This window comes from Haliotis asinina, chromosome 1 (genome assembly GCF_037392515.1).
Source record: "Haliotis asinina isolate JCU_RB_2024 chromosome 1, JCU_Hal_asi_v2, whole genome shotgun sequence".
NCBI lineage: Eukaryota > Metazoa > Mollusca > Gastropoda > Lepetellida > Haliotidae > Haliotis > Haliotis asinina.
In genome coordinates, this window is record NC_090280.1 from 57,916,771 (window position 1) to 57,988,859 (window position 72,089).

The 72,089-nt window shown below is 40.4% G+C and overlaps 1 protein-coding gene across 1 annotated transcript; it reads right to left on the reverse strand.

Annotated features, from left to right (window-relative positions):
• Window positions 1-1,641: 1,641 nt before the first annotated feature.
• Window positions 1,642-48,062, reverse strand: LOC137295078 (nitric oxide synthase, salivary gland-like). The gene is made up of 26 exons (XM_067826362.1): window positions 46,793-48,062; window positions 42,271-42,413; window positions 38,524-38,686; window positions 36,921-37,012; window positions 35,674-35,815; window positions 35,044-35,183; window positions 29,911-30,085; window positions 20,820-20,921; window positions 19,937-20,131; window positions 19,393-19,493; window positions 18,496-18,640; window positions 18,024-18,128; window positions 17,217-17,266; window positions 15,478-15,615; window positions 14,672-14,846; window positions 14,277-14,421; window positions 13,770-13,848; window positions 12,739-12,932; window positions 10,811-10,980; window positions 9,452-9,662; window positions 8,575-8,662; window positions 7,993-8,126; window positions 7,388-7,545; window positions 6,918-7,109; window positions 6,397-6,567; window positions 1,642-5,648 (listed from the first exon to the last, which is right to left on the reverse strand). The coding sequence occupies exons 1-26, from the start codon at window positions 47,984-47,986 to the stop codon at window positions 5,535-5,537; spliced, it is 4,716 nt and encodes a 1,571-aa protein (XP_067682463.1). The 5' UTR covers window positions 47,987-48,062; the 3' UTR covers window positions 1,642-5,534.
• Window positions 48,063-72,089: the final 24,027 nt, after the last annotated feature.

The following is a 72,089-nucleotide window of genomic DNA, read 5'->3' on the forward strand; positions in this document are numbered from 1 at the left end:
CATCAACATAGTGACAGCCGTACAGCAGAAACACCTGTACATCAACATAGTAACAGCTATACAGGTGGAACACCTGTACATCAACATAGTGACAACTGTACAGTTGAAACACCTGTGCATCAACATAGTGACAGCTGTACAGTTGAAAACCTGTGCATCAACATAGTAACAGCTGCACAGTTGAAACACCTGTACATCAACATAGTAACAGCTGTACACTTGAAACACCTCTACATCAACATAATCACAGCTGTACAGCTGAAACACCTGTACATCAACATAGTGACAGCTGTACACCTGAAACACCTGTGCATCAACATAGTGACAGCTATACAGTTGAAACACCTGTACATCAACATAGTGACAGCTGTACAGTTCACACCACGCCTTGCTGTAAACCGGTATCAGACATAACCACTCAACCATGAATGACTGGTGTTAAACATCCCCCTAATTTCTGTTCAATCAGATAGTACAGCACAAGTTGCAAGAACCACTCAAGTGCAACAGCTGTACGTTCAGTCCGCTGAAAGTATGCAGAATCTACCCTGTACATTTAATGGTCCGCCGACTGTACAGTCATTGTACAGGGAACGTTTTAACAACAGTACGTCCTAAAACTTTGGTCCAGACAAAGAAATAAAACCCAAATGAACCTGTGGTGTAACAACTTGTAACAACAAACTTAACTACACACAAACAACAATTATGAAATGGATTACCAATGTTTTTTTAAGTATTCTCTTTTCATATTCAAGTAAATCACCTCTAAATACCTTCACCATGTTTGTGTCTTTGACTGAAGCCGTCATACTCACTAAATCAGATATACCCATCACTGGATCGAATAAAATGAACCCTTGCCAAGTAGTTAAAAATGGCTAGTATTGAAAACATGATCGGTATAAAATATTCGGTCAGGTCTGCGTTATACTGGTGGGCTCAGTCCGTTCAGTTCTGTCACAAACAGTCCCATTCGATTCAACAATCCTCAGCAAACATGGTTTATTACGAGCATGACGTCATTTCCGGCTCTGTTCACACAAGCCTTGTTTCCTAAACCATGAGCGTCATGTCGGCCCTGTTCACACACGTGTGGTTCAAAAGAAGCGTAACTCTTACTCTGTCAAAAACCACATTTATACGGGACCCTGTGCCCCGTGGACATCCTAATGTAATATAACTTCGTTAAAGCGAAAACTTGAGGAATTTTCTCAATACGACGCTTCATACACCTTTCGAGAACAAGATCATCCCTCTCGGTGACTTCTGTGATAGGACATAAACATAACGCTTTGTTGAGCAGAGGCAAAAGCAAAGGTCCAGTGATGGCTTTCGCAAGGCCAAGCAGTCTTACTTTCCAGAGGCTTTCATAGGTTTGGGCTCTGTGAGCACGAACAAGCCAGACGTTTTCCTCCCTGGCTTAATTGTTTTGACATTTCGCCACTCGGTCGAATTAATTCTAAATGTATTAAAAACTTCTTATTAACCTAAAATGGACTTGTATGAGTAAGTGAAATAAACCTTGGTCATACTTTGGGTATTGAAAAATACTAAAATTTATGGCATCGATCAACGACTTATCTTAAAAATATTCAATTTAGTCATATTACGAGTTATCAAAGCCCTTTCTGTGGTACATTTTTTTTCTTTTTCTTTTTGCGACTTTCAAAATCAGCGGGTCCATAACAAAATTAAGAAACGTAAAACCACATGGAGGTGCAGCATCTCCTAACTGATGTCCTTCTAGTTCCGGATCATCTTGTCCTATGACAAATTACATCTCTCTCGAAACAAACTAAGAAATCAGAATCCCTATATAGCTAAATTACGTACAGTACCATATCTTCAGACCTTCACATAAAATGCATATTTGTAACTTAAAAATAGTAACAACAGTAACAAATGTATCATAAACACGCACCAGTGCATAAGTTCATATAAGAATAATACACATTGTCAACATTGTCAAAGGCCAACAATGAAAAATAGTATGTACATCAATTACGTATTGTTCATGCTAAAACATAACCACAATTGCCCGATCCGGGCTGCAAGAACATCAGCAGGGCCCGTAGCATGTATACTAAGGTGATTTTCTACAACTAGGGGCTGACTGCACGCGATAAATCTTGAAACTACACTTTACAGTAACAACGAACACGTAACCGACAACGTCAACATAACAACCCTCTTTGTTGACAGTTGTTGATCACTGAAGCAGTTGCTAGGCAACCAAAAGTGTCCATGCCTGATACAAAAAGCTACGATGGTTCAATCATAGCATCGGGCACGCAAATAAAACGAAATACAGCAAATACATTGTGTCGAACTGTCGTCAAGAAGCAAAAGTAGGTCTCTGCGTAGTTCTTATAAAAAATGTTCAAACTCTGATGTGTCGAATTTAGGGTTATCTCGAAGTCATTTACCAGTCTTCAACATTCCAGTTCGAATTTACTCCCATAGATAGATCTTGTATACAAGCCTACAACAGTATTCAGTTGAGTTGAACTATGGATGACTCGAAGCACACAGTTCAACACAAAGGTATTTTAGTTTGTTTGGACTTAATTCTATGTCTAGTACATTTTGCTGTATATATCGTTTAATATTCTGTAATAACAAGGGGTGGGAGATTATATCGGGGCCGGTATTTTACATGAACGCTGGGAAAAACTGATGTAAGTTAAATCTGCCACGCATTCTCTGAACCGCAACATTTTCCCTTTGCTTGCTGAAGTTTAGATTTCCTCAGGTTGGTGGAGTCCGACCTCATATGGTCTCCTGTTCAAGTTACAGGGATAAGTTGCCTCTATCTATCTACTGGTGTGTAGATAGGAGCATTTTCAAAACGTACTGATGATGTTCTCAGGACTGACGACGCCTACCACATCCATTAAAGACAACAACTCAGTCCCTGTCGAAACTGAACACCGTTATTGGTGTGGCACAAAGAACTTTTGGAGCGGATGGCGTTACCGAAAAAAATGTCTTGTGCAACGTATTGGTCCAAGTGATGATTTGACAAAACGAAAAAAGATAACAGTGCTTATGAAAATAGATTCAGCAGAACCGTTGAATGTAACATTATCAAAATAAGCAGATAACCTTACATGTTGTAAGGTGAATCAGGTGACAAAGCAATTTTTTTCGAAAATATATTTCACAGACGATGAAAAATATTGTCATTTAACACCATTAGAATACTAATACTACTATTTTAGTGAATACCTGTGAACACTAGTGGCAACAAGATATATACATATATGGTCATTATGCAAATTTACTTTACATACTTTAAACAATGATTTGATTATGTCTTATACAATATCCATGAACGCCTCAAGTATATATTGTATATGAAGAAGCAAAATAAATTAATTGGGAAAGTATATTTCTATGTTGAAATGTATACCTACAACCTACATTATCAGAACCATGACTAAGGTTGGCGCTAACAACGGCGAGGAAACTACATGAACGGCGACGAAGAGAGAATCGGGCGTGCCTTTGTCAGTCGAAATGCTATCAAATCACCTTGAAGTATTGTCTAATGAAGATATAAGCATACAGTATTCGTACAGGTAGGCTAGATGGTTCTTTACCTGGAGTGAATGAGTTTGATTTTACGCCGCTTTTAGCAATATTTCTGCAGTATTATAAATGGACTTCACACATTGTACCCATGTGGGGAATCGATCCCGGGTCCTCAGCGTGACGAGCGATCGCTTTAACCTTTAGGCTACCACACCGCCCTTCTTTAACAGGAAGGGAAATATCATGAACTGTGCCGGTCAGAAACTGTTATGGTTCGAGCCAAATATAGTAGCTGTTTGAATTATCAACACTGGAAGAAATATATAAGATATAAGACTGAAGATAATAAACATTTATTCCTACGTTTAAAGCCAAGGGTGACCCAGTATGTTACAGTTTTCGGACCCTTAAATAGTTTTGTTGTTGCCTGCTTTTAAGTGGGGTTGTATGACAAAAACATTAACACTATAGATTTGGTGGAAAATACGTGATATCTTGGGGATTTTGAAAGTAGATATTATGTCCTGTCAGATATGTGTTTGAGTCTGGAGGCTCAAGGAAAACAGACAAGCAGAACTGATCACAACCTGTGAACAAGGCATATCAGAGGATCACACGGGGTGTTGGGGTTGGGGTGGGACGGTGGTTGTCGTACTGAAACAAAAGGAGTAGGGGCGGTGCCGAATGAGAGCTGGACTAGTTTGGGGCTCGGGCCGTGAAATCAGATACCGAACAGATTCCGTCTGGTATGCGTGCGCTGGTTGATGGGTCAGGGATTAGATATGACTATTATTAAGAGTGAAGCCTTGGCGGTTGGGGTTGGGGTTGGGGTTGGGGTTGGGTTGGGTTGGGTTGGGTTGGGATAAATGGGTGGAAAGTGGGTCACTGACTGGTTGTGGGCCGCATGCTATATGACATAAAGATGGGGACTTCCTGGCGTTGTTCTGGACGTTAAGTGGGAAAGAGGTTTGTTGGTATGTGTTTAACGCCACACTCAGCAATATTCCAGCTATATGGTGACAGTTTGAAAATTGTCGGGTCTGGACCAGACAATACAGTAATCAACAGTATGATCATCCATCTATGCAACTGGGATACGATCCCGTTACTCGCTTCATGTGGATGAGGTACTGAGTGAATGATTTACGGGTAAATTCAGTCACCGAGAGCTGTCTTATCGACTCAAGGCTTACTTCATCCTTCTAGCTCTTTATAACAAAACATCTTTTCAACAAAAACAAAGATTTTTGAAAACATCAAACTGTATTATGGAACGCTACTCAAACGGTCTGATCCAAATACAACGAACTCAAAGAGTATCTGGACAAAAGCATTTCGACGCATTCCGTCAACAGTTGTTTCCGCTCACTGGTAGTAACACTAGTTTTAACATAACCTACTAATCGTAAAACTGACTTCGTTACATCCTTTACACTAATCTGACTCACCATCGCAGAAAAAGGACAACCTTTTGCGCTGGGTCGCGTCTTACCACGTCTATATAATTCTACCATTCTAGCGACGCTTCGTACTAGTATGCACCGATATTTAACAGAAGCTGATATCAGTGTTTGGAATTAACCATGCTGAACACAACTAAAAATAGAAAACACTGTAATACGCTTTGCATTTCTGCTACAGAATATTGCTGTGAAGTCCCACAAAATAGAAAATAGTTGTAGAAATATGGCTCAACAATGAATTATGTACATAACAACGACATATCAAAGGCTCCAAGGCCTCCAAGACAAAACAGTAACACCTAGTGGCCTTCACCTTGTACCGAGACCCTGACATGGCGTCTATAGTAAAACCCACGTGATCCAAATGTTGCAACAGTTACAGCAGTTGTTCACATATATTCAGAGTTATCTCCCCTCTAAGCAACAACCACAATTTGCAGTTCAAATGTTGGCATTAAAAACACTTATCTCTACATCTACCAGATGATTTAAAGAGAAAGAAAATTTATATTATTTAGTGACAATCTGTCGACTTCAGTTTTCGGTTGGCATTTCCGGTCGATCAACTCCTCCTTCTGGTTCAATCCTCTGCTTCATGAAGATATTCTTGCTGGGAACTTTGGGTTTCCCAGGAAGAGTCTTTCGGTCCTAGAACAAGAAGAGTGAGTGAGTTAAACTTAAGTGTGTTAGTTCAGTTGTATGCCACCTTTAGCAATATTTCAACAATATCACAGCGGAGAACGCCAGAAATGGGTTTCACGTATTGTAGGTATTGGGGAATCGAACCCGGGTCTTCGGTGTGACGAGCGGACGCTTAACCACTTGACTACCCCCGAAGCCCCAAGTTTCCGTCACATGGAAACTTTGTACATTAATAACCTCAGCAATAATACAGCTATATGACGGCGGTCTGTAAACAATCGAGTATGAATCAGACAATCCAGTGATCGACAGCATGCGCATCGAGTTGGGATACGATGGCATGTGTCAACAAAGTCAGCCTGCCTGACCACCCGATCCTGTTAGCCGCCTCTCACGACAAGCATGGGTTGCTGAAGACGGATCTTCACGAGTTAGGAACGTGTGCATTAAGCCTGTATGTACGGTTTTACCTTGTTTTCGTTAATATTCTACTCGCAAACAAGGATAAGTTGAGCATCGACCTGACAACTGACCCGTATTAACATGTATGAGTGTCGCCCACTGGCGCGGAATCAATTTTATCGTCAGCACTGCACGTGCTCTATCTTTCACAAAACAAACAGGTTTGCTCACTGCCATGCACCGCCTACTTCTCGTAAACGCATTCTCTGCGCAGGTCCAATTTATCCTTGTTTGCCAGTAGCATTATCACCGCGGGTGACACCACAATTAGAGTGGTGAAGGTGCTACTCACGGAGGCAGGAATGGGCGTGGCTACTTCCTTCACCGCGTCGGGTTTGGCGGGCTTGTCAGTGGAGTTGATGTACTTCAACGCTCGTTTGCTAGAGTCACGTGACCTGTCGGTCACCTCTGTACTTTTCTGAATACTAACGCCGAAGATGTCTTCGTGGAATCTGTTTGCATCCTGACAGAGAGAATTGACAAAAATTGTTACGAGACCCAAATAAGCTCTGCTCAGTTCATAGATGTATACGGAATATCATTATATATTCAAAGGGAGATAACTCTGTTCTTTATGGTTCATGTGTTTGCATACTACTTTAAGTCCCACCATGCTGTATCCCAGTAATATGTTGGTGGACATAAAATAACGGACTTGGATCAGACAATCCAGATCCAGAGAGTGACACAATGAACATCGAATGGTTACAATGGTTACTCCAGTCATCACAGTAATGAATTCATAGGAAGAGACATGTTTTTCATTGCAACATTGGAAAAAATGAAATACTTTAGAGTCATTTTTCAGCTTACCCTCAGTTTGAGGACGAAGGCTCTAGCACTATCTGGCGTTAATCCCCCTTCCTCTGAAAGAATCCGCTCCAGGGTGCGCGTGACGTCATCAGCCATCGATACGTCGCCACACACGTAGAAATGTCCCCCACGTTTCATTATAGCGTTACACACGCTCTTGGCGTTCTTCTGTAGTATGTCCTGCACGTACACCTATAGAAACACACAAGGCAGGATGGAGAACAGTACATACTATACTACGGAATCGTATTTGGAATCTGCGTACACGAATGAGAATTGTTTCACGTGGGCTGGGACACGTGAAATAGGCTTCGCACTTTGTACCCATGTGAAGAATCGAACACCAGACTTGGGCGTAACAACCGCACGCTTTACATATTAGGCTACCAACTCACCCATATCGTTGCGGAATTGCATCAGACTAAACGTTTCAAAGAGACATAAGTGACTGTGTGGCTGTGCGGCATTACCTTGGACTTGCCGGGCTCTCGAGACAGGGCCACGTAATAATCGGACATGACTCCTTCTTCCTTCAGCAGCTTCAGCTCTGACTCGTATATATTGTCCTCCGTCGACATCCGGCAGCCGAAATACATATACATTTCTCCCCAGCCACGCTTCTCGCCGTCTGGAAACAGTCACAGTCACACATCAGAGACAAGAACCTACCCCGCCATATTGCGTGAATGTTGCCGAGAGCGGTGTCCTGGCGATTAGCTTTCTGACTCTGAGGGTGTGGGTTCGAATTCCGGATGGGACTCAACCCCACAAAAATACTAGAATTTGTAATGCGTAATCCCAAATGTAACAACTATTTAATTTACATTCGACCACTTTCTAAATGGCACTGTATTCGTGTATTTGTTTGTCGTTCACAAAATGGTCAACACTCCTAACTGGAGGTTGCCATTTATGGTGGGTATGGAAGCTGGAAATGGTGAAAGGAAACGAAATCGCGTATAGCAAAAATTAAGTAAGCAATAAAACGAAATAAAACATGTGGGATGAAAAGGCTTTCTAACATGCACAGCACACTGCATTGTGGAGTATGTACCTGAGGTAACAATGTACTCACGTGTGGGGACTGGGTGCATGTCTCTGTCCACCTTGCGCTGTTGCCAGAAACTTCGGAAAGGTGCGATACCCGTACCTGGACCAACCATCACCATCGGCAACGTGCTGTCCTCGGGTAGCCGGAAGTTCGGGGCACTGTGGGTCATAAACGCTGACTGTAATATATGACGTCTACGAGATTGCCTCAGGGAACAAGAAAGTAAGAAAAGGTTTAGGTTCCACTAAACTAAATAAGAATCTGAGCGAGTACCGTATGCAAAAACTGAAGAGAGACATGTGACAGCTGTGATTGGATAACATCATGTAAGATGTTTATGTTTTGTAAAAGCGCATGCATCCAGTAATTTAACTGAGCATAATTTGAAGTATTTAGTGATGTAATTTTTATCACCATGAGTTACGCTTATTGTGTTTACACATATTTTCCAGTTGGTGATCTGGGGTGGACGTGATCAGCCTTCTGTCGTCGGAATATTAGCAGGATAAATTAGACAAAATTTGTGTTCCATTTGGTGTTGGGTAAACTAAAGGTTTCACGGCATCTCCGTTTGACTTCCTGTTAGCCACGTAAAAGACTACTCACGCTCTGATAGCACAAGGGACAATTTCGCCGACATCGCATCTATTGAGCCAACAGGAACACACACCCTCGTGCACTGGACCAGCACCACCTGCAACACCATGACATCAACGACTACAGGCTTGAATTACTTGTTTATGATCTGGAACGATTTGTGAATGGCATGTTCGTTCCCAATCAAAACCCGACGCATACGCCTTCAAACCTATACGTTACACACTTCCATTGTCCAAAGGACACACCCATCCTTTAGTATTCATATGTATTTAAATGTAAAATATTGTTTATCAAAATGTGATACAATGAAATAGAAAATATTTAACTGGATATATTTTTCTAAATATACTTAGAGGAGTGACTGAAGACGTCTGCTTACAGATCATGGTATAAATAGACCAGCGTTTCAAGGTTATACCTAGTGCTATCCATAGGAAATAAAATACATGTATAATCAAAAGCTACATATGCAACGTAACATCACGTAAAATGATTAATAATTACAATCCGTAACCATATTTACTATCCAAATGGTGGAACACAACCAGTGCAATATATGTATTATTTTAAAATGTGCAAATATCACCCCTGCTTACGCAACCACTGTTTTTGTATTTCCTTGTGTGTGACCTCATTAAACAATTGAACGTGACGTCAATGAATCCGGCCGTCACACTTGCTTACCGTGTTTTACTTCACAGACGTACATGAAAAAAAGGCCAATAAAGAAGTGATTACACTCGCAAGTGTGCCACACGACTTCTAGGAAACTCGTATAAAATTACGTAAATAAAACAAAAATCACTGTTTTCGTATCAGTCGTATGGCACACCTGCTTAGGCAATAATCTCTATTGCCTTGAGTACAAGTTAAGCCCGGCTACCCTGTGTCCTGTACTTGACGACGGCGATGGTGGTGTGGACCTCCCCTGGGTAGACGCATGGGGAGGAGCTGATGCTGTAGTAACGCTGCTGGAGGAGGGGGAGCTGTGTCATCAGCAATGACGGCGGAACCTTGAGGGAGGGGAACTCGTCCAGAACCTCCACCAGCGTAGGCATATTGTCATACTTCCAGTCCTCGTAGGCGTTGGATTCCTGTACATAGTTCAGACTTTGTTTTAGGGTTTAAAGATCACGAGCCCAAACATTCAAGACGGTGGGTAGAAATAAATAGAAAATAAATTATAATTTTAAATATATTTTTGAGATTTTCTCTAAATTTTAGGCAAGTAGAGACAATCGTTAGGAGCAGGATGAGTTGATCCCAAAGCGAGAGTTGTGACATGAGCAGGCTTAAAATTTAGATTATTAAATTATAAGTTCAAAATGTTAGAGACAGTACATGTGAATTGTTATTGCATTCTACTTAGTACTAGTGGGTGGAATACTAAAATATCCAACTGCTTTTCATTTTCATTCATGTTTGTAGTTTTAGTCAGTTTATGTACAGTATTTCAGAAAGTGTATTCATGGGTGATTGTTCAACTGTATGTCGGGAATATAAAATGTTAGAGACAGTACATGTGAATTGTTATTGCATTCTACTTAGTACTAGTGGGTGGAATACTAAAATATCCAACTGCTTTTCATTTTCATTCATGTTTGTAGTTTTAGTCAGTTTATGTACAGTATTTCAGAAAGTGTATTCATGGGTGATTGTTCAACTGTATGTCGGGAATATAGAAACATGTTAGCATGTTGATAACGAAAATCCACATTGATGCCGCGCTCGGAATGTGTATCACTTCAACGAACTTAAAGGACGGAGACGTAGCCTTGTGGTTAAAGCCATCACTCGTCACGTCAAACACCCTGGTTCGTTTCTCCATATGGGTAAAATGTTTGAAGCCAATTCTGAATGTCCCTCGCCGTGATATTATCACTGGAATATTGCTAAAAGCGGCGTAAAACTAACCTCATTCAATCGCGAACTTAACAACGGGTGTTATGTTCACAGAGCTAGGTTAAATTCAGGGCTAAGACTGGATTCCATCTTCAGTTCGCAATACGTGCTCTTGCGTAATGAATACCTTTAAGTACAAATCTTCGTAATTACACATCGGAAGGGTATATCCATTAACCAGCGACAAAAACACTTGGTGTTAGGGTTAGAATAAATATTTCAAGCCCATGGATGGAAAATGCAATATTATTTTACATGGTATTGTTCGTTGAGTAACTAATAAAGGTCCAAATTTACAAACGCTTCTGACAATAACTAGTTTCACGCAATGGTTACTCACACTCGACAATAGTTCCAGCTTTTCTTTGTCCTCGTCACGTGTTGCTAGAGTAGCCAGTAGTTTGAGCAGGGCCTGAGACGGGGGTGTGGTCACATCCAGATACCGCGTGAACGCTGTTCTCAGTGAACATTGGGGCATCTTCTCAAACTTCATCCAGTTCTTTACAGACCCTAATCAAACAATAAGGATCTGCATGTGAACATGACCGAGCATAACCAATAAAAAACGGAATGCCTCCTGAATGACATTCGCTGTATTGATGGAAGATGTTCAAGTAGTGAACAAAATAATAATGCGTGAGTGAGATCTACGCCGTACTCAGCAATATTCCAGCTATATGGCGGCCGTCTGTAAATAAATCTAGTGATCAACTGCATGAGCATCGATCTGTGCAATCGGGAACCGATGTCATGAGTCAACCAAGTCAGCGAGCCTGACCACCCGATCCCGTTAGTCCCCTCTTACAACAAGCATAGTCGCCTTTTATGGCAAGCATAGGTTGCTGAAGGCCTATTCTACCCCGGGACCTTCACGGATCATGGAACGTAGTGATACACATACTGTTTTGTGTGGTGATCTCAATTCTCGAACTGGTAAAACTAACAGCCCGTCAACATCCTCAGATGATTATACATTACGTAGATACTTTCGATTTCATGCAGAAGATGATGTAAATGTTGATAATCGGGCCCCGATTTCATGCAGAAGATGACGTAAATGTTGATAATCGGGCCCCGATTTCATGCAGAAGATGATGTAAATGTTGATAATCGGGCCCCGATTTCTCGAAACAAACTTAAGTTTTTACTCAAATTTCAAACAGAGCTTGACAATTTGAAACTGCTGTATTTGTAAGTCAAATACTCAAATGCATTCTTTTAAAATGCAAAATGCCAAAACACCTTAAGCAGTATTTTCACAAAAAATAAAAATAAAATAAAAAAAGTTTTTTTTCGAGAAATTGGGGCCAGATGTCTCACGATTCAACTACAAATTGGACCAAAAACGTTTAGACATATGTTCCACATTTCAACTGTTTATCGGTAATGGGAGAGTATAAGGCACCGTGGGAAATATAAAGGGAAAAAACATGTTGTGTGAATCAGGGTGTCAATCGTTTTATATTCAGTTTTATATGCTAGTCTGGTTTCTTCCAGTATATCTGACCATTTACCTCTTGAATTAATTTGTAAGTTCCCCGGTATTAATCACAGCATGAACGATGATAACGCATCTACAAATATTATACGACTGGTGTGGAATGATAAGTTTGCAAGCACCTTCTTATCGAACGTAAATGACATCAATATTTCTTTTGGAGAAATTTTACTTCAAAAACTTGATGCAGATGTAAATGGGGCCATTAACGACTTTGTAGAACGTTTATCGACTTCAGCTAATTGTATGCTTCAGTCAGAAACACCAAAAGTGTTTACTTTGATATTGAACAACAGACTACTAAACAATGTTCGTAAAATATCGTTTAGGTTTGTTATGTTAAATGATTAATGAGGGTAGAAAAACTCTGTCGAGAAATTAAAGAAAGTCGATAGTGTACTTTATGTAACATGGGGTTTGAAAATGAAAGCCATTTTACACTGATACAATGTACGTCCTTGTTATCATGAATTAAGACAGAAATACATTCCAGACCATTTTCTTGCAAAATAAACCGTACGTATTTATATCATTGTTACAAAGTGCTAACAAAGTGCTCATTTGTCTTTGTGTATAAAGCATGCATTAGCAAAAAGAGATCTCCTAATGAAACGAATTGTATACCCTTGGATATATAGTAAATATCCAAAATGTTCCTTAATCACTGCAACACTCGTGCATATGATACCTTTCATACAATAAACATCTTTTGACTTTTGACTTGACATATACGCTCAGATTGCTGAAGTTGTAAAAGCCGATGCTCATACCGAGTGGAGTTGTCTTCTCCTGAAGGATCTCCGTCTTGACGACTTGGTCGGGAGGGGGCGCATTGTGCAGGCGGGCCAAAATGGCCTCCACTAGTTCAGGCGAATTGGCAGGGAAGATGCCGATGTGGTCACCAGGGTGATACATCATTTCAATGGCTCCCTGGGTATCAAGGCGAACCAAAATTGTCTGTCGGCTGGAAAACATAAGAAATAATGGTTAGATGTGGAAGTGTGTAACAATTCTGACCTTTGCCTATAGTACGCAAGTACGGAAAAAGGGAAAAATCACATGATAAAAAATGATACCATTGAAGAAAATACGTCCGTTGTGGTTGCTTAATGATGTGATTATGAAAATCGTCTCTAACTGGTTTGGCTAATGAAATGGTTGAAACAAATGTGTGATGTATCTCGGAACACCAAGGTCCCGTTCCACAAAGCGATTTTAGTTTAACCCCCATGATATAACATTGGATTACGACAGTCATAGGGCTTTGTGTAACAGAACCCTGGGCAATGAATACTTCGCACGGTGACAAGTTCGTCAACACATTTAATTTGACACAGATATACTATATCGTGTAGAATGAAGGGATAGTTTGGTGGATTGTGGCGAGATGTGGTGTGATAGGTTGTCCCATGTCAAGTGAAACTAATGACCACAAAACCATATGTGGTGTAGATGGGTATAAAATAGAAGCGGTGCGGTGCGGTGCGGTGCGGTGCGGTGCGGTGCGGTGCGGTGCGGTGCGGTGCGGTGCGGTGCGGTGCGGTGCGGTGCGGTGCGGTGTAGAGCGCAGTATGGGCGGTGTGCAGTAGTGTGCAGTAGTGATCAAAATAATGAGCATCGACTACGCAACTGGGATACAACATGTGTCAACCATGTCAGCGAGTCTGACCTCCTGATCACGTTTGTCGCCTTTCACAACAAGCATGGGTTACTGGAGATTTTAACCCGGATCTTGACGGGTCCCGTAACCCGAGGATGAAGAAGGAGGCAAGTGGAAAGATGGACGAGTGAAAGTACTCACGGTGACTCCGGGGTCTGCAACTGTGTTCTCTCAATCACCTTACACGGCATCACTGTTTTACTGTGGAGCTTGGCGAGTGCTGGGGACAATAAACGTTCAGTAGATTATTAAATACAATCAAGTACCGATTCAACCACCCTTTACGAACATTAAAGTGAGGTATCAGGCGTCCATATTTCTCAAAATGCAATGTGCGATGTTTTTCATAGTTCCATAAAATGCACTTGGGTGACTTGTTTTAACCATGTTGATGACATCGTAAAGTCGGATCAGGTCACGCTGACTAGTTTGCAGTAGCGCCGCAATTCGCTATACAGGGTTACGTCCCTTTGTCGTTCCAGAAATCACTGATACTCACTTCTCATTCTCCCCGTTAACCTCATGGTTATCGTTTTTCGCCAAAGTTTCAGTGGTGTAAATTTGTTGTCCTCTATCTTTTTGCTACCCCGTAAGTGACTGACGTAAGGAATATACTGCTGAAAGAGGTGACTCACTCACTCTACCTACCTTCACAGATGTCCTGTTCCTTCTCGTTGTCCATGGGCGTGATGCGGAACTTGCCCGGTGTCCACGTGTTGTCCGCACTGGACAACGCCCCCTGTACCTCCGACATGTTGATGTCGTCTCCTAGACAGAATGTGTCACAGGCAGCCTGTGTGAGGAGTGCAGGAGTTAGTGTGACAAAGCATTGAAATACGGTTCGTGGTAATTGCTTCAATACAGCATCATGGACACACATGTTTAATTCTCAGAAGTATTTTACTGTATGACATCGTCCAGGAAATAATCAGTCTTGAAATAGAATTTCCGGTGGCTGAAAAACAAATACAACGAACAATTAAGTGAACGTATCTGACTCATAATTATGACATATGTCCGGTTGATTGGTCAACGAACATCACCTTGAAGACACCTTGCGCCCAGTTCCGGAAGGACTCCTCCTGTCCACACAGCTCGTCTCCCTCCCCGATCTCATAAATCTTCTCTCCCCCGAGCTCCCTCAGCACAGTGTCCACATAGTGGCCGAAGGCACAGAAGCTTGGGTAGGCTCGTGACCCCAGGGCGAACACCGAGTATCTGGAACACCATGCAACAACTATTGCCATGTTGCCAGGATAACTTTCAACAGAACTGAGGTTGAACTTAGGTGCCAATATTGCTTTGCAGAATTCGCTCGTAACCTGTTTCAGGGTCCCCTAGTCCGATGTAAAAAATAATTTGCTCCATATAAAATCTGTATCTTGCTCGCACCAATGTTAAACACGTTTGGATGCTTTCATCATGCATTCTTTTGTCTCGCCATGACGTCACTGAAATTCTGGTCTGAAACGCCTTCCATACAACTCTTGAAAGATTGTGCATTGATAAATGACGCGGTACTACAGTCACACTTACGTTATGATAATGCTAGACCTGCTAAAATTATCGAGTATGAACCAGACAATCCAGTGACTGATATAATGAGCATGGATCTAACCATCTGCGATACGATAACATGTGTCAGCCAAATCAGCAAGTCTAACCACCCGATCCCGTTAGTCGGCACGGCAAGCATGGGCTACTGAAGAACAAGTCTAACCCGGATCTTCACGGGTAAATGTTGCTGCAATAATGCTGAATACAGTCATCGTAATGTGCTGGCAACAACGGTAAGAAACAATCAGATATACTGTGGACTCGAGTTGTAAAGAAGTTGAGTAAAGCGTACCTAATGTTGCCAAGAGGGCCAGTCTCCATCTTGAGGTTGTCGTCATCGTTGTCGCCGTTCAAGGCGCTGTCGGTATTCGGGCGGACATCTTTGTCGCTCGATGAGCTCATCCGGTACATGGAGGACTTAAGGTCTCCGCTGTGAAAGGAAGATTAAGAATACACAATACTGACAATAGCAGGTCAAGTATGAAAGGTGTGTTCAGTGCTACAGTTGCATGGTGTTTTCAATATGAGTACAACAGTTACATGGTGTTTTCAATTTGAGTACAACAGTTACATGGTGTTTTCAATTTGAGTACAACAGTTACATGGTGTTTTCAATATGAGTACAACAGTTACATGGTGTTTTCAATATGAGTACAACAGTTACATGATGTTTTCAATATGAGTACAACAGTTACATGGTGTTTTCAATTTGAGTACTAGTTACCAGAGACAATCTAATATTTGTCTCTGTAGTTACATAATGTTGTCAATATAAGTATTACAGTTGCATGACGTTGCCAGTTTGAATACTACAGTCACATAATGCGTCTAGCTTGAGTACTACAGATACCAGACACCAGTTTCGTTTGGAATGCTGACGATGAATGTTAGTTTCAATCCGACAACTGAAAATAATCATTTAATTCGAATGCTAAAGTTAACTTGTATTAACATTCTGAAATCTGGAGGTATTTAAAACTTTCACATTTAAAGCCATGTTTGTAACTTGAGTGTCCAAGAAGACTGACATTTTCAGGTGAAATGCTAGAGATGCTAACGAAGAAAGAGTGGAGGAGAAAGAAACAGCTGGAATGTCATTTGATGGCAGTTGGAAACTATTTCTGGTAATCACAGTCATTATTTCAATCACAATGTTGCACAAAATATTGAATTTTCATGACATTTCGACAGTAATGTTACATACGTATGTAATCTAAGAAAGGCATTTGAAAAGAATGTTTTTAAAGGACACAACATTACACCTACGAAGACGGATTCGAGTTGCGCAATACAATGAATAAACTTTGTGCTGCTGTCCAGTGAATTCATGTATGGGTACACAGAAAGTACGGGTAAGTGTCATTTTACGACACTTCATTCGCTTCGAAGAGCGTTATGTTTGTTGTTTAACTCAGCAAGAGTCTGTCTATATGACGGTGGTTCGTCAATAATCTAGTGTGGACCAGATAATCCAGTGATTGATATCCTAAACACCGATATACACGATGTCGTAAGTTGTCAACCGAACCAGCGATTGTGACCATGCGATCAGTTGCCTCTAAAGAGCATGAGCCGCTGAAGGATTTTAAACAGTTTGCGAAAACGCCACTGGCTCGCTAGCTCGCGTAAAAACCCGGCGGGGCCAGTAAATCTCAACAGTCATTGGCACGACTGGCTCGTGAATGTTTATGTCACCGACATCTTAAGTTATAATACACCTTTAAATCATACACCTTTATGGCCTAATAAACATGTTCATCACATTAGCAGTTTAATGATGAAAGCCCTGTCTTGCAGACAACATCTTTATAATACATAGATTGTATATCTATTTTTATACTTATATTTATGTTATATATTTTTGTAATATTTTACTTAGTTTCTACATTTAAATTTCGGACTATTGAATTATTTGTGGATTAGTAAATTCCAGGGATAGCTAACCTGACTGGCTAGAAAATTTGGAGACTGTTTCGTAAACTGATTCTTGTACAGATCTTCATGGGTGGTCGCAGTAAAAATTATACTTACTTGTTACTTCCTTCCGGGTGTTTCATATCGAAAAGACTCTTCGCAAAAGCCTGAAATGTGTAATGAAAGTAGTCTGGATAGGGATTCAAGGCAACAGATTGGAGATGCTACGTGCGAATAAAAAGGTGTTGCCTTGGTAACAGCAACGTGACAGCTATGTCACAGTCTTTGAGAGGGAATAGAACATGAAAATGCGATTTCTGTGCATGATAAACATCTAACCTTTGAAAATCAATAAATTTGCATTTGGGCAAAAACATGACATGTAGAATAGTCTTTCAAGTCTTGTGGCTACAGCCATTTTCACATCAAAAATTGTATTTTTTCCTAACATTACAAAGCTACAGGTTACTTCCATAAAGTGTGTCAGGAATAAGTTATTGTCAAATTATATCATCGAATTTAACAACTCGTCTTAGCATTTTCAATTTCTAAAATACTCGTATACTTTCTTTTGCTCTTCAGTATATATGCACCATAGGTCCTTATCTTACCATACACATGAATGTCTCTTTCTGATTGGGTAAGTCCTTAGAGGCGATGTATCACTTTCAATGTAAATCGATGGAAGGGAGATAACTCTAAATCCGTTTACCTTGTGTCGTCTGCAAAATGGCGATTCGCCTCCCATTCAACAGAAGTGTTTCAAACAGTTTAAAATTAAAATTCAGGTGTTCGGTAAGATAAATATGTTGTTCACTGGTCCCTCGAGTCCGCAGGGCGAGGGGAACATGAACAAACCTCGAGGGTACATGTGCCTATGACCCCCTCGTGACCTGTAAAGAACCTATATAATACCGGTCTTACCTCCCCGTTCTCAGGAGGGTCACCATTGCCGAAGGTGCTGGTAACGATGAGGACTAGGGCTTCGTGTTCGAGGTCGATGATATCGTACTCCTCCATACACAGCACCTGTAGCATGAGCGAGTGAGTGAGTTTATTGTGGTTTATGCCACTTTGTCAGTTCTCAGTATTCAGTTTTAACATGGCGTGCCATTTTTATGTGGGAGTTGGCGGCAGTGGAGTAGCCTATTGGTTAGAGCATTCGCTCTTCACGCCGAAGACCCGGGTTTGATTTTCCACATAGATGCAATATATGAAGCTCATTTCTGGTGTCCCCCATCCTGATATTGCTGGAATATTGCTACAAGCGATGTAAAACTTGGCCTTCACACATTGTGCGCTTACGTGGAATCGAACCCGGGCCTTCGGTGCGAAGAACGAACGCTTTCACCACAAGACTACCCCACTTCCCCCATTTGTAAAATGGAACATTTACCTTAGCATCGAAAGCGTGTTTGAAGATCTCACAGAGTGTCCTTGCGAACCGCTCAGACTTTCCTGTTTCCGTGGCGAACAGAATGATGCACTTGACTCTCCTTGCTAGAGCCTTACCCATCAGCTTGGCCGAAAACTTCACAGCCCTGGCGACAGTTAACATATAAACCTTTTGATTCAATACTTCAAGAGTTGTCTCTGCAAACCTTTCTTGTAAAATATGATATTCATGAAGTCAGACACTTGATTAATGTGACGTTAATTTTCAACTGGCCGTTGTTGTCGTTTGGATTGTGGGGGTAGTTTAGGACGTGTTGAGAGGATGTACCATGTGACACTTTGATAAATATTTCAGCCTTAAATTTAGAATCCGTTCATTGTTACGAAAGTTATTTTCAGGGTCATTGTTGGCACCAGATTTGTTTTAAATGGTGACTGCTAAGATGCCGAAAGAAAACGAAAACATGGTGTTTAAATTGAAGGAATAAACATAATTTCAAACAGCACGATAGCGGTATACAGGAATACGCTTTTCAAATAATACATATTGTGATATATTTTATACTGGGATACTGGGTAAAATAATATGTTGCCGGAGAGAGATATCATGTATGTTTATTTATCTATCTACTCAGCATTTCATTCACAACTGTTTATGTAAATAATTAATTGAAATATGATTTATTTTAATTATATACTGCATTGTATCAAAAATAGAAACAGAACCTCTTTTCAGTGCGGTATTATGCAGAGAAATGGATCATGTGCATGAACAGTTAGCGCCACTCTCTGTCAAACGCTTTGCATTGTATTTACTTCATATATTTACAAAATTACATCCCCCAAAAGTAATAAGGGCATCTTTATTGTTACGAGTTATCTCCCCTTAACCACACACCTTGCAAGTTCCCTGAAACCAAACTTTCTCTTTGGTCGGTCCAAAGACTTTGACTTGTCCCCACGATCCTTCTTCCACACGTGGGATTTCCATGGATCTTCCTGCAAAGGTGAAAAGGAATAACTGAAGGTTCGATAAGCGTACAATAAGCGTTACAAGATTTACAATAAAAAGATTTTATAGCGCTTCCACCTACTATTTTTTATACTTTTTTGCGTTCCTGTACTCAGGCATATTCCAACAATTTGGCGCCAGTGTACACAATACGGACAACGGTCTGTCAAAATCGGGTTTGAATATTCAATTCAGTGATTGATATCATGAGCATCGATCGACGCATCTTCGACGATGAAATGCATCAACTAAGTCAGACAGCGTGTCCATCAGATCCAATTATTTGTCTGTAAAGACGAGCTTAGGTCGCTGAGGACCATTTTAACATGGATGTTCAAGGGGCTATAGTATACAAACAGGTTGTCAGTAGTTTGATAGTAGCTTGATAGTACGTTGACAGTAGGTTGACATTCCAAATACTTGTACCTACCTGATATTCGTATGATGGTTTCAGTTTATATAGAAGCATCTCCTGATGGAACACCTGTGTCAGACTCCCGCTCATGGGAGGCACAACCCACACCCAGTCCGCCGGGCACCCACCCCGAAGACGCTGCTCGTTCTCCAGGTGCTTCATGAACGACTCCGACGCCGCGTGGTGGTCAGTGATGGTCACACCTGTGGACTGAAACGTCACGTGGTCAGATAATTAGTGAGTGAGTTTAGTTTCACGCCAAACTCAGCAATATTCCAATATTCCAGGCATGTGGCGGCGGTCGCTAAACAAGCGAGTCTGGACCAGACAATCCAATGATCAGTATCGTGAGCATCGATCTAAGCTGTTAGGATACGATCTCAGCCCTCTTGTCTTTTGCGAGGACATTGGATTAAAAAATGTGATGACCCGGACTCGAAATGCTTCAAAGTACATCTTTTATCCTTATCACAGACACAAGGGCCAGTGCACCCAATCCCGTAATTCGGCTCTTACGACAAGCACGGGGCGGGTGGACATCAATTCTAAGCCTGATCTTGGCGGTTTAGCTCCTTATTGGGTCAGGCTAAGTTTATTCGTTAAGAATTTTATCGTAACATCCATTTACCATCTGCGTGTACGTACCTCAAAGCTAATTATAACTGATAACATTCATTAACATATGATGTAATAGGAAGATACAGCAGAACTATGTTACGAAGATTACCATTTCTCGCCACTACCGACACTATACATTAGCACAAAAATTGTCCATCGGTGATCAAATCGTGTTGTTCCGGGACAGGCCGAATGGCGTTAGAGGTTACGGAATGGTGCGAGTAGTAACGACTACAAACGTGTCCTGCATGCATGTGTAAGCTCTAAGCAGGGTTCTTACCTGGTAGCTATGTAGGACTGCAACGTTAACCTCCACTAGGGCTCGGTCACGCCACAGAGAGGAGCTCTTCCGGACGTCCAAACCCATCTTCAATGCAACTTTCTGGAACAAAAATTAAGTTAGCATAGATATAGGGATATCACTTCAGTGTTACACGTACAATGATATCACTTTTATACTGCTGTGTTTGAGTGCATACCGTTTTCCGCGCACAGTAACGGTATTGTCAGTTTTACGAGGGCTGGTCAAAAAGTTCTAAGCCTTCATAATTTCTAGACTGGTGACACCAAGGAATCTTAGGAGTTTTGTTGGACAGTGTTCTTCATCAGCATTTCCAATCATTTTACTCAGATATGTCAACTAGTTTGAAAGCAACAGGTCCTTGAAGCATATTGGGGTATATATACGAGTACAGCAGATTTGAGCTCGTCATTACTGGCATAGCGTTACCCACGGAGATGTTCCTTCAATTTTGGAAATAATCGCGTGGGGCCAGGTCAGGTGAATATGGAGGATGAGGACGTTCTTCGAAGCCACAATGATGTACTGTAGACACTGTCAATCGGGAGGTGTGAGACGAAGCATTGTCATGTAAAATCAGAGCACCAGCCCTCATCTTTCACGTTGTACTCTCATGTATACCCCAGAAAGCTTCAACGTCGTTCGCTCGTCACGCTGAAGACTTGGGCTCGACTCTCCACAGAGGTTCACAGTATGAAGTCCGTTTCTGGAGTCCCCGCTGTGATAATACTTGAATTTTGTTAAAACGGCTTAAAACTATATTCACTCACTCATGCTCACGTTGAGTTCTCAGTTAGTATAAACTGACATGACATAGCTGAAATTCTTTAAACGCAGTGTAAAAGCCCTGACGGCCGCTGACAATTTTTCACATAATAAGGTATATGAAATTGGCAATAGTCTGTGAGGCACCTGGTTGTGGTTGCAGTTCAACTCCCATATGAGTGAGTGAATGAGTGAATATGGCTTTACACCGCTTTTAGCAACGTACCAGCAATATCACGGCGGGGATACCAGAAATGAGCTTCACACATTGTACCCATTTGGTAATTGATCCTGGACATTTGGGGTAACGAGCGAACATTTGACCACTGGGCTACCCTATCGCCCCTAATTCCAATGTAATCATGTAATCTACAGTGGTCGGTCAACTACCGCATTTACTACTGCAATGGACATCCAGTTTGAATCCGGGCATGATATATCTCCATCCAGATTCATTTCTGAATGTCGCAACATTATGTTGCAATAGCTTCATAGATCTATCACGTTCCCTGATAATGTCACAATATAAGTGCAAAAGTTAAGCTATAAAACTCGAACAGCATTCAATGTAGTTTTATTAGCAACGAAACAACTCTGTCGTACAAATTGGGTAAAATTGTTGGTGAAATAGGTTAACAGTTATTGTCTTCATATTACACTGAACGATGTTGATTAAAAGAGAATGTCACGATGCAGCGAATTTTAAAAAAGAGTTCCCAAATGCCATATACTCAAATCGACATTTTAAACTAAACTAACGGGAAAAAGTAACGATACCAAGTCGAAATCACAGATGTATTTGAAAAAGTCAAACCACGACTGTGAAAAAGGAAACTGCATTTAAATAACAGTTGTATGGGATGTGCAAGGGATGTGCATGCCCACTTACCAGTTAATAAAATTCACTTTCCTTTTTTCACAATGGTATTTTGTCGTTTTGTAATATATGTGATTTCGATTCGGTATCGTTTCTTTTACCCGTTAGTCTATTTGTGTGCTTAAGCTCTAGCGTCTGAAATTTAAGAGTAGAACTTAATACTGACCATCGCCCCCTCACAATCCATTATCACACAAAATGTCAGTTGAAATTAAAATGGGTATGTTCTGAGATCGTGCCTCCAGTGAGTGAGTGAGTGAATTTAGTTTTACGCAGCTTTTTGCAATATTCCAGCAGTATCACGGCGGGTTACACCAGAAATGGGCATCACACTTTGTACCCACGTGGGAATCGAACCCAGGTATCCGGCGTGACGATCGAACACTTTAACCACTAAGCTATCCCAACGCCTCTGAAACTAAAGAAAACTTGGTATCCTTACAAGATTACTGTCTGTAGTTTCGGCCAGCTAATAAAATTGGTTTGTCAAAGACTCATCTACATAGCTGCTCTTGGAATTATCGTCCTCGTGTTCAAAACGGAACACACAACAAACACAGAATGAATTGGTGTGTTTCAGCGCCAGTTTGAACAGTATTAGAATCAAATTGTTCTTTTTTCCAAACAAAAACATATAATTATTCCTACTGAACTAATATCTCATTCCTGCAATTGTTTTTTTTTTTGAATGCCTTGGTAATTATGTTTAAAAAGAAATTTGCTAAATCATGACTGAACTATGAAATAGATTTGCAGTCACACGACCTGTACGTTTATGTTAATGATGAACATTTGTACCCCCAACCCCCTACACACATACACCCCAACTGCCCCCACCCCCAACAAGAAAAATAAAATAAAATGAAATAAATAAATAATAAATAAATGAAAAATACAAATAAATGAAAAATAAATAAAAATGCAAATAACACATACATACATACATACATACATACATACATACATACATACATACATACATACATACATACATACATACATACATACATACATACATACATACATACATACATACATACATACATAAACAAAGAGCAAAATTTGTGTATTTTCAAAGATAAAAGGTCTAAGAATAAATAATAATGAATAAATAACAATCGATTAAATTATGAAAAAAAACCAAAAACAGATAAAAATGAAAATAAAAACTATATAATATATATGTGGTCTCACTATCTCCCATAGTACATAGTACGGAGTTAATGAAACTAAAAACAAAAAAATCACCGTGGTTTGACTACGCTTCCGTATCTACGATACTCATCAGCAGTTGTATTATCCGAATTTATAACATTCACTATCAAAGATTTTAATTGAACATATGTTAGAAAAATATTATGCAAAAGTATTCATAGATTGCTGACTCAGTTCAGTAAGTACCTTTGTTTTAAAGATCATGACTAGCTTAACGTGTTTTCTGGTCAAACTCAAACATACATGATCAAATGGACTGAGCGATGCACGTATGTAGTCTTGTTAGTTCTATAGTCAGTTAAGGTGTATCAGTTTGATGTGAAATCAGAGTGCAAAAGATGAAGCATACATCTTGAGATGACAACTTTTTGTCTACTGCATAAGAGCGATGTTTCCAGCTTTAAGTGACAACGGTTAAAAAATCTGCATCGAAACATCGATAACAGTGAAAATATTACATCAAAACGCTCTAATAAAGCAATAAACAACATGTCATCCATAAGGTTCTGTGGTACACTTTTTGACGGTACAACATCGAGATTTCTAAAATCAAACAAATACTGAAAGTAGCCCATTCACGTCGAATTGCAATTCAAACTCAAGAACAAAGATTACTGGGGAAAATAGCACAAAGCAGTCTTATTAATATAAACATGCTGTGCTGTTCGACAACATTCTCACTTCTAGATGACTGAACCAATGCGAAACGACAAACACCGAGTTGTCGACCTGAAGGTGCGGTGGGGTAGTCTAACGGTTAAAACGTCCGCTCCTCACGTCGAACACCCGGGTTCGATTCCCCACATGTGTACAATGTTTGAATCCCATTTCTGGTGTCACCTGCCGGGATGTTGCTAGAATATTGCTAAAACCGGTGTTTACCCGTACACCCTCGATGAGAATTTCCACGTCACTGTCTCTATTCATAATAGAAAAGTTAACGTATTTGACTGTTGTATACTTTGTGTAATCCAAACTCCAATTTCACATTAAAATGTATGTCTTAAGTGGCAATAGATTTTCAAAATATCGAATTCCCGATTTAAGAAGAAAACGAAATATCCATAAATCTCCACGCAGCTTTGCAATCATATCATTTAAATATTTCACAAGATGTTTCAATGTACGATAGATAAACAAATGAAATACTTGCTAAGTTTAGAAAAATGTAGCGAATGAATAATCGTTGAGAGTAAACCCGTTACAGGTCGACAGAAATTGAGAAAATGTTTTACTTCTTCACAGAAACGAGATCTTAGAAGCAGCTGGCTTTAAGTAAAACAAAGCCTATATTCCTTAGACTTAATCCACCCATACAATATCTTTGATGTACAATATACAAGAGCGGCATGCTAGTGGTTTAAGCTGTTATTGTAGTTCGTCGGGTGTCACATGTTTTACAATAGCGAACAAAGATGATTTTACAGGATTTTTATACCTTAGTGCTTGTAAATGAAAGCGTACAAAACAGGCTTGAACTCTAACGATGCTTATGAAATATGCATCATGTAATAAGAACGTGTTTTCGTTCTATTACGTTTCTGGTTGAGAAGATAGAAGTGATACATTTGACTTTGAAATACTGAACAGAGGAATATTTTTTTTCAAAACAAAATAGAAATTTATTATTAAACTTGAAGGGGTGTTCGCTTGATTGATGCATGTTAATAAGCCTGACTGTGTCGATCCATGTTCATGATATCAGTCATTGTCACGTTGCGTCCAGACTCGATTATCTCCCCTTCAAATACTGGTGTTTAACATGAAAAATGCATGTGACGAGGAATGTTGACAATGTACTATACATATGATTAGGTTTGCTATTTAACACAAGGGTCTTCTTGGGTTTTTATATATAACCTATTGTACACACAGATTAAACAAACCAACTTTGAAATTTTTGTATATTTTCGTATGTAAGAAAACAATATTCCCGAAAAATGCCTTTGGTCACTTTGACAAGGGTGGCCACTATGATAGTGTCGCTGGGTTTGATGCTGTTCAGCATGACATCGCTCCTATAACGCTGTGACACAACTGAAATTCTATTCTTGGCGTACATCCTTTCCGCAAATATGTCACTATGTCTGATATGAAAACAACACTCGCCGAAAACACATTAAGTGAAATGCCTGATTTCTTCATAGACACACAGACAGACAGACAGACAGGCAGACCGATGGACCGACAGACAGACACCAATCTGTAGCTATAGTCCACCATCTTCACGGCGGGGGGACACCAAATACAGACTTATAAATTGTGCCCATGTGAAACTGGGTGTGCGGCGAGACGGGTGAACACTTTAACCGCTACACTACCGCCCCCTGAAAGCAGGATACTTAAGCACTATCTTAACCATGTGTATATTATTTGTTTCAAATAATGATAACAGCAATTGTTTACAAATAGGCGGAGTCTTTTTGTGCCATCTTCACAATGACAAGTTTTAAATTTGTTTCGACTGAAAAATACCCATGGGAACAGATGGTACTATATTAGAGAATTGTACTGAATATGAAACTCATACTATATTTGATTAAGGTGATACAGGTTAGCCGCAAACTCATCTATTATTTATAGCTCAATTATGACAAGGTTTATCGTCGTCTTCTCGTCACCGATTCAGCAACACCCGTAACATTAACCACTTCATCTACACAGTAGGTATGGATGACGGTCGTTTTCACAAATCACGTGCATGTTTCACAGATTCTTCTATGCATGATACTTTGTCAGAACAAGAGACAACATATAATGATGCTGCATAACCTGCCGACAGATGGCGCGGATACAAACAAGGACCAATGAAATCTTTCATGATCCCTGCCGTATGTCGGCGCTGCTGAAGTACTGCTTTAGGGCAAGTCGTGAAGATCTAATATTTGTCGGGCCGGCGTTCACTGACGTGATTGGAAAAAAATAACACGAGATACGAAAAATAACATAAATAACGCCAGATTAAACCCCTTGTTTGATAGTCATCTCGGTGCTACATAAAAGTGTACATTAACTGCACACGTAAACAGACATCCAATCATGGTGACGACATAAACACCTTCAAGCGATGACCAGTCGGAGCATGACAATAATACACTATTAATTTAGATCATATGTCAAACATATGAATTATGAGATGCCTCAGTATTCTTTTATGGAGTAATTATCATTTAGCTGATAAAGCGATAAGCCTCGATACTCATGTGAGTAGAGTCAGTCTCGTTGTGGGCGAGATTGCGTGTTATCGGTCCCACCGTGAGGATCAAGCTACAAGATGATGAGATCAATATGGCGCTGTATATTTCATTACTTGAATATTGGGTGTTATAAACATAAGCGCCATGAGAGAAACATTTTATGTTTGTTATAATTCGACAACTGATGCTTTTACTTTCACTGTCTGCTTCAACATCATGATAACAATCTTGAACACATTGATGAATTGTGTCACTAATAAGCAATATGCATTTCAAACGAATTGTTCAAATATCAGTTTGATTACGTGTGGGTTTTTAGTTTACGTTGTTCAATGACAGTCCCTTCTACTGTTTTAGGATTTTGTATGGGGCTTAGATATTCTTCATCAAACGGTCAACAACCAGATATCGTTTCAGCTAATGCTGATCGCCTAAATACCTTCATTTTCCGTGGCAAATAAGTCCAACTGTTTTTGTTTTTAAACTCGGAAGCATGAACTGTTGTGAATATCCACATTCAGGGACTAAAGCTTTTCATCGAGTTTAATTGTCTTTTACAATTAATGCCTCATTTTTTGACAAACATTACTGTTTGCTTCAGGGGACATAAGTCGTTTCACTATTCCGGGTTTACAAGGTATTCACATCACAAAAGAGCTACTCCCGATAAAAATCTCGTAATTATTATTTCGTGGACTATGGGAAATCTGTGTGTAATGATTCACCTCTCTATACCAGACACTTTTGATATTGTGGCTCTACATCTAGGTCCCACGTACGATATGCATAACCAGCTGTTTCATCGGGGTTGGAACATTCAAGGCCTTGGAAGGGTTTTTTTTTGCAGGGAATAGGCTTCGCAGACTGTACCCATATGGGGAATCGAACCCGGGCCTTCGGATGCGAGCGGATGCTTTATTTACCATTTTTGTTCTTCCAAATAACCCACCTTACCAAATATGGTCAGTTAAAGATGCAAATTTGATAAATATTTACAAACATAACCTACTAAACAGTTAAAAGAACTGACACTAATTGTAGGTTGCTAAATATTTACGTTAGCTCCTTGAGAAGCATTTAGAAGTTGGGGCAACATCGAAGGATAATAATATAGAGATGAACCACTTGTATATTATGGAGACAGTATTTTCAGTAGACACCGTTCTCATTACTAGCACGATAATCGTGGTACAAACACACCGAAAAGTTGGTCTTACTGTAATAAATTAAGAAGCTAGTCATCAATATATCGTTATTTCTCCTTATATATTTATTTTGCATAAGTAATATCGGTCAGGCGGCATTAAATCGTAGGTCTTGAGTATATGTTAATACAGGGTTATTGGGTGCGTTATTACGCTGCCTTTAGCATTATTCCAGCAATATCACAGGGGGGACACCAGAAATGGGATCCACACATTGTACCCATGTGGAAACTCGAACCGGGTCTTCGGCGTGAGGAGCGAAGGTTTTAACCATTAAGCTACCCCGCCGCCATATTTTTTTGAATAAAAATAATAAAAGTGAGATATTTTGAGAAATGTCCGCATGTTACGTGATATTCTGTGTTACGCCATGTTTTCAATTGCTAATGACTCATCGTTGCCTGGGAAATGACACCAAACTTTGAAGTTCAACACTGCATCAAAACACGAACAGGTATCCCATATGTCAATGGAAATATAAAACAAATATGCTGGATGAAATGTCAATAATTACTTGCTTCCCACTCGGGGCTGTGTTGATACTGTGTGTGTTGAAACGTTTCTTTAACATACTGCACAACGTTTATTAATAGTAGGATTGAGGATTATTTCATCGCAATGTGATCGAATTTATCATACGAGAAATATAACATTTGCAACGAGGCAAATCTTCAGATCTACCGCTGTAATAAAACGTAATCATATCTAGATTTCTGAAAGCTGTTTACCAATTATACTGCATCGAAAGGCAATTAAGCATAAACCAGCAATGTAACTATATGTAACACCGAACAAGCAATCATATCAACTTTACAAGTGATGTAATCAAATCTGACACTGTACCAAATTAGCAGCAGAAATACAGATATGTCTAACATTTCGCAAAATAACGTGGCCACATCTAGCTTCGTGCGAGGCCAGCAATAGCAGCTAGTCTCATACAAGTAATGTAACCACACACAGCTTTGTGGGAGGGCGGCAATAGCAGCTAGTCTCATACAAGTAATGTAACCACACCTAGCCTCGTGCGAGGGCGGCAATAGCAGCTAGTCTCATACAAGTAATGCAACCACACCTAGCCTCGTGCGAGGGCGGCAATAGTAGCTAGTCTCATACTAGTAATGCAACCACACCTAGCTTCGTGCGAGGGCGGCAATAGCAGCTAGTCTCATACTAGTAATGTAACCACACCTAGCTTCGTGCGATTCCAGTAATGACAGCCAGTCTCATACAAGTGTTATAACCTTATGCGAGGCCGGACCCGTGAAGGTCCCGGGGTAGAATAGGCCTTCAGCAACCCATGCTTGCCATAAAAGGTGACTATGCTTGTCGTAAGAGGCGACTAACGGGATCGGACTAGCTGACTTGGTTGACACATGTCATCGGTTCCCCATTGCGCAGATCGATGCTCATGTTGTTGATCACTGGATTGTCTGGTCCAGACTCGATTATTTACAGACCGTCGCCATATCGCTGGAATATTGCTAAGTGCGACGTAAAACTAAACTCACTCACTCACTCGTGCGAGGCCATTGATGACAGCTGGGTGCATACAAGTAATGTAACCATATGTTGATTCGAGTCCAGATACGAGAGCAAGGTTCATACAAACAATGCAACCATTTTTTAAAACTCCAGCCAGATTATACCAGCACCGTGCATGCTGTTTACCCACAACAACCCCAGTGTAAGCACATAAAGCATACTGAGCTTAATGTTGGCAGTTTGAGCACATTCAACGCCCGTGTAAGCAGTTTAGTACACCCAACTCTGTGTAAGCAATGTATGCACATCAAAAGGACTTGGTGTACCTCAGTGATGTTGTAACGGGAAACGTCACAGAGGTCTCTGGCCCCGATCTCTGTCCCCATAAACCAGCCGTTGAAAGGGGCTGCTGTGAACTCCAAGCCGCCGCAGTCGAACAAGATCGCCGACACCGCCGGGAGTGCGTACCACCTCAGACCCAATTCCGCAAACCATGGGTACCTGTTGACGAGATATACGTGAGATGATTCATAGTTAGTGTGAGTGAATGAGTGAGTGCATTTGGATTAACGCCGCTTTCAACAGTAGTTCTGTTACCTTCACATGGGAGGATATCTCGAAGGTGATTCAGGTCTTGGACGTTCTGTAAGAGCAGCTGAACCCTCCACCCCCACCCCCCAAAACAAACAATTTAGCAGAACCGGGATTCGGACCTTTGGGCTCCAACGGAGTACGAGGAGATTACAGTCGAAAGTCTCACGTGGTTACCAACTGCTGATGACCACGAACATGACATTGACAGATCGTGGAACAAGAACACACCCCGCCAGCAGAACCTTACACGACTAAGGGACGCAACTCTTGATAGCTTTACTTTGATATGCTACTGTTGTATTAAGAAATTTGTCGTTAGATGAAAAAGGTTTACTTTACAGAAGAATTATCTGATATATGTCATTGGATTCTACTTTAAAGAAGTAGTTCTAAACAAGCATAACATATATCATCATACTATGTTCCTTAATTTGCTTGTCTCAGAATATTCACATATTTCAACACAGCCAAATACTATTGGTGCAATATACGTAGGGGTGATGTGGTAGCCATGTGGTTAAAGCCTTCGTTCGTCACGCTGGAGCCCTGGGTTCGATTCCCTACCTGGGTACAATGCGGGAAACCCATTTCTGGTGTCCCTCTCCGTGATATTGCTGGAATATTTCTAAAAGCAGTGTAATAACCAATTTGACTAATATAGCGCATAAGGCCCAACCATGCTCTCTCTAGGGGAAGACATCAGCGTTGAATAAAGCAGACAGACACGTTCGTGAACACCTGATGTCAGCATTGATTTTCGATGATCCATTCATATAATTTCAACCACTATTTAGCCTTCAGCGGATAATCGAGAGAGCGTATTTTCTGTTCTATACATATCCAAATTAGCTGACAGTAGATTAAGACAAAACATTTAAATATTCCAAAATTTGAAAAAAAATCGAAAGTGAAAAATGTCTGCTTGGTCAGATATTGGTAAGTATTGCTTTTTTAAACTATCATGGATAGTATTTTTTAACCACAACTTGCATCCTATAACAAACCCTATTTGTACGGGAGACAGAAAAGTTATCAATAGGAACTGACCAAAGTCCATCTCATCAACACGATGGAAACACGCATCACTTTGACACCAGTTGATCCCAAGCCGCGAACACACCCGACACCTTCGGAGCAATCGAGGTCACCCTAGTCCATACCACAGCTAGCTAATCAGGTATCAGCCTACCAGTATTGGAACCATATCCCGGCTTATATTCAGTGTCAAGGTTAGCACTAAATCAAAACTGGCTAAATCCGGACATGACCTGGATGTAGATACGGTGATATTGGTTGCCGCAATCAAGGAAGAGGAGAGAGGAATTGCATCGTTTCGGGGGATGGTGGATGAGGAAATGAAGTCATGCTGTCTTTTCTTCTTGTGATGATTCCAATCTACATCATCTTTCCCCTTCCCTCCACACACACACCCTTCCGTAACCACCATCACCTCTAGAGTTCGCAACATTTCTGTGTGTATTTCGATATTCGTTGATGTCTTTCTGTAGCAATTTTTCAGCGGAAGTTAAATCTTGTTGCCTTTGAAATGCAGATACTGAAGGATCGTTAGATCGATGGTTGTTTTCGTTGTTCGTGTGCCTTCGGCATTTAGAAATATTATATTACGATGAATGCAAAACGTATAGATCTAGTTTTAGATTACTAACATTACTGGGAATTTAATAACGCTCCGATCTGTACAGTTGGATATAGAATAACATGTTCTTGTAAGAGTAAGTGAATATGAATACCATGTCGATTAAAGGCATCCGCGGAAAATCCCTTGTAGATTATCGTTGCCTGTTCTGTAAGGTGTGATGCGGTTCTGGTAGGTGTGATGTGGTTCTGCAAGGTACGATGTGGTTGTGTAAGATGTGACTACGTTAGGTGTGGTGTGATGTGACACTGTCAGGAGTAGCTTGATGTGATACACTCGTCAGGTGTCAGGTGTGATGCGAAACATTAGTGTCAGGTGTGCTGTGATACGCTCGTGCCAGGTGTGATGTGATACATTCGTGTCAAATGTGATGTATGCACTCGTGGCAGGGGTGAAGTGATACACTAATGTCATGTGTGATATGATACACTCGTGTCAGGTGTGATGTGATACACTCGTGTCAGGTGTAATGTGATACACTAATGTCAGGTGGGATGTGATGCAGTTATGTCATGTGTGAGGTGATACACTCGTGTCAGGTGTGATGTGATACACTCGTGTCAGGTGTGATGTGATACACTCGTGTCAGGTGTAATGTGATACACTAATGTCAGGTGTGATGTGATGCAGTTATGTCAGGTGTGATGCGATACTCTCCTGCCAGGTGTTATGTGATGCATTTATTGCTCGTGTTCGACCAACAACGCTTCCTCACACAATTGATTAAATGTCTACACCACAAGGCGACCTCTGAAAGATTTCGAACGCGTCATACGATGAAATTGGTAATTGCACAATGCAACAAATGAAAATTGCTGAATTATGTTTTACAGATGAGAATTACGTGTGTATTATTATTAACAATATATTCCGATATATCAATATGATGTATACAGTATTTAAAACGCTTTTAAATGCATCAATACTCGAAGAGAATTTCAAAACATGGTGTAATAATCAATCATATGTGATACATCAAACGACTAATAAATGTATGTGTAAATAATATCAATTCATCATCTTAGTCATTAATTTCAACTGACTATGGTAATGATTTTTGTTGATTTTATTAGACTGACTAATCTATTTAGAAAATGTTTATGAAACTATGGTACTATTGCATATACAGCAAGAAGCATAACGGCTGAATAAACCGCCCTGTTCATCAATAATATCAAGCTATCGATGTACTCATGTAGGATTAGCATCTTACAATATCCCATATCGCTGTGTCAGACATCATGAATGTTTATTAGTCATTCATTTCCTGACTAGTGAGAACGAATTGTACAGTCTGTTACATTATAGCGACCTAATCTCTTCTATCAGACATATTATACCTATATCATGTCGCATGTTGTAAGTACTGCGACTGAATGTATTATACAGTCTGTTACATTATAGCGACCTAATCTCTTCTATCAGACATATTATACCTATATCATGTCGCATGTTGTAAGTACTGTGACTGAATGTATTATACAGTCTGTTACATTATAGCGACCTAATCTCTTCTATCAGACATATTATACCTATATCATGTCGCATGTTGTAAGTACTGCGACTGAATGTATTATACAGTCTGTTACATTATAGGGACCTAATCTCTTCTATCAGACATATTATACCTATATCATGTCGCATGTTGTAAGTACTGTGACTGAATGTATTATACGGTCTGTTACATTATAGCGACCTAATCTCTTCTATCAGACATATTATACCTATATCATGTCGCATGTTGTAAGTACTGTGACTGAATGTATTATACAGTCTGTTACATTATAGCGACCTAATCTCTTCTATCAGACATATTATACCTATATCATGTCGCATGTTGTAAGTACTGTGACTGAATGTATTATACGGTCTGTTACATTATAGCGACCTAATCTCTTCTATCAGACATATATTATACCTATATCATGTCGCATGTTGTAAGTACTGTGACTGAATGTATTATACAGCCTGTTACATTATAGGGACCTAATCTCTTCTATCAGACATATTATACCTATATCATGTCGCATGTTGTAAGTACTGTGACTGAATGTATTATACGGTCTGTTACATTATAGCGACCTAATCTCTTCTATCAGACATATTATACCTATATCATGTCGCATGTTGTAAGTACTGTGACTGAATGTATTATACAGTCTGTTACATTATAGCGACCTAATCTCTTCTATCAGACATATTATACCTATATCATGTCGCATGTTGTAAGTACTGTGACTGAATGTATTATACGGTCTGTTACATTATAGCGACCTAATCTCTTCTATCAGACATATATTATACCTATATCATGTCGCATGTTGTAAGTACTGTGACTGAATGTATTATACAGCCTGTTACATTATAGCGGCCTAATCTCTTTTGTAAGAAATATTATGCTTATGGCATGATCACATATTGTAAGTACCTGTGTCTGTTAACTCAGAGTATATTATTCCATGTGTTTTTGTGGACTCAACAGTTTATGGGTACCCGTCAGGGTGAGACGGTGAATGTTAACTTTCTGTTGCGTCACATGCATTTGGGTTGTCTACTCACTGGTGGGCATAATAATTAATTACTAGAAAAGTAATGATGTGTTTTGAGGATGAATCGAGATTAGCTTAACATACTTTGTATTCGAATATAAAGTGCGTTTCGACTTGGCATATAATTATTGAGAAGCCCAAGTAATCAGTTCGACACAGCCCAGTAAGCTAGAAATAGAAACATAACGCTTCGATACAATAGTGTTAAACTGGCCGAGAGGGACATAACGTAAATACTCGGCCTCACTCTGTGCTGTCTGACTGTAGTCTTTCTATGTGTATGTAAAGAAACTACTACTACTACTACTACTACTACTACTACTACTACTACTACTACTACTACTACTACTACTACTACTACTACTACTACTACTACTACTACTACTACTACTACTACTACTGTATTTCAACATCTACTGCTATTTTACAGCTACTTCCATCCCTACTTTACAACTACGACTACTAAAGCTAAACCACCACCATGCTTCAACAACAACTACTACTACATTACAACTACTACAACCACCATCACCACTACTCCTGCTACTATCTTACTACTACTACTACTACTGCTGCTGCTGCTGCTACTACTACTTCTGCTGCTACTACTGCTTCCGTATTGTGTCAATATTGTGTGGATTACTTAAAGTAATACTTACTTCGGGTGTTTCATGGGGACCTCAAGAATCAGTTCCGGTGGAATTTCAAACACTTCCGGGTCGTGACCTCCAGCCGACAGGACAAGTGGCAAGACATCAAAGTCAGTCCCTTTGCCCTTCCACCCCAACTTCTCACACACCTGCAGATGAAGGACGATGAGGTCACTTATACCGTATTCAACTAATCTTTAATGACTTAAACCCGTGAAGGTTCCGGGGTAGAACAGGCCTTCAGCAGCCCATGCTTGCCATAAAAGGTGACTCTGCTTGTCGTAAGAGGCGACTAACGGGATCCGGTTGGTCAGGCTCGTTGACCTGGTTGACACGTGTCATCGTTTCCCAGTTGCGCAGATCGATGCTCCTGTTGTTGATCACTGGGTTGTCTGGTCCAGACTCGATTATTTACAGACAGCCGCCATATAGCTGGGTGCGTCGTAAAACTAAACTCACTCACTCACTTTAATGACGTAACGTATACAACACATTCGATTGAGTATGGGTTGTTATCTGTCATATGTATGAAGATTCTCGCTGTCTGTAATAGAACTTGAGCCAATAATCTAGTGATTGATACTATGAACATCGACCTCCCTGTCCATTCCACCCCGAGCTGAAGCTTTGTCTACTCACCTCTGTAAACTCAGCGTTGCAAGGGTCGCCAATGAAGCTACCATCAGGTTGACGGTAACCGGCGTAGCGGATCAGCTGGAAGTTCCACACCTTGAAGTCATGTCTGCCGTCAGTGCGGTGAGGGAAGATTGTGATGGCAGATCTAGATGGAAAATAAAACAGAGTGTGAGTTTAATTTTACGTAGCTGTTAGCAATACTCCAACAATATATCGGACGGGGAACACCATATCCAAATACAATAGAAAAAACAAAAGAACCAAATTGTAGGAAATGGTTTGATTGGGAACAGGAACATTAGAGGGAGTGAGTATTATTTTACGGAGCTTTAGCAATCCTCCAGCAGTATCACGACGGAACACACCAATGAAAATACAAGAGGAAAGACACCTGATTGTAAAAACTGGTTTGACTAGGGCCAGGGAGGTAAGAGTGAATAAGCATAGCTTTAGGCAGTTTATAGCAATCTTCCAACAATACCAGAACAGAAAGGGCTTCACGCATTGTACTCATCTGGGGAATCGAACCAGGGCCATCGACATGACAAGCGGAGGGTTCAACCATTAGGCTATCCAGGGAGATTAGAGAACCAGGGACCAGTTTATTTTGGAGAGGCGGGGGTGGTCATACAATATGTAAGATGCATCTAGGGGTGGGGATGGAAATGGTGATGGTGATGGTGACGGTACATAAAATGTGGGGCGGGGTGTTAGCGAATTATCCTAAGTGCTCAGACTAATCCTCTGACCAAAACAATGACTGGTCCCTCAGTTTGACAGTGCATGGGTCATATTGATGGGGAGTTGAGGTGAAGTGTGGTTTAGCGTTGTGTCCGTTTCACACATCCTTGTCGGGTACCCTCACTCAAACTGAACAAAACTTGCCGAATTGCCTATACGTCGAGCAGAAGGCAAGGTAACATCAAGTACCATATGTAACGTTTGATATGACGCGGCCAGGATACGAATCACCGACTTTCCTATGTGATAAATATGCTCTGTCCACTGGACCATACAGGCAGTTTATATTTTTATCCCATTCCTCCACGATAACTACTCTAAAATCGAAAAGCTGACAGGCAAAAGAGTTCCCTTGACCACCATTAGTACAGAAAAGAGACACAACTCTTCGGTGATCTAACTCATTAGAAAATACTGTTAACATAACATTTGATATTTTTAACATTACATATGGTCCAGAGTTGAGTCGATTGAATATACTGAAGTCCAAGATATTCCGAGAACTCCACCTGATATTCCCTTTGTTGGTGCCGTATTTGATGTGGTTGCACAAGGCTTCAAACATGCCCCGGGCAGTCGTGATGTGCCTGGCGTCGAACACCTGGACAAGAAGAGAACATATATGTCAAAGATTTCTATTATATTCTCTTCTCCGTATTGCCCCGCCCTATATCGAGCTTTCTGTGCGCCGCCTTAAACGAACGTACGTGTTAGTCAATGTATCGATAATGATAGGTTATTCCGTTTGTGGGTTACGTACACTGAATCGGAAAAAAACTTTATCTGGTAAATTCGGATATCTTTGGACCACTTGGTACTCTGTAGATACAGTATAAAGTTTAACGTCCCAGATCTGAACAGATGTGAGCCACACTGCAATTGGGTGTGGCCTCAGGGAGCCTAGGTTTAGTTGTTTTGTCATCTGTCATCTGTCACATCACCCTTCCACCCATTCAAATATCAGTTAACCCTTTCCAGTGTGGGGTCAGGGTGTCTAGGTACATGGGTCGGGTTGTTAACTCAGGCATCCATCCATCCATCTAAGTTTCATTTAACCAGTTTGGCGCCAGGGCGTTTAGGCACATTGATCGGGTTTAAACTCATCCTTCCATCAATCATACAACCATCCATCCAATCCACACTCAGTCAACTATTCCCAGTTTGGCGACAAGGAGCTTAGGTGCACGGGTCAGGCTGTTACGTAATCCATCCATCCATCCATCCATCCATCCATTCAGTCATCCATCCATCCATCCAAATTTCACCTAACCATTTCCCGTTTGTCGTCAGGGAGCTTAGGTACATCGTTCGGGTTGTTTACTCATCCACCAACCCATCCATCCATCTATCCAAATGCCAGTCAACCATCTCCAGTTTTCTAGTACGAGTAAATCATATTGTTGCAAATTCATTGAGCAGGAATTAACGGTAATATTCAGATCTAAAGTACCGAGCAGGTAGTGATCTAATTAACCTGACAGATGAAAGAGGTATGTCGGTGCTGCTGTCGTAGTAAATCTACCATATCTGACGTACATACATATATGTCTTCCCTGATGGATGGCTGGATGGAGTAAAGATGGTCGAGAGTCGGGTAGATCCATCACTTGGCATTACACACGACAATGGACAATATCTGTGATTAAACTGACTACAGAACGCATCGGGGAATCAGATGTTAGCTTTGAAAATCTATGTCTTTGGGATGATGCCAATTATGCATGTGTTCTGGTATTCAGTCTGATATCCAGTCATTACAGGTGTCGATGTGGTTTCTACCTCATTCATATTTTATGAATAAGCGGTAGCATATGTCTTTTGTAAATGTCGCATATTTGCAAATTATAATAATATACGCCAGGAAATATCTCGTCTACGTTATCCGCCATGTATATACTTTTCATAGCTGTAAGAGGAACGCCAAACTTGACGAAAGATGGTAATGCAGAATTGAAAGAAAATCACATAACAATGCATCTATAGAATAACATGAATGTTTCATCACGTAAAAGATGACAATGGTATGTTGAAGTGGGGTTTGGATATAATGAATTAGTGGTTGTTTGAAGCAGAATGTTGTATTTTTCTGGGTTTTTTTAACATTCTACATACCTGTAACTTTGACCACTGAATTCTGCCAATGCATCTCGGAGCATTTCTCCACGCCGTTTTGGCACCGAAGGTCAGTTCTGCGAAGGTCAGATCATATGTGCCCGTTTTCTCCACACTGGCGACTACTTCCGCCCACCGCTTTTGGTGGGATGCCGTGTTGGACCTGTTTGAAGTCAAACATTATTAGGGGAACATACTAGTGATGGGCAGAAGTATGCCTTTCAGAAGATAATGATTGAAAAAACTCGTTTTCATAAGGAGTAACGATGAACCGAGTCGCTTCGGTGTTACAGAACCAATGCAAGGGTTGATACTGAACCTTGGTATATCGGAACCATGAAGACCTGATCAGTTTCTGAGTCAAAACCACAATTTGGCGAAATGGTAATACAATTTCGAGTAACAGTATTTTTCTTAAGATATAACTGCATTTGTACCAACGCTGGGCATCCATTGATAAGATGTTGGACAATGACAGGTCCTTGCATTTAGATTTTAAATGTTTCGAGTGTGAAGCATCAGAGAGAAATCAAAGCCTTTTGTTTTACTTTTCAGACTGGGTGATTTCAGGCAAGCGAATTACTTGCCGGAGTTACTGTTCTTTGCAACAAACTGGACTTACACGCGATGCAGTATTGATCAGAGAAGGTTCCCTCGACAAACTCAGCCCATGGTTTCATTTCAGATCGCACCTTGGTTGCTTATTATTGTCAATTAGTTTTAATAACAGGGCACAGGGTATGTTTTTATCCATTGCCGAACAAGGCTGTAATGGACAAGAAATATTCAAACTGGAAAATGTTCATATTCGTATTTTCACTTAAAACAGCATTTAGCTAAGCGTTCTTCTTTTCTGTTAAATTTCCCAGACTTACAAGCGGGGATGCATTTCAATGTTCCCAATCTTACGGTATTCCGTGGTAGAACTTCTTTATCTCGAATAACATTGACTCGCACATGGTGCACTAAAATTATCGATATTTTGCGAATGCAAATCGATAGAAGGGAGATAACTCTAAATCATTTTTTCTTATGTCGTCTGAAAAATCTACCGATGGCTGCGAAAAGATTTGCCTCTCATTCCAATGAACAAATCTTGACAAAACGTTCAATTGTAGTCCCCTTAAATATTAGGAAGGGGACTTACAACGCGGCGATTTTACTCGGACATTACCTGCGGGAAAAACACAGATGCAAGATTCAAATCGCTTGATTCACATTGGTTGGCTTAGGTGTACGATCCGATACCCATGCTTCAAACAGTTCAAAATTACCATTGAGGTGTTCGGTAAGATAAATACGCTGTTCACTGGTTGCTCTGGGCCCATGGATTAATGTACCCTCGATGATTGTTGATGTTCCCTGAGCCCATGCCCCCCACCCCTTGTGACCAGTGAACAACTTCTAACATCAAACTACCGAGAACCAATCCTGTAAAAATGTGACAGGGATATCGGTATTACTGAAGATGAGGGAAGAAGAATGCTTCTCACTTGTCAACAGGATAAAGATCTAAGGAGCCATATATCCCACCTAGGTATACGTTCTAACCCCATGTTACAAATTCGGTATACTGTTGTCAGCGAAAATGTACAGCTCCTTATATTGCTACGTTTGTACACGCATGCATTGTTAAAATGCAAACATGCTTGTACCATTTATTCATTATAAGCGTTTTCACCATTTTACAGGCCCCTGGCCTACAGTTAAAAAATAACTACTTTAGTTTTAATGGCGATAGTTTAGGCCATGGCTGTAGGCTGTAATCCCATCAATACCCACTAAAGCGTGGGGAATTCGAATAAAGTTTAGACAGAGGCATTTTTAACGAAATGCCAACTATATTTGTAATACGTTCTGGATAAAAAAAACAAACAAACAAACAAAAAACCAACTTCATATGGATTTCATATAGATATGTTTCACAACCTGTGGCACTTGAGCATCTTCCCCTTCCACGTGGAATAACACCAAGAGGGGTCGTATCGAATGTCCCTGCATAGTCTATACAAGTATGGATAGTTATAATCACATTTCATTTTAAGAATTGTTTATTCGGTAAACTTATTTCTCGAGCTAGTTGTTTATTTCAAAGCATCAAACGATTTAGAAACATTTCAGTAAAAGCATCAACAGTTTTTCGCAAAGAATCTTTAGCTGAACAATTTCTTTAAAAATACAATATATCGACATGTGATGTTCGATCATGGGCTTGGGGTGAAACAATTTGTGTTTACGATAGCGACCAATTATTCTTTCTTTTCCTTGATGCATTTGTTTATATGATTTTCAATACATATATGGATTATGTCTTCATCTGTCCACCTATTAGTAACATAAATTACAACGTAGGTTTCTAAGGGATACGCAACAATATCCGTCATGGATCAGTTTCCGATAAAGTATCAATCATCTGTCGCTCTTTGTTATTTGTGTTTCCGCTGAAGTTTTACATTTTGAGAACCTGGTCTTGAATGAGACTCTTTAGTCGCCTGTGTTTGAGACCACCTGGGAATCCAAACAATTCAGGACTGTCCGTAGTTGAGGAATTTGTATTCACTCACATTATTGCGTATTGATGGTACTGCTCTTTCACGGAGATTAATCGATGGGTTAATGATTAATGATTGAAGATGGTTTCCTGTTTTCATTGACGTAATTGTTGGTATGCTTCGGTATTATTGTTTCTGTTGAATTTCTATACTGGTGAACGGATGACGCATAGCAAAAGTAAACCGTGTGGAGCTTGTGATAGCTGTGCGACACGACCTGGATGCACTTGAATCGTGACTAGACAGTCCAGTGATTGATATCATGAGCAACGAGCAAAGGATCACGACGGCGGTCCCCACATAATTAGGTATGTACTAGACAATCCAGAGATTGATATCATGAACAACGAACAAAGGAACACGACGACGGTCTGTTTATAATAAAGCCTGTAGTAGACAGTCTAGTGATTTTGTATCATGAACGTCGGGCAACTGCAGTCTGTAAATACATTTACCCAAGCATCTGTGTTACCGAAGCATCGATCATTTAGAAGATCGATAAATTGGAATTAATACTACCTTGGTTTCATTTGTCTGCGAAAAAGACCAATCCACATTTTATTTACTACACAAAGAATTACTTATTAAGTGAGTTTAGTTTCACGCAGCACACAGCAATATTGCAGCTATATGGCGGCGTTCTGTAAATAATCGAGTCTTGATTAGACAATCCAGTGATCAACAGCATGAACATCGATCAAAGGGGGATACGATTACATGTGCCAACCATGTCATTGATCCTGACCAATGAATCCTGTTAGTCGCCTCTTATGACAAGCATGTGTTAATGAAGGTTAATTCTAACTCGGATCTTCACGGGTCTTGTCATTAGCATCGGTCATGTACACACACCATTTCAAGAGCAAGGAGAATTTATTCATGCTGAATCGTAGGAATATATCCCAGCATGTTAAACCTTTATCCTTATATTAGTTGGTCCTAGTGCAGTACAGCACACACCAACATATTGATCGACGATATCTTATCACTGGTCAATATTTGTTTTGGTAGCATCCCTCTGTGCCAGACAAGGGATGAAGGAAAGCCCCTGCATGGCTTTCTCCTTGACTGTAGTCGTTAGACACGTCGACATTTGGACTAATCTCACAAATAGAATCATAACAGTAGGAACATGTCTAGTATTCTTCGGAAAGCGGATTGTTGCGGGGGACAGGGAGGTGTTCTGGTTACCTACCTTTTGATCGACGTGTAGTACTGATCAATGAAATCCTTGGCGTGATGCAACAACTCCTCCCTCGGACGGGGGACCCCGGGGGGCCTCTTGCTCGGCTCCGCCATGATGGAACCCATACACCGCTCCGGGGTGCAGGGAACAGGCTAAAAATGACCAAGAGTGTTAATGTGGAAATGTGTCAGTCATGTGAAGCACATGGTATAGGCTGCAATGGGGCAATAGTGCAAATTTGGACATACGTGCCAGTCGTGAAGTACATGGTTTAGGTTGCAATGGGGCAACAGTGCAAATTTGGACATACGTGCCAGTCGTGAAGTACATGGTTTAGGTTGCAATGGGGCAACAGTGTACTTGTGGAAATGTGTCAGTCATGTGAAGCACATGGTATTGGCTGCAATGGGGAAACAGTGCAAATTTGGAAATACGTGCCAGTCGTGAAGTACATGGTTTAGGTTGCAATGGGGCAATAGTGCAAATTTAGAAATATGTGTCAGTCATGTGAAGTACATCGTATAGGGTGGAATGGGGCAACAATGCAAACATGAAAATATGTGTCCGTCCTGAGAAGTACATGGTATAGGTTGCAATGGGGCAACAACGCAAATTTGGAAATGCGTGTCAGTCCGGAAGCACATGGTATATGTTGCAGTGGGACAACAGTGCAAATTTGGAAATATGTGTCAGTTATGTGAAGTATATGGAATACGTTGCAATGGGGCAACAATGCAAATATGGAAATATGTGTCAGTCATGTGGGATGCTTGACATAGGAGCAATGGTGCAACGGGGCTAATGTTGAAATATGTGTCAGTCATGTGGGATGCTTGACATAGGAGCAAGGGTGCAACGGGGCTAATGTTGAAATATGTGTCAGTCATGTGGGATGCTTGACATAGGAGCAATGGTGCAACGGGCTAATGTTGAAATATGTGTCACTCATGTGAAGTATATGTTATAGATTGCAATGTACAACAATGTACATGTGGAAATATACCTCAGTCATGGGAGGTAATGATCTAGGCAACAATGTCAGCCTGGATATACATGTATACCACTGACGTGGGGTGAAAATGTTGAAGCTGTGTTAATGTTGAAATAGGGCATAATGGTAGCCATGTTGAAATACTTGTCAGTGACATGAAGTGTTCTGAAGAGGAAAAAGACACCTGCCTGAATATAATACAGGCATCAGAAGTGATTCAACACAAAGTAATATCTATACCAGATGACCACTAAAGCTCACGGAACATTATCAAAAGCATTGGCTAGCCAGTCTTAAATGTTTTGATCTCTGGTAGACACATCAGTATTTACAATTCCAAGAGATTACCAGTGTTGGATCTACTGACACCAGCCTGTGCATTATCAATACCTCGATGTCACCAGTCTTGAAACTGTCGATATCAGGTGTGTATTATTAATACCAAGACGTCGCCAGTCTTGGAACTATCGATATCAGGTGGACACAATACTGTGTGTTAACAATACCAACAGGTCAGCAGTCTTGGAACTATTGATATCAGATGGACACAACCCTGGATATTGTCAATGCCTAGATGCCGCCGGTCTTGGGGCTATCGATATTGGGTGGACACCACCCTGTGTATTATCAGTACCTAGACGTCAACAGTTTGGGAACTATCGATATCAGGTGGACACAACCATGTGTATTGTCAATACCAGATGTCACCAGCCTTTGACTATTGATATCAGGTGTATGGTCAATGTATGTACTGTCGATTCAAGAAGACACACGGAAGTTTGTCACAGAAGTACTCTCATTATCAGCAGACAAGAGTACGTACTGTCACTACCAACAGACACAACTATACCAATATCCGTAGAAATATTATATTGAATTGTACGCCTCATCAATACTGCATGAGCCAATTTAAATATACTATCATTAGAAGCAGGAAACCATATATACAAACTATATACCAATATATGTAGGCATTCATCATGACGCTTGTAAGTGGAAGTAGGACACATATATTAGCAACATCAATAGTGAAGATGCACGTGTAATTGCAAAGATCAGTTGGAGACACAGATTGTGATACATTACTGAATGCCGATCCAAACCATAGTAATAACGTCTAATGCATCCATCCAGGAAACTATGATCGGTAAAATTCTTATTAACACGACCGATAAATCGTTTTAAACCGAAACATTTCAATAATTCTTTGTGTGGCATTTTTGAAGCGTTTCGATGCAGATTCTTGTACCGTTATCAAGCAGTGATCTTGAGCAGTACTGCTTTACAACGGTACAAGAATCTGTATCGGAACGTCGCATTCACGAAATAAAGAAGTTGTTATCCATAACGTTTGTTCATAACATTTTAATACAAATTAAACACTAACACATTGTCAATGGACACTTGTTGTAGCTTTAGTTACGAGGAGACAACATTAAGGCTAGTACAAGACGAGATGGACACTAATATATTGCACTGACAGCATATAAGCCTACAGTCGAACACTGTCAAAGGAATATACGAGGATGCTTAGTGAGTGAGTGAGTGAGTTTAGTTTTACGCCGCTTTTTAGCAATATTCCCGCAATATCACAGAAAATGGGCTTCACACATTGTGCCCATGTGGGGAATCTTTGGCGTGACAAGCGAACGCTTTAACCCCTAGGCTACCCCATCACTCCTAACCACCACGAAGTCTTTATGATATATACTTTGATAGTTTGCTCAGTACATAAACTTATATTGATTCAATCATCCCCTGACTACACGAGAGATTTTAAAGTCTAAGCTTGAGCTCAATATTTGTTCAGCATTAACCACTACAACAATGTCTACTTCATGAACGACATGACACCACCACAAGCTGTCACACTGGTAATGGAATACGATCACGTTACCTTAAACAAATTACATTCTGGTGACAGGCAGGTGGTATGCGCACTCCATTTGTTTCGCCGTGTTCATACATCGAACGCTTCCAAACGGGATAGGAATGAAATGTGTGACTCATGGACATGAACATGGTCACCCTGAACAGCATGGATGGAACCAGATGGCGCAATCCTTCTTATCAGATCATGTGTTCTAGGGATGACTGTCATGAAAAGTAGGTAAGGTATGCCCCGGTATATTCAGTATCTAAAATTTCAGGTAGCTTGGATGTACTTCACAAGGACTCCACATAAAAATAGTAATACAATCCATTAATAGAATTTAACGTACCAGTATCCTACAAATTACCAGTCAACCGTGATCATAAAAACTATGTGGGTATTGTAAGGGCTCTCTCGTAACATAAAAGTGTATACATCCAGGTAGATTTCCACCTCTTTAATCTCTGTAATGAATCTTAAGTTAAGATCTTATCCATCAGTACTGGTTATCGGAATAGCATGTTCTCCAACTGCTTGACTAATAATAATGATAAGGGGTCTTGTAATACCCTGCATTCTGCCCCACTGAGGGGCTCGCTCAAAGCACTACAAGCTAATTATTGTTATCCTGGATAACTCAAGCTGTCCGTGAGACGCTTGAAGGCTATAGTCACATTTATTATGCCATTTTCTGCTGGGTGAGATTGAACAAACTCACTAGCCTAAGGGTAGACCAAAATCCCACATGTGCTTCGTTCTGAAGTCACAAACACGGTGACCCATCCAAGTACTCTCCGCCCTCAACGTTGTTTCACTTCAACTGATGCACAGGACCACTCACAACCACGAGACATAAAAGTTACCCATCGGTTGTATTAATGACTGTCATAAATAGTAAGTATAAACGGATTTACTTCGTCTCTGACATTCACATCTACGACCACTACCCCCGCCCCTGCAATGATCAAATCCCAGACACGAACAGAGTGGCTCATCCACCGATTATACATAACAGAGGATTTGTTGTTTTCAACTGGTTTTAATTTATTGAAACAAAACTCCCTTGTATGATATCGTTGACACACTGATTATCCCATGTTTATAATTTAGATATATAAGACTGTTAAAAACATCCTTTGTTTCTGAAACAATAATTCGTATCCCTCCTTAAATAAAGTAAAAACTTTAAATGGATGAACGTGAAGACGTGTAAGCTAAGGAGTTCGAAAATTTACGGGAACACGTACAGTTCTTAATTTGGTCTCAGACAGTGGCAACAGAAATTGGGTGAAAACGAGGGAAAGTTGAGTTCACTACCATCTTATGACGTCATCTTGTCGTAAGGAATAATTTCCTTGTCACTAGACCAATTACTAGTACATTTAACTGGGACATTTAACCGACACAGACATTTAACGACAGAAGTAACATGATTACATAAGGAGAACAAGTCTGGGTTCAATTGGAACCGAGAGTCAATTGGATGGAAAATGGTCCAAGCTGTCTTGTAAGTCTGTCAGCTCCAATTTGATGACTGCTAATGTAACAGTTTATGATCCTTGGAATTTCACAGGACGATGTCTAAGTTTCAGTGTTCATGTATTATGTAAAGGGAAAACTGGCATAGGAAAAGGTCTCATTCACATGTAGCTAACGGGTGTACCCACCTCAATTTGCTTCTGGTGGAGAATGTCCATGGTGGTCTTGTCATCAATAAGGTTCTTCAACTTCGTGTACTTCTTGGGACTCGGTGTTGCGGAAGAAGCCCTACGGTCGTTCCTTCTGGACATGTTCGGGCTTGTCATAGTGGTACTCTTTCGTCTTTCGGGCTTTTTGACCACCTCCTCCTCTGACGTGTGCCCATTTTTGTCCGGACTCGTTAGACTGTTCTTTCTCTTATCAGTCTTGTGTTCCGAAATTTGGGGCGTCTTGTTATGAACACATTCAGCGGGCGCGGTTTCATGATCACTCTGAATCTTGACGTCACCTTTCACCACAACCGTGATCTCATCATTGTCCTGAATTATCTCAATGCTCTTTCGAGCTGGGCTCGAGATGGCTCGAACCTTAATCTCACTCACTCCACCTTCAGTATTCATTTTGTTCATTTTCACAACACTATCTGGTCCATTTGTTTGGAACTTAGGACTACTGAGAATAATTTTGGGTGAACCATGAGCTCCAGTGTCTAAGATGGTTTCATCAAACCTCTCTGGGGTTGTCTTAGAACGTGGAACCTCACCGTTTGGTACGTGCTGGTCTGTTGCCGTTTGCGTTATTGCATCACGAAGCTTTGAATCTATGTCCTCTTGGCTTCCAACTTCCATGGAACAGCCCTTCTCCTTGTCGCTTTTGGACTTTGAACTGCCCTTCCTTCCCACCTTAGGACTCGCTTCGTCACCGTTGCACAATTTTCTAAAGCTCCGTACAGGTGACGTGAGCGGGGAAGGGGTTGTGGCAAATGTCCTCTTTATTCGACCAACAAATGTGTTATCTACTGGTTTAGTGACACGTATGGTTTTGGGCATGCCATTTTCCTGGAAGGTGGTTTCTAGATGGGTGGAATATCCTTCAGGTCCGCGTAGCAACAACACGACTGGAGCATCTATCGGCACTGCCTTCAGTATCTCGACTGCGCTCTCGTAACTCATCTCGGTCAGGTTAATATCATTTATCCTAAGTATGACGTCACCCACCTGCACCAATCCGCTCTCCTCGGCAATACCACCTGACACCAGGTCTGCCACTACCACGTATGGTTTACTAGTCCGCTGTTTTACAAGAAAGCCAAGGCCACCATGTTTCTGTTTGATAAGCTTCACCCGAATGGTGTTAGGTTGAGAATCTGTATTCCCTGGCATGATGACCACTATTGACCACAACAAATGACTATTATCACAAAAACCTGCTCACATAGGCGTCCGTCCTTTTCCAAAACAATCGGTTTCGACCTCTTTGTTTATGATGCCCGCATCTCGGCCTGAAACAATAGACGGTTGGATTAATGAATTGTTTAGCATATCCAAAACAGTATTGTGTTACATATTCATGGAAAACTGTACACCACATTATCCGTAAGGACAGGATTCACATTTGACTTTTCTGGAAATTGTCTATATTATTCGCTTTAGGTCTGACATTTCACTAGCAACCTGACACTATACCTTACGCAACAAAAACTGTTATAATGGTTTCATCTTCATCGGGCATTTTCCAACCTCACTCATGGTATTCATGATGGAGGTATATTTCGCAAAGTGCTGCACTGTGAAAAGGATAAAATATTTCTCTGCACCTCCACATTTATATATTCAAGCGAATCATCATTCTCGCCAGTTGTTTCTAACAGTACAGCCTGCTTCAGTGACGAAACTTTTTATAAGTCTTGTGGAGAAATGTCAGTTTGCTCGTAAGGAGAGATCAGATGTCACCAGTTAGCGAATCATAGCTTGTCAAAACAAGAAACGTTCAACATGATAAATGGAAACGGTAGAAGAGGCGAAGGTTGGGAAAATTCTACTGGGTGATTCTTGAGGAATATGATCGCTGTTCATCCGTCCTTTTGGTGGGTCTGTCGTCAATTATTTACAATAACATGGCTTCTTGGTTCTGAGCTGTTCTTCGAGGCTTGTGTTGAACATCGGTACTACACCGTTCAAACGAAGTTCTGTAAATAATTAAGGTCTTCTACTGGTAGCTCTATTATTCTTTACACAGTTCTACACAAAACGTTTTCTATGAAAGATTGGTGACACTGTTGTATATGCGGTACTTCTAATGTAGATTCCCGTAAAGATCAGGGTCAGAACTAACAGATCAGGTGGTCAAACATGTGACCTTGCTGATGAATATCATCGTATCCCATTTGGTGGCCATGATGTCAATCACCTGATTGACTGGATGAAATGTACATATTTATATATTTCATATAGCTGGAACTTGTTTGCACATATGAAAGGCGGAAGGGTAGTCTAGTGGTTGATGCGTTGGCTCGTCACGTCGAAAACCTGGGTTCGATTTCCCACGTGGGTACAATGTGTAAAGCACGTGATTGGTGTCCCCCGTCGCGATGTTACTGGAATACCGTTAAATGACACTTAACTCTCTCACTCGTACGCGCAGTTTGTATGTGAAAGTATTCATAAATAGAATATATAAGTGTTTCATCAATCTGAGTAACAAGAAGTTTGGGCAAACTTATTTATCAAGAGACTATAGCTTTGCGAATGTAGTGCAAACTGACTAGTGTTTTGTTTAGCTTTGCGAATGTAGTGCAAACTGACTAGTGTTTTGTTTAGCTTTGCGAATGTAGTGCAAACTGACTAGTGTTTTGTTTAGCTTTGCGAATGTAGTGCAAACTGACTAGTGTTTTGTTTAGCTTTGCGAATGTAGTGCAAACTGACTAGTGTTTTGTTTAGCTTTGCGAATGTAGTGCAAACTGACTAGTGTTTTGTTTAGCTTTGCGAATGTAGTACAAACTGACATGTACATAAATGTAGTACATCACTGATCTCACCAATTTGAGGATCCTTTTCTATTTAAATGGAAATATTTGTCTTTCTCAATGATTTTGGAGACTAAGCGCCTAGTATAGTTCAATATAAAACCGATAGGTGGCTAATAAGAATAACCTTCACCTTTGACAGTGTCGCCGGCTCTGACTATGAATAAAATACCATGTTAACTGAAGAAAGATATTAAAATAATTTCATTAGATACTACTAACTTATAAATTTGAAATATAATGCATATGCCCCAGGCTGTTGTGTTACAAGAGGGAAAACGACCGGGTAATTCGATAGGGTAATTATGAACAAATCTGTAAGTCACCTGAAATGACATCACAGGCCCCTTTGTTGCCGATTTACAATCGTTATTAAAATAGAATATATTTCCTTTGAATGAAGTTGTCAAACACAAGTATAAATAGGAAACGTATCCTTATTTTTTGGTGATAAAAGAATAAAAGACATTTCTAAGAGAATGTAAGTGAAAGTGGTATCAGTAAACAGGGTTGGGGAGGAGGATAGGGGTGAGGATGGGAGGGTGGATATCACGTTGAGGGATATTAGTGAGGATCAGCCGTTTCTTGATGTAAGTAATTAGCTGAATGTGATTTTTAAATGCACGTAGAAGGACGAGTAATTACTACGCTCATTTAATACAGTTTTCACAACACATTGACTATAAAAGGGTAAAATAACTGTAATCCATTATGCTAAAATCATTGTTTAATGTTTATCTGTGCTGATGTTTTTATAGCTTGCGATAAAAGAGCTTTAAGCCATTAAAATCCATTTAGATGTTTTAAAAATGGTTTGTGCATAATGTATGGTTGATGTTCGATTGTTTATGGTGGTTTATGTTTCATAATTACATTGGAGTGTTCACAATTTCAAGAGAATACATCAATCTTATTTTGTCAACGAACAATTAAGGCTTATAGATAAGGCTCGTTTTGAATATCACTTTGCCTTAGACCTTTTTTGTTTTCACTTTAAAACATCCTCGGCAGCATGAATTAATAATAATGGCCTTTGTAACATAAATATATGTGCATATATGTTCAAAATTTATAGCAGAATTAACATTTGAATATTTAGTACAATGCGGTGTACGACACCAAAATTTGACGAGGGGTGTATTTCATGTTATTGTGTTGAATAACAATTTACTTCACTGATGCAATGTCATCCTTGAATGCATGTTGTTTTCTGACGTGAACCAGAAATGGACTGTTCTTGTTCGTGACTTTCAATCGTATCAGTTTGTATTGTTGAAGCTGTGTGTAATAATTGTTTGAACATTTGCTGCACGTAATTAGACATGAACTCTTAAGGGCAGAATGTCACATATTTTCGACAATAGTTTGGCCTATATTGTATATACTGGGACATATGCACTCAGTTTAGCTTCCTGTTAATGCAATAAAAGATTTATTATATCTTACGACTTGCCTGAAATCGATAATTGAAACTTTCAGGCGAACAGCTTCCAAACAGAGAAAACTTGCCATATATGGCATGTCTCTGAGATAGTGGACAAAGTGATTTTGTTTTAGTGTTGTTATAGGGGTCTCCAATGGAGTAGGAAATTTAGTGAAGATCTAAAGGACATTACAACTTAGTTAACATATAATGGAGAGTAGATATGATTCAGTTATGTAATACTCGCAACTCACTTCTCTGCTTTCATTGCTGTAAATCACCGTAACCCTATAAAATGGTAGTTTGGAAAGTATCGATAGTCGCAATGGCTAAAGAAAACAGATTTCAGATTTCAGTCTCAGAGAGAAGGAAGACAGGTACTACATGATGGTCATAAGTACCGACTCCATCTTGTCAGACAGGTAGCCGCTCACTGAAAGTGTATCACAGATAAGTGTAAGGGTAGATGTAGCACGATCGAGGACCATATATCTTCTTTATCAGAACACAACCATCCAACCTCTAGTGAATGAATGAGAGAGCAGACTTCTCACTAGACTTAGGCAACGAGTCCAAGATGAGGTAAAGCCCATTCAGCAAGTCTACAATGAAGGAATCCAGCAACTAGACGAAGATGCTGCTGTCCCGGCTGCTTCCTACTACAGTATTCGATCTGGCTTCTACCGTCAACGTGCTAAGGTTCTACCGCCGGTCCCACTGACCCGTGCTGATGTTGACCTCACAGGTATTTTCAAACTTCTAACAATTAAAAATATTAAAAAAAATAAAAATACTATTCAACCTTAATTCATGTTTAGAAAAAGTATGTTTTGCACGGTTTTAGTGAATGGACAGATGTATCCGGTTGCCTTTTCCTTACTTCCAAGCACAACCCCGCCTTCTTCCACTACCATGTACGACGTGCTGTCTCTCTCCCTCCTCCCAGTGGATCAGGTCCAAGATGCCTGCATGGAAGTCCTGAACCAGTCTCCAGACGTTGATGGTTTCAACCAGTCCAACGTCTACATGACAACTGCTTAGGTAGATTACGACGCACGATTCTCGGGTCGCTTTTGGAATCAGCATGGAAACACTGGCCCCGGAACTAACACTCATTTGGAGGAAATCCACAACGGATTCAAGAAGATGGTTCAGAAACATCACCCCAACATTTAAGAATTTGTGATCGTCCTAAAGAAACTCGAGAAACCAAACAGACTGGCCAGGAGACAGATCGAACATGGTGCAGCTGTCCGCCCCAGATCCAGAGTCTACAGAAACCTGGACAGCCGTCTGGACAGACGTCGTCATCAGCAAGCTACTGGAAGGTGAACAGCGGTCCAGTTCCTCGACGCGGCTGGACGCCTTATCAAGTTAAATTAAGGATGGACTTCAACTAATAACTTTAAAGCAGCTGAGATAGTGTGTGAAAATGTGTTGTAAATGTATTAGACTGAATGTAAAACTGTAACCACTGTGCAAAACTCATGTATGTTTGTATTTATATGTAAAAATGATAATGAATGAATGAATGAATGAATGAATGAATGAATGAATGATACAGGAATAAAAAATTCGTAGAAGCAAACTGACTTTTTTCTTTGAAGTGGGAGAGTCTATTTTCACGTCACGTGGATGACACATGCTGATTGTTATGTAAACACTGGCCAACAGACCATAACATGTTTTTAGACTGTGTTTTTTTTAGAACGTTTCGTCAAAACGTATTTATTGGAATGAGAGGAACATTTTTTCGTAGTCATCGCTACGCCTTGCAGCCGAAACAAGAAAAAAAATTAGAGTAATCTCCCTTCCATCGATTTGCATTCGCGAAACATCGGTAATTTGTGTGTATCATGCGTGATTCAATGTTATTCGAGGTGAAGAAATATATGCGAGGTACATTGAAAATAACAGAAGCGCGCTCAACCAATCAGAAAACGACATTTATGAGCGTGGTAAGATAAATGTTGTTGTAGCCTATTTGCGTAGAATCAGCTTGCCTGGACCACACTCGATATTGTATATGTAAGTGAGTACGGATAGTTTTACGTCGGTTTTAGAAGTTCTTTAGCAATGCGACGGCGGGGACGCCAGAAATGGGCTTCATAGGGAATTCAACCCGTTCGATAAAAGCTACAGTCAGCATTTGTTTTCACTCTACACCACGGCTACTTGTAATGACCGAGGGTTTTGGAAATCTGGGACCTGGGTCCACTTGCACAAAGCGACCTTAGCGCCACGACTGTCTTAAGCCTATGTTGGAGTATGGGAATTACAATCATTGTACCGCTAAGGTCGCTTTGTGCAAGTGGGCAGTGGTGTTGTTTGCAGTTTTATGGCGTTTTCAAGGTCATTTGATTTTACGAGGCGCGACTTTGAGTATATCGCATTCCATAAAAAGTGTTGAGTTTCTCGTCCTGACAACTAATGAATCATGTAGTCTAGTGAGTCAGAACACATGCTGTAAAGATTCAACCTTTGAATAATCTAGGAAAGGGTGTAAGCGGGTGTTTGATGAGGGACAAACCGGTATTTATTCGCATTGGAGGTAAGGGCGTACATGCTTATCCATTTCCCAAACACCCGGTGTCATATATAATTCGTTCATTTCATTGTTACCATACTTGTTGGGTGATGGGGTAGTCCAAGCATACGTTCGTCACGCCGAAGGCCCGGGTTCGAGTCTCCACATGGTTACAATGGGTGCGAAGCCCTTGCGAGTCCCCTGCAGTGATATTGCTGGGATAATGCTAAAGGTGGAGTAAAACTACTCACTCATTTGACTTTCTGGAACAGTGGAATCCGTATGTTTAGTGGAATCTGTTTTAGCTGAAATATCATAGGGATTATTCACAGTCCCTCGTGTCTTTGCGAGAATTAAAGATTAAGTTCTTTTAAAAATAACAATTATGAGATGAAACAAACTCAATTGTGTAACTGGAGTCTAAATACCTTGGAAACATTGCTGATTCGACAAAGTATGTCTACACGAAATATGATTAATATGTACATATAATAAAGCAACGTGAAATTGAGCGGAATTAGCGTTAATTGTACCGAAGTACCGAAAACATATTTATATGCAAGCTGCTTTTAGAGTTAAGCAAGAGCGCGCATGAATATATACATGCTCATGCTCACATGTCCAAGCACGGAACACCCGGAAATTTCGGGTAGAATTGGTCTTCAGCAACCCATGTTTGTCGTAAGAGGCGACTAACAGGATCGGGTGTTAAGACTCACTGACTTGGTTGACACACTGTGTACAGTACACAACCATATACACTTAAAATAACTCACTCATCCGATGGTAGGTGACAAGATTTTAGACACATCAACACGTGGAAACGAACTGGTGTAGTTACGTGCGGTATCTTTGGACAACATACTGTGACTACCCGTCCCAGGTCACCCAAATGTGAGGAAGTGCCTTGTGAGGAAGAGGCCTAACAGGCTACATGAGTTGAATACTCCCCAGGGAGCTGAGTTGGTTAAAAGAATGCCAAAAATATCCGTTGATCATGGGAACACTCCTTGAGCATGTACTAGTTGCGTGGATATATACGCTATATGAATATCCCATAACACGTCATCGTATCCCAGTTGCGTAGTTGCTCATACTGTTAATCACTGGATTGTCGGGTACAGATTTTATTATTTCCAAACCGCTTCCATACAGCTGGAATAGTGAGTGCGACGTTTCAGAACGAACACACAAACTGCAAGCTTGCACATAATCGCAAATAATTCACATTGTGTAATTACATACAGAATGATTCAAATTATCGATTGAAACCCCACTAAGGTTTGTAGACTGATCTACAGTAGCGTATGTTTTGACTGACCATTGTATTCCTCCAGGGCAACAACATAAGCGCGACTTGTGCCGAATGTGATTTTGGCTCACCTGTAGTTCGGTCATCTCTCACCACCACTCTCTCCTTCCACGACTCCCTCCTTCCATCACTCTCTGCCTTCTTTACCTTCATCAGTTAACCCTCTCATCACTCTGCCTTCTTTACCTTCATCAGTTAACCCTCTCATCACTCGGCCTTCTTTACCTTCATCAGTTAACCCTCGCATCACTCTCTGCCTTCTTTACCTTCATTAGTTAACCCTTTCATCACTCTCTGCCTTCTTTGCCTTCATCAGTTAACCCTCTCACTACTCTCTGCCTTCTTTGCCTTCATCAGTTAACCCTCTCATCACTATCTCCACATCACTCTCTCATCCATTATTCCATCGCTCTCTCCTTTCACCAAACAATCCCTCCATCCTTTACCTCTGTCACTTTACTCTCCATCACTCTCTCCATCCTGTACCTCCATCACTTCACTTTCCATCACTCTCCTGCTATCACTCTCCCCATCCATCACTCCCTCCTTCGATGATTCTCTCCATCTTTATCCTCCAAAAATCACTCCATCACTCGATCCATCACTCTCTTCATCACCCATCCTTCCATCACCCTCCCCATCACTCTCTCTATCATTCCCACCCCTTTGCACCACAACTTTACCATCATCAATCTCACTGACTCAAATACATACGATACACTGTAGTATTGGGGTCTTATACAATGCATGACTGGGAGCATGGTTATCTAATTTCAAATTAAACCGTCCAATATTATTAGCAACTGTGATGTATGTGTGTTATTGTAACGATGTGTTACTTGAGCTGGTATATCCTATGTGTTTCGATCCGACATGGAAATTAACTGTGATATTTCGGTAATAGTTACTGTACATATAGCTCGTGTGTGTATATCACGCTTTATGTATAACAAACACGAAATGAAATGTAAATATGTCCAGAGTTCCAGACTGTGGTATGATTGCACCAAACGAAAATAAGAGCAATAAATCCAGAAATGTAATATATGTAACAAAAGCTATAGTTGGGATTGCACTTGCTCTTAGTAAATACACACTGCATTCGATCCGGGATTCGAACTCATACCCTCAGTTTCACGCATTTAATCTCTACCACACAAACTCAGCCACCTAACCTACTCAGCCATAGCGGTTTCCGATTAGATCCCGGATGCAAAAAAATAATAATAACAAAAAATAATAATAAACAAATACAAAATAAACAAAAATAAATACATAAATAAATAAATCAACCAAAAGCAAATAAACAAAAAGCAACAACAAAACATTTAGATTAACATTAGAATGAGTGGGCTTTTTATGCCATCTTCAACAATATTCCAACAAATACCTATTGGATACCAACAAACACCTGTTGGATACCTCCAACTTGCTTCACACACTGCAGCCATGGGGGAATCGAACCCAAAACATGGGCGCAAAGAGCAAACGCTTTAGCCTGGCAAGGCAAGCCTGACCGCTCTTCTTCTATGTACAACTTGTTCTGTTTGACCTGAGTTACTCTACATATACAAGACACGGGAGGTCAAATGACACGAACGGCAGGCCGAGTTAACTTCACTAAATAGGGGAGCAGAGAATGTTATTAATCTTGCGTTCGTGCGAAGCATACATACATCGGGAACATTAAACCACCTGTTGCTCTCAAACGGTTGCTTTGTCTCGGCTGTTCGAACATGTTGACAGTCAACTGACAACTTCACAATAATAGACCCAACCCCAACACGGCCACGCAATACATTAATTTAGTATCCACTTGACCAGGTCAAGCTGAACAAGCTGTATTTAATTTTGTCCAGATCACTTGCTTGAGTGGCATCTCGGTTTGACAGTGGTACAAGAAACTACAGAAACTTCGCACCCAAGAAATAAAAGAAGTTTTTTCCATAGAGTTTGTTTATAGTGTCCAGATCAAATTTAAAAAATTAATTACGTCATCGCCTTCATCAGATCAGCTATGTCAGGTAAGTCTGTTTATTTTCATTTGCATGTTAATATGTGTCAATGTAAATTTTATTTATCAGTGTCATTGCAGTGACTAGCTAAATAGTTTGCATCACCCTACGGTATTCGTGTGGGAGGGACACCCACAGTAACGGAAGTCTCAGATGTGTCCCACTTTGGTACCACAACATGTTGTGGGAAGGTTGAAGATTGCTAACGTCATGTGATACAACGCTGCTTTATAACGTCATGTCACAACGTTAGTATAACGCTACTTGATAACGTCATGTCACAATGTTACTATAATGCTACTTTACAACGTCATGTCACAACGTTAGTATAACGCTACTTGATAACGTCATGTCACAATGTTACTATAATGCTACTTTACAACGCCATGTCACAACGTTACTATAACGCTACTTTATAACGTCATGTCGCAATGTTACGATAACGCTACTTTATAATGTCATGTCACAATGTTACTATAACGCTACTTTACAACGCCATGTCACAACGTTACTATAATGCTACTTTATAACTCCGAGTCACAACGTAAAAAAAACGTCGCAAATTTACGTGAGGAAACGTTATATACTTTTGGCACTTCACAATGTTAGAACAACGTTTCTTACAACTTCCTATCACGATAGAATAATCTTTAAAACTTTCTTTCTCTACTATTCAGTTACAGCTTCAGAAAATCCAAAACCAAAAATGCAAATTGACGAATAATCATTGAAGTGAATTTGTGCTTTGTTTCATGTGTACTATTACTGTGACGTTAACTAGAACATTAAGATACCGTCAAATACGTTAAATGAAACAAGATTGTTGACTCGTGAAAATGATGCATCACAACGCCAGGCTATAAAATAAATGTGAGTTCACAGAATAACGTTGTAACAACGAAACCATAACTTTGTGCTAAAGGATAACGTTGTGACCACGTTGTGACAACGTGAAATTGTTAGCATTGGTGAAACCCAGGAGCTCAGGAACATAATGTACGTTGCAGGGCACAAACATAGCAGAACGGCGACACTATTGGTTTACTATAAGAGAAAACACATACTATAGACAAGGATTCAACTGTTGGGTGAGTGAGCATAGTTTTTTTGCTGCTCGGATTTTCCAGGAATATCATGGCAGTGGACACCAGAAATGGGCTTCACACATTGCGCCCATGGTGGCAGTCAACCTCAGGTATGCGGCCTTACGGTTTGACCACTATGCCATTTCACCGCCCTTCAACTGTTTCAAGTGAATATAGAAAGAGACTTAAGTTTGTTATCCTAGGATTGGGTTGCCTTGTTGTTACTCTAGTGGCACGTCATATAGGAGACCCCAGGATCCCTACACAAGAGGGCCGGTGGTGCAGCCTCCACCTGACACACACACACACATACACACACACACACAAACAAAACAAAAATACCCCAAAACAAACAAAAAAACCACACACACAAACACATCCACACAAACACACACATACACAAACACACACACACACACACACACAAAACACACACAAAACACACACACACACACAAATAAACACACACACAAACACCCAAAAAAGAGGAGAGATCTCTCATGACAGGCGGTGTAAAGATGTTCTTTAATAAAATATGGCCTAAAACCGCAACACATGAAAATCGATACTGACAACATCAGTTAGTGCATCAGATAACATAATTTTACCCAGTCTAAACCTTTCTTTTCAAAACTGACTAACAACGATTAATTTGGTGTGATTTTCGCGTCATGAACATGCGATATTTGCCATGGACTTTAGAGTCTGTGGTAATAGGATACTCTTCATGTTTGCTTATCACATAGAATTCCTGTTTTGTTGACTTCATTAACACAAGTGCTCAGACAGATGCTCATGCTGTTGATCACTGGACTGTCTGGTCCAGGCTTGATCATTTACAGACCGCCGCCATGTTGCTGGAATATTGCTGTGGGGAGCGTAAAACAAAACTCACTCACTTCCTTGTTTAGTTCCTTACATGGAATGTGACATAGATAGCATGGTGAACTTAAGCGCTCGTGTTCCCTGTCATTGCTATTAGCGGCGTAAAACTACACTCAGTTGCTCAAGTATCCATCTTGCACATTATTCTAGGTCAAACATAATGTAGAACTTTAACAGACATTCCTGAAATGACGGGTGTTACCAGTTGACAATGTTTACCACATATTTCATGATCTCGTTTTACAGTTTGCCTTTTACGTTGAATGGATTCCGTTTGGACTGCAAATTGTGAGAGATTATCTGACACTGAAATCGATCTGTACTAAAATATGAATATTAAATAAAAGATATAAAAATAAACATGGACCACATATTGGTATACCAAATGTCAATGGAAAGAAAAGTCGAATATACATGTATATCTATATGTATAACACAGCTGAAATAAATGGACAGATTATTCGTAAGAAAATGTATCACTCACAGTACCGTCATCCAAATCTCAACGTCATCGTTCATATGTAATTCGCGGATAGGTATCAGTTCCCATCATTTACACAAGGTTAGATCCCCACGCAGCAAGAATCAATCAATAGCGGATCGATTTTTAAAACTATAACTGCATCGATGCAGTGTCTTGAACATATACGCTGCAGTTCATGCACAGGTCCGATCAAACAAGGCAGCGCTACACGATCATAACAACATTGAACCCATGTCCAAGCATTTATCAAAATAGTGTCGTGTTCGGGAAATAATTAAGTGTGGAAAATGAAGACTGGCGTAATACATACATGTAATTTGTTAATGTTTTAAGTATCAAAACTGAGAATTTCCTATACTGGGTGTTCCCGTGGCTGAGGCTCGGCGTGATTGCAGTACTCATGCACTTGTATTTACGTAGGAGTTTGAGACAGTGAAGTTTTATTAATAATTAGGTGTAACCTATTGGAAAGAGCAAGATCAAGTTAATAGCATACGTAAGTAAGAGAGAGAGAGAGAGAGAGAGAGAGAGAGAGAGAGAGAGAGAAGCAGAGAGAGAGATTGAGAGAGAGAGGAGGTCAGGTTTCATTTTTCACACATAGAACACTTAAATGATCCGAAAGCATGATATTGACTATACCGTATGGGCTTAAATGTTATCCTTTGGCCCCTTGTCCGCTAAATTCCCACTCTGAAATTCGTTCACCTGTCTCTCAATACAACTGTGTTAGGACAACGGTGACGCTTGTCATGATCCTCACATCTTCAACACTTCGTATATATAGTGTTCTTTAACTTGATCCTTTCTTTTGTATGTCATTCTGATATTTCTGGACGAAACACAAAACTTCATTCATTCATCATTCCAATCCATCCATTTATATAAATGCCACCAGACCACTCACTCATTCGTTCATTCCTTCACTCAGTGAAACACGGAGGAGCTACGGACCTACACAGTGGAACGTTGACTACTATTTTACACGTGTCGTATAAAGGAGGGTACCGGTAATATATGGGAGAAGAACTCATAAAAGTACTGTATCCTTCTCCGGGTACGACCTCAACATCATATCCTCAACATCAGTCATGAAATGGACGTGGGAGAACCAGTAGACTCTTGCTACATAGCAACGCAACAGACACCGGCTACAGTACCAGTGATGGGGATGTCTAAATACACTGGTGAGTGAGTAAGTGAGTGACGGCTTTTGGAAAAGCATATCGGTTGTGACGGTGACGCAGATTTCCAGTTTAATATACAGTAGAAGCTGTCAAAACCGGCATCTGTCAAATCCAGCAAGTTGTAAACACCGGCATAAAATCCAAGTCCCTTTCGTGGCTTGCACATTTATCATCACCTCTGCAATCCGGCACATTGTCTAAGGCGCATTATTCCCCCATTAGTCCCAATGAGTGCCGGATTAGACAGTTTCCACTGTACTGTGAAAGTCAAACTGATGCCCGAAGGTGCGGAATGTCTAACATGTATGCTACTATAGTAGAACCACTAGCTCGGAATGGTACATGACTATGTCCACCGGGGGTTGGAACACAGGTTCTTGGGTCGCCTAAGGACGCGACACCCATATCAGATAAGGTGACTGGCATGATGGCATTAGGGTGTTTGTTCGTTATACTCGACAACATTATAGGTATTTAGCTTGGGTTTCAATTTTTACGCTGCTTAGAAAAGGTATTGCAGTTAGATTAAGACGTGACAACGTATAATCGCCAAATTTTTCGTCTGCTTATTTCAGTTTGAAGCTTAAATATCCAGTTCAAAACGACAAGGTGCCTGTTTTGCACATCGTGACGATGTCAACACCTTTACTAGTCAAGGCTTACGATCTTAGAGTGAATGAATTGGGTTTTACGCCGCTTTTAGCAATATTCCAGCAATATGACAGAGGGGGAAACCAGAAACCGGCCTCACGCATTGTACCCAGGTGGGAAATCTAAACCTTGATTTTCGGCGAACGCTTTAACAACTGGACTACCCCACCGCCTCTCAGAATCTTTGAGCTGAGACATACTGGTGAAATAAGAAACACATGGATCCTGCCGCTTAAAGGGCGGTAATTTGTAGCACCTCAGAAGTGCAAGTGACAACCCACTGACATCTAATGAACATAATATTCAACTGAATACGTTGGTGTTATGTTACAAGCACCGTCGTTGGAGTATTCAGATAAACCGTTGATGCAATGATATATATCGTATGTAATCTGCCAGCGTCAGCTGGAGCTGAGCTGGTAGGTTTGTGGATCTTGTTGTCGAAGTAGAGCTGGAAGTGACAGCTGTTCGTGTGTTGGTGATGTATTGGTGGCGGCTGTTGGTGTATTGGTTGTCGCTGTGGTGGTGGACTAGCATGCGCTCCACACCATGAAGTTATTTTACTCAAAAGTACATTTTGTATACCCGTGAAGGCCCGTGTTCAAATTGGCCTTTCAGTAATCACTGCTTGTCGTAAAAGGCGACTATAGAGATCGGGTGGTCAGATATGTTGACGTGGTTGACACAAATTTATTCCTATTAGTGCAATTGACCCTGGAGTTATATGATTCACTTTAAGATTAAAGAAATCATTTAAATTTAAACTTGAGACTGATTTCGTCACATTATATTCTATACTGTACAAGAACACTTGAAGGATGTACTAAGCGGCGGTAGTTATATCAAAAGAGGTACAAGTACCAGAGGTACAAATACTTCTCATTATGTAGTGGTAGTGGGAGTCGTAGCAGTCGAGGTAGACGTGGCTTCTGTTTTTGCATTGTGGTGGTTGTTACGTTCGTTCATATCGCAGTTGCATTTTTGTGTTGCAGTCGTGATTATGTAGCAGTCAAAGTACACGTTGCTGCTGTGTTTGTGTCAGTGTTGCAGTTCTCATGGTTACAGACGCAGAGGTACAAGTAACAAGTGTAACTGCATTGAACGTGTTGTTACATAATATATATATCATGGTAATTAACATAATATAGAATATCTATAACTGTCATGGTGAGAAAATTGACTAAGTTCTACAAAGGGAAAACAGTTACACAGAATGTTTACCGCATTGGCCTGAGTACCATCCAAGGTCAAGGTCAAGCATATTATGGCAGATATTAAAGTAGAAATAGGTTAACGGCACTAAATTACCATCATATCAACACAACTTCGCCGCATTAAACATGCAATGGCTAGTTACATCATTCACTTCACATAACAATTATCGCATAATATTATAATAAATGATATATATTTCATAATGATGCATGTTTTGAAATGAGAGGATCTAAAAGAGCACTAGTCATGAACGAACAATTAGTGCTAAAATACCCAAGACAAGAAAACTTAAGACAACTTTAGGCAGCCCCAAAACAGATTCCATTTGGCGTTAAAGGTAAACTACCTAAATGGATTACTTAAAATGAATAGTGAGAGGTATATATGGCCAGTATAGTCGTGAGATCATTTAGCCCTCCAAAACCCGGGTTCCATTCCCATTGGCGTCAATTCTGGTTGAATCCGCGACGAAGTTACGTGTAAACGTTAACCCTGGTGAACTAATCCAAACAACAAATAATAATAAATCAATAATTTAATCTTTAGTAGAGTGGACTAAATCAACGACATCATTAAATGGCTACCACTACAATTGTTGCTCAAGTGGTCGAATGCCCTTTATCTGTCTAAAACGAATACTTTGGAACTACATGACACTATTAAAGGGCCAAAGCTACATCTATTGGACAAATGGTCAACTTCCCCTGATCTGGAAAGACTTCTTTGGAACCATGGTACTTAAGGTGAAAATGTCAGTTTCCCAGGATGCTTTTAAGAACCAACCAAAGGCATTCTATCAATAGAGTGAGTGAGTGAGTTTAGCTTTACGCCGAACTCAGCAATATTCTAGCTATGCGGCGGCGGTCTGTAAATAATCAAGTCTGGACCAGACAATCCAGTGATCAACATCATGAGTATCGATCTGCGCTAATGGGAACCGATGACATGTGTCAACCAAGTCAGCAAGCCTGACCACCCGATCCCTATAGTCGCCTCTTACGACAAGTATAGTCGCCTTTTATGGCAAGCATGGGTTTGGTGAAGGCCTATTCTACCCCGGGACCTTTCTATCAATAGAACACTACTGTCCAAAAGTAGAACAAAACATCATCATCACCATCAGCAACGGCATCATAGTCGTCATGATCACCATCATCAACGTCATCATCACAATCATAATCGTAATAATCGTCGTCATCATCATCATCATCATCATCATCATCATCATCACTTTTGTATTGTATTATAATCTTGCTTGCTTTCAGACCATTAGAGAGTACTGTGGAATTTTGTACAAATACACTTTTACCTTTTGTAGATTGAGATAGAAATGCTGTAGAGAGGGTTCGGGTGATCCTGACACAGTCAGGCTGGTGAAGCTCATCATCAGCTCAGGGCCCTCGCCCCCTCTACACGCAGCCCAGACAGCGAATAGGACTTCTCCCAGGAAACACTGCTATTATTATTCTTATACTGTGTACATTCTTTAAGATCATTAGCAAGAACGTAACAGACCTACCTCAACTGCAACTCATGTAAACAATGCATTATGTCTGAGTAGGTGTTCCATAGGTATTATAGAGCTTCCTGCATCTGAGTGGAGATCGGCTTATGACTACAGGCACTTCTCATTAGGCACTTGCCTACCATATCCACGCACTATATCTTACCGCGGACTTTCTTTACTCACTGACATTCATACGCCATGCCCTTCCCCTGCGGTGCACACCCAGTGTGTTGTTTTTTGCTGTTGTATTTATTTTCTCCATTAAAATAGACCTAAGAATAACCCTCCTCGAGACAATGTCAACCCACGTGTGCTGCTGTTCCCAGAGATCCGGGCACCCGAACAGCGTCAGCCAATCAGACGTCGATATACCATCTGTATCAGCTCATATTCCAGTAACTATATCGACATTGTATTAATATTTGATGAATTTACTCATTACAGTTCGATAGTATTTAACCCAGTAGTTAGATCAATCATGGACACTTAGTGTTTCGTTATTAGATTATACCCAACACAAAGACGTGATGTTTAATCTGCTAAATGCTAGGTCTGAATCTTGTGCGTGTGTAATCAAAATATTCCGTATCAAATCTCATTAAAAACTATTAAAGAGTATAAAGGGCTTTTCGTTTTCGACCTCCGAGATATGCAAATATGAGAAGGTCACCCAGTGACTGGCTCAGTTGACATATTACCACTTAATCACTGCGATAAGAATAGTTGCGCACTTGACTAAACGGAAGTTGGACACACGTCCTTGTTACTACCCGGATGTAGCAATATGACCTCTCTTAAAGACTCAAATGAATTGCCGAGATTTAATCATGTTTACATATATTACGAAACGTCATTTCATTTCTACAAATTGTAATTTCAGATTGTTCAGATAGCGTGTTAACGGTTAAAGGAAAATGGGAGATGTATTTTAAACCGAATCATACTCGTAGCATTTTAATTAAAAATTCATCAGTATCGGTTTGTTCAATACGTACGACACCTTTTAGGTTAAAGTTAAAAGTTTTGAAGACGCGACATCCTTTCAGAGATTTATAGAGTGAGCAAGTATAGTTTTAAGCGCATTTAGCGATGTTCTAGCGATATCGCGTTGTGGGGGACACAAGAGTGACTTGTGTTTCACTAATTGTACTCATGTCGGGAAACGAATCCCGGTCTTCAGCGTGGCGAGCGAACGCTTAATCCACTAGACTACACCACCGTCTGTGAGATTTGCGGATGCGAAATCAAACAGATCAAAGGATTTGAGTGTAACATTTGTTCTGAAGCAGTGATCAGTGAGTGAGTAAGTTTGGTTTTACGGCGCTTTTAGCAATATTCCAGCAATATCGCGTCGGGCGACACCAACAGTGGGCTTTAAGCATTCATGTACGGGAATCGAGCCCGGTTCTTCGACGTGACGAGCGAACGCTTCAACCACTAGGCTACTCCATTCCAAAGCAAATGGCGACACCTACACACCTTACAAGGAAGCGTGGTCACTGGCACTGTTGTTCTCATACTTCATCTTCCTTGATAGTGATGGTGCTATTATCAGAGCAAATATGGTAATGCCTGTGTTTGTGTATGTGGGGCTGAGCTATATTCCATCTGATTGGCGTTTCTAATTGACAGTGTGATCAGATATACCAGTGTTTGGTATCACGTTGACGAGACAAACACACGCACACAAGCACATACGCCTACACACGGACGAACACACTTACACGAACCCAAACACATACACACGCACAAATACACAACACAGACGTCTTGCACATTCATGCACACAAAAAAGAGCAATGTTGACCACATCGCATCTCATCATCTTGTTTGACAGCACCATATCTTTTGCAACAATTTCATCAAAAGCAGCATCCTCCACGACACTTGGCCAGCGTGGAATTTTCTCCAACCCAAACCTTCACAAATACCATCATAGAGCAGTAACTGAGTATCACATTAAACGGTTCTGTTAGCTGAGGTCGGGCATTCTAAAATTCAAATCCATCTTCGGATAAGACGGTTATAAAATTCAAATCTGTCTTTCAAATACATGTGATATTGTTCACGTATGCCTGGCTCAATCCCATCCGGTATACGAGCTTCTGATTGGTCGTTTCATTATTCGTTCAGAACCGACCAGCGGGGCCGAGGGTGTTAAGAGCACGCGTTCCTTAATTAACCATTTCTCAGACTGACTCAGAACTTCATTAAACACAGTTTCCTCCCATACCACCGTTCCTTACTGTTGACTGGGTGTTCATGTGTTAAACTGGTCCCTTGACTCTGCAACCACTCGTTGGTCACATGACGTCCTTCGTGTTTTCATTAAACATTAACGTCATCAGTTTCTTTGGGTAAGTGAATAAGGTTTTACGCCGTTTTAGCAATCTTCCGGTTATAATACAGCTGGGGACACCAGATATGGGCTTCACACTTTGTGGCCACGTGAGAATCAAGCCTGGGTCTTCAGGTGACGAGCGAACTCCTTAATCACTTGGCTACCCCACCAGTCAGCATTAAGAAGATTAATACTGCTTACTGTACAACTTTCTTCGTGAACTAATCAGGATTTGAGCTGAGGGTAAATTAAACGATTAAAAACTATTCATCGACAAGGTGTCACTCACTTAACGCATGTATTTGTGCATAGGTTTCCGTCACTCCCTATTCATGTGAACAGAGCCAGATATACTTTAATTTAACGCCGTTTTCACAAAATTCCAGCAAAAGCGGGGCGGGGAACACAAGAAACGGGTTTCACACGTTGTACCCCTGTTGGAATTCGAACGCGGCTCTTCGACATGACGAGCTAACGCTTTAACCACAAGGCTACCCTATAAATAATTGGTAAAACAGAGCAGGTGGAAAATATACTCCAAATGTTAATGGTTGCTGAAAGCTAAAATAAAACACACTAGACCTTGTTAAAGGTCTGTTTAATGCGGTTATCATACTCATGTTTTGAGCTATGCATTTGCTGTGTTTCAGTCACCGTTTCCACTCTCCTTTCGTTTTTGTCAGTTTTTCAACCGTATGCTTTTTACCCCCGTCAGTTGACGTGACCATCTTTACTACCAGACAGGTTGCACACATCTGCAAGGTTCGGAGAGAATAGACATATATTTTGCCGTTGTTCAGTTTCTACAGAACAATGTACCAAATAGCAGCATAGAAGATGAAAGTGTCATTTTCAGCTGAATAACGGTGCAAGAATGAACAACGAAACGCCGCTCAGTATAATAAACAAGAAACTGTAATCCATAAAGTTGTGTGCTTCATTGTTGACTCAACAAGTTCTGTATGACCAATTTTACCACAAGCATGGAAAGTTCAAGGCAAAGCTCCACTCATCACTTGTATTCCCCTTTGTAGGGGAACAATCTAAGAGGCTGCCCATGCCAGTGTAAGGAGTTCGTGAAACAAGCCGTCATACAACTTTAACCAGATTTACACCTCTGTCAGGGAGCGAGGGGAATCAATTACAACTTACAAGGAGTTAATCAGGGTCACTGACGGGCATGCATTCTTAATGAATGTTTGACCACCAAGGTGCAAGGTCAGGATGATGCTATTGCTCGAGATAACGAATCTTGGTGTAGTCGTTGCACCACGAGCACTAAAAAAAATATGTCTCTCAGCAACATTTTTTCTTTTTATGATGAACCCAGCGCCAGGTTTGAGAGTAGCCACGGGAGCGTAACTCTGACAACTAGACCACTGTAACTTAATTTGAATGGCTTTTACAGCTGCAAACCAAATATACTGAAGGACATAACTAAGGTAACACGTGAAAGTACAAGTGGTCCTTTATAATTTTGTATGTTTCTTCAGCTTTGTATTACACTGTGCATGAAGATCTGAGAATACAATTAATCTAGGAGAAATGCGTCGAAGTGGTAAGTTATTTGTTTCCCTCAGTGTACTACAGATTGACTTTAAAAGTAGGCGTCCATGTTTATGTCTACGATTTAAAAACTTGACAAAAAACAGTGTGGTATTACTTCTGCTGGTCATTATATTTTGAACTGCTCGTGACTGCAGTAACTTGACGTAAATGCATTTTACATCCAAACCTAAATATTACAGATTTCCGTGAAACATGCAATAGCGCCAATGCATGTTTTACATGAGAAACGAAGTAAGAATGATGACGAGAAATAAGAAACACATCACGACATCTTGAACTGGTCGAGGCCGTTGAAAGGTCAACGCCCCTTACAAAATACCATGGTCATTTTTTTTTCTGTCATAACATAATTCGTATGTTCGATGAAACTTCCCTTTCGAAAGAACACAAATGTCAGCTCCCCTCATAATACGACCTAAACTTCGATGTTTCACACATCATGTTTCACTTGACACAGATATCCTCCATATATTGACTCATGATATTGTTTACGGGTATGACGAGAAAAACGTATACAATAAACCGCCACACTGTTGCTGCAGTATATCTTTATACATTTTATCTCTTAGGTTTGATAACCGACTTCCAATGCCATTTATACTGAGTCTCTTAAAAAAAGTAGGGGAACTATACTTTCAATGTACAATTGTCGAAATTGGGAGATATATGGGATTGAATCAATGTTGATACAATAAGCATGGTTGTTTTGAGAATGCATGACCTCATCGGTTTCTTTCAAAACAAATCTGTTCGTTCAGTTATCCCCCATGTTAGGTGGCTGGAGTATGACATGAACATTTGAGGTTTACAATTTTCAGTCAGTAGTTTGTGATATGACCCTGAAAACCCTGACCATGCAGAGGTACAATAAAATTATCGAAAAAAATGGTCTACAGTCATTTTACGACCTGCCTGAAAAACGTCAAGATTCATATTGACACCCCATACACGTGTAGGAGGCTCCCACGTTGTGCATGTGCCTCCCATGCATTGTGTTTGCGCGTGGTGATAACATGAAATGATGCTGCATACACAAGATAAATGTCAGTGTAACGTTCCTCAATGGGTTTTCTTTCTACCAGACTTCAAAGTTCAGGTTCCCTTACTTCTTTTGAAGAGTATAGTATGCAACTATGACATTTGATTTAAATGAGACAGAGTGCATTTTCCAGCTATTAGAAATATTCCTCAAATAACCCGATCAACGACACCCAAATAGGTTTCACAGAAATCGAGACTTCAGTAAAACGTAGAGACTCTTTAACCACAAGATTACTCCATCGCCAGAGGAGTGAGCGAGGATGGTTTACGTCGATTTTAGCTATATTCCAGAAATATGACGGCGAAGGACATTGGAAATGGACCTCACACATTGTACCCATGGGGTGAAGCCGGGTCTAGGGCGTGACGAGCGAACGCTTTAACCACTAGGCTAACCCACCATTCCTATCGTTACATGACCTAAAGACGACTGGTTCGTTTCTAACTGCCATTTCAGGTGTACGCAAAGTGATATAATTTCAGATATGACTTGGAAAAGATACATCCCTGATTTGGAAGTCTTTCAGACTGTGGTTAATATATCTAGTGATCAAGAATTGGAGAATGAATATTCGATATATAGTCCTAACTGCTGCCACGTTTAAAAGGAACAGGAAAAAGTAAAATCAATTTTTCCTTGTTTTTCCACATCGTCAATAGTTAATGTCGTTTCGTTAAATATAAGTAATCCCATGATAATTCACATCGACTGAAAATGCAAAATAAAACACTATCTTTATGCGCGTTTTAATAGTTAAAACACGATCTGTGACGAAATTGTTTAAAACACAATTTAAGAAATTAATTTAATGTAAGAGTTTACCAACAATGAGGCCAGCTTTCCCAGTGTGCTTTAAAGTTCACATATACAACATATCAAATTTAAGTTCAAGACTGCATTAAACCTAAAGTTTAATAAGACCATGAATGGTTCCAGTTCGCGACGAGAACAAATATCTTAGTTGTTTACGAAAGCACCTGTGCTGTATCATCCAATACAAACATAACCAGTACAATTGATTCCTGATCTTATTACCTGAGGGCAATCCTTAAGATGGATGCTTTTCATTCTCCGATCATCCTTGCAGCCTTTGTTCCATGCATAGGCCTGACATATATTGAGTCTAATGCTTTTCAGGTAGACAATGGTATTGGGAAGCGGGACCAGGGGATCGATAGACAGAAGGAGAGACAGAGTTTGAGGAGTTTCAGGGAGACAAGGCCGTACGTCGGAGGCCCATTTACACTAATTGGCATATACTGCCCACCGGAAGTGGTGTCGGGGCACTTCCGGTTAGATGTCCTGATCTCGTGGTTTAGAGAAACGTGACACGAGAATTAACGTGGATGATCTTTGACAGCATTTGACAGGATGAACACGATATTTAACTTATAAGTGTACATATCCTTGATGGTTCAACCCCAAAGGTGATTTGGTGCAGATCGCTGTTCATGTTGTCTGGTTAGGTACTTCTGAGGAAGAGATAACAAAAGGCACTGGCTCTCAATATCTATTTAAGACCATGCCAATACAATACCTGTACTATACAAATGGATTTTCACACATTCGTAAAAAATGCCTGGGTTAGAGAGACTGCATTTTACAGGAACGTTAATGGTATAGATAGTGTAACATGCTCATCATCATTGAACGGTTAATCTATGTCTTTTTCTCAGTAGTCCCTCAGGATAAAGCCTACCTGTAATGCTATGTGTACCTTACTATGCCAGCGTATTTGTAGACAAATCAAATTACATCGCCCTGTAGCTCCGCTATTTGGAAGCTACTTAGGATATTGAAGCAAATCGCTGTGGCTATTATAATGTATGTCCAGACTGGGTGTAATTATTGAGTGTGTAATTAGCCTGATTGTTGGACGGACAAAGAATGGACTTGATGGTCATTTGGGAAACACTAGACAGGATATCAGTTTCATCTTAATTAGCGCTGCCCCCTACCATCTGACCGATCCCCCCAAAGTCAAGTCCCCAACGAACGTACCGACACAAAGGGTTTAGACATGTAGACCTATAGAGTATGAGTCAGAGAGCGTGTTCAAGAAATTAGACGGGTGGCATATGTCCGTCATTCTTGTATTTACTAGCTAAGAGTAGATATATCGAACAACGGTCATCACTTGTATGCAGTCGTGACTAGACTTTATTAGTGGTAAATTCGTTTTCAATGACCTGGGCGCCGCTGTAAAAAGCGTTGTTAGCGCTAAGGTTAGCCTACCTCCCACATCTTAATACAGACTTGATGTAGGATAGGTTGTTTTGTACAGCAGCACCCTGGTGTTGACTCTGTGTGGTGAACAAATATAACAGACAAGACATGTTAAAGGACGTGACGTTTATAAAAATAACAAGTTGTACAGCAAGGTTTTTGTCATATTTGGGGAGGTCTTTGTTTTGTAGTTGTCAGAATTTCTTTAAGTCTTCGTCATTGTCTGATTTTGCAGAGGTTGTCATTGTCAGATTTCTGAAGGTCTTAATCATTGCCAGATTGTAAAATCAACTCGGTCACTGTCGTGTGTGTGTGTGTGTGTGTGTGTGTGTGTGTGTGTGTGTGTGTGTGTGTGTGTGTTTTATGATGGTAGTGAGAGGGGTGGGGACTGAGATGGGAGGTCTTTACTGGATACATAATGGATCCAGGTACGGTTCCAAAAATTATATGACTGCACGAGATTAGATAATTAAGCGAAGGTAACACGTTAGAGACGACCTGATATTGACTGCATGTGATTAGCTATTCACCAGCAAAATCATATACGTGTATATGAAGGACCAGGAAGGGGTAGTTAGCATACATCTCCAGACACTTCGACTAAGCCAAACACGAAATCGAAGAATATAGACAGAAAACGAAAGGACGAAATTTTCATTTCCACACAACTGTACATCAAAGTTCGGCACAAGTTTGCCTCACTGCATGTTATACCTCATACAAGTAGTAGAGAAAAAAATGTATCCCCTAGCCCCCCTGGCAATATCAATATAGGTTGCTTGGTTTGCAGGCCATCAAAGGTTGTATCCCACACAAATGGTGTTGTACAGAATTGTGGACTGTCTCTTCTCCCATCACTTCCAGCATACGTAGCACAAAACGTCATATACTGAACAGCACAAGGAACGCGATATGTTTTTGGTCAATTTTTTTTTTAAATAGAAGACATAAACATAACCGCTTACATTTGAGATGTCATTCTTCTCGAAACTCG

Bases quoted from the DNA above. Each gene is read 5' to 3' on its own strand.
- LOC137295078 (XM_067826362.1), bottom strand. From the start codon at position 47,986: ATGCCAGGGAATACAGATTCTCAACCTAACACCATTCGGGTGAAGCTT. The intron at 12,933-13,769 runs GTGAGTACTTTC...TATGTTTTCCAG, and splicing joins TTGCAGACCCCGGAGTCACC to CCGACAGACAATTTTGGTTC. The intron at 9,663-10,810 runs GTGAGTAACCAT...AACTATGTACAG, and splicing joins AGCTGGAACTATTGTCGAGT to GAATCCAACGCCTACGAGGA.